The sequence below is a fragment of the Calonectris borealis genome, chromosome 5, assembly GCF_964195595.1.
Source record: "Calonectris borealis chromosome 5, bCalBor7.hap1.2, whole genome shotgun sequence".
Lineage (NCBI taxonomy): Eukaryota > Metazoa > Chordata > Aves > Procellariiformes > Procellariidae > Calonectris > Calonectris borealis.
This window is the reverse complement of record NC_134316.1, coordinates 46,227,907-46,299,613: the sequence shown is the minus strand read 5'-3', so window position 1 is coordinate 46,299,613 and position 71,707 is coordinate 46,227,907. Positions and strand designations below refer to the sequence as shown.

At 52.2% G+C, this 71,707-nt stretch overlaps 2 long non-coding RNA genes across 3 annotated transcripts; both read right to left on the bottom strand.

Moving 5' to 3' along the window:
• Window positions 1-36,592: 36,592 nt before the first annotated feature.
• LOC142083128 (uncharacterized) lies at window positions 36,593-54,170 on the bottom strand. 2 transcript variants are annotated; one of them, XR_012673971.1, is made up of 3 exons: window positions 54,091-54,170; window positions 38,861-39,059; window positions 36,593-36,713 (listed from the first exon to the last, which is right to left on the bottom strand). It is a non-coding gene; the product is annotated as an uncharacterized LOC142083128 (long non-coding RNA). The 2 variants fall into 2 exon arrangements; XR_012673970.1 differs by lacking the exon at window positions 54,091-54,170 and adding an exon at window positions 52,561-52,778.
• A 6-nt stretch (window positions 54,171-54,176) lies between these two features.
• LOC142083127 (uncharacterized) lies at window positions 54,177-67,429 on the bottom strand. The gene is made up of 3 exons (XR_012673969.1): window positions 66,901-67,429; window positions 55,968-56,166; window positions 54,177-54,221 (listed from the first exon to the last, which is right to left on the bottom strand). It is a non-coding gene; the product is annotated as an uncharacterized LOC142083127 (long non-coding RNA).
• Between the last annotated feature and the right edge of the window lie 4,278 nt (window positions 67,430-71,707).

The following is a 71,707-nucleotide window of genomic DNA, read 5'->3' as shown; positions in this document are numbered from 1 at the left end:
GGATGCTGGTTGTTGGGTAGGCTCGTTTCTGGGCAATGGGGGTGGTGGGTATGAGACCTGGGGAGGTGCTGGATGTCAGGTGTTTGGTGTGCTGGGTGCAGGGCACTGGGGGTGCTGGGTGCTGAGTACTGCAGGTGCTGGCTGCTGGATATGTCCGGGTTCTATGTCCTGATCACTGGGGATGTTGGTTGCTGGTTTCCTGCGTTCTGGTGTGTTGGGTCCTGCGCATGTTTGGGTGCTGGGCATGTGTGGGTGCTGAGTACTGGGCACGGCAGGTGGGGGTGCTGTGTGCTGGGCATGTCTGGGTGGTGGGTGTTGGGCAGTGGGGTTGCTGGGCCCTGGTATTGCTGGGTACTATGCATAACTGAGTGCAGGGTATCTCTTGGTGCTGGAGGTACTGGGTGCTGGGCATATCCGGTGCTGGGTCTGTGCTCTGGAGTTGCTGGGTTCTGTGCTCTGGAGGTGCTTGTTTCTTGGCTGGGGTCTGTGCTCTGGAGGTGCTTGTTTCTTGGCACGTGCGTGTGCTGTGTGCTCTGCCCTGGTTGTGCTGGGTATGTGTGGGTGTTGAGCAGTGTGTGGGTGCTGTGTGGTGGGCGCTGGGCATGTCTGGGTGCTGGGTGATGGGCACTGGAGGTTCTGGGCGATGGGGAGCAGGGAAGCTGCCTGCTAGGCATGTCTGAGTGCTGGGCATGTCCGGGTGCTGGGTACTGTGCGCTGGCAGTGGTGGGCGGTGGTGCTGGGCATGTCCGGGTGCTAGGCAATGGCGGTGCTGGGTGCTTGGCGCTGGGGGTGATGGTCTTTGGGTGTGCTGGGTGCTGGGCATGTCCCTGTGCTGGGTGGTGGGGGTGCTGGGTATGTGCGGGTGTTGGTTGCCGGGCCCTGGGTGTACTGGGTGCTGGACGCTGGGGTGGTTGGTTTCTGGGCGCTGGGGGTGCTGGGTTCTGTGCCCCTGTGTTGCTGGGTGCTGAGCATGTCCGGGTGCTGGCCATGTCTAAGTGCAGCGTGCTGGGCACTGGGTGCTGGGGAGTGGGGGTGCTGGATGCTGAGTGTTGGGTATGCTGGTTTCCGAGCACTGGGTGTGAGACCTGTGGGGGTGTTGTATGGTGGGTGTTTGGGGTGCTGAGCGCTGCAGGTGCTGGGCATGTCCAGGTGCTATGTGCTGATCACTGGGGTTCTTGGGGGCTGGTTTGCTGTGTTCTGGTGTGTTGGGCGCTGGGCATGTTTGTCTGGGTGCTGGGCATGGCTGGGTGCTGGGAACTGGCAGTGTGGGGCGGTGCGGGTGCTGTGTGCTGGTTATGTCGGGGTGCTGGGTACTGGGCAGTGGGAGTGCTGGGTGCTAGGTACTGGGGGTGCTGGGCCCTGGCATTGCTGGGTAATATGCAAAACTGAGTGCAGGGTATGTCTTGGTGCTGGATGCTTGGTGCTGGAGGTACCGGGTGCTGGGCATATGCAGTGCTGGGTGTTGGGCATATCCGGTGCTGTGTGGCTGTGCTGGAGTTGCTGGGTGCTGTGCTGTGAGGGTGCTGGATTCCCGGCATGTGCGTGTGCTGTGTGCTGGGCCCTGGTTGTGCTGGGTATGTGTGGGTGCTGGGTGTTGGGCACTGGGGGTGGTGGTGCTAGGTACTGTTAGACTCTAGTGCAGAGTAACCTTGGAAACGAGAACCGTAAACAAACGTAGTCCAGACGTGGCTCAGAGGCAAACCTCAACCTTGTAAGGAAAGAAAGGAACAGGTTCACGAAGAGTTCACTACCCTGCCGACCACCCGAGACCCTCAAGGAGACCCTCAAGGTTTTAGTGCGCATGTGTCTAGGATGATGTAATATTATCATCGGTTCTCGGAAATTTAAGGAATACGTAAAAGAGAAACTGAAAATATGTATGAGAAGCATGGATACAAACAGAAAGGTGATTAGACCCAGTGTGCTTCATTTGTGGCAAGTCCACCGAGCACCCAGGCCTGAATAAAACAATCTCTCTCCTGAGCATGTGGAATTGCTTAACTGCACGCCGGGCACGAATCCGCTTTTTGGACGACAGTTTTTGGCGACCCAGGGGGGACTGCTGTGAAGCCTTGCCCACATCGACTTGTCGGCTCTCGGTGGGGAGACCCTGCTCTCCGGACTCCAGCGTGCACTGCCCTTTTGATCGGGGACTCTGTGAGTATTCTCCCCGACCAGAGCAGGTGAGCGACTCAACAGTGCAACGCTAAGGTAAAAGAGATATTGTGCTGGGGTATAAAATTGTGTATGCATTTGGTAAGGAATTGTGGCCAAAGGTAAAAAGGTTTATTCATATGCGTTTGACAGTGATGACTGGAGTATATGAAATCACGGTTAAGAACGTTCTTTTTGGGCAAAAATATGGGAACTCAATAGTCTAAAGTAACACCTTGCTCTCCCCTTGGATGCATCATAAAATACTGGGGAACATTTGGGGGAGATCCTTTGAGAAAAGAGAAATTAATTGAGTCCTGTACTAAATGGTGGCCAATGTATAAATTAGAAGATGAGGAAAAATGGCCCGAATTGGCAACTCTGCAATATAATACTACCTTGCAAGTGATGTTATTTTGTAGACGACAGGGCAAATGGGATGAGGCCCCTTCTGTGGACTTGTTCTTTCCCTTGAGAAATGATCATGAAATTCGGAAGGAATGGAAACTTTTAGACTCAGATTCTAATGTGGTGATGATGATGATGGAGGACAAGGAACCAAAACCGCATTGTTCTTCTGCTTGTAGTCTAGGAAAACGGTGTTTAAAACTAGGAGAAGAGGAAGACGATACACAGATGTTGGTGGCACCGAGTGAAAATGAAAGTTTTGAAACTGAAGCAAGGGGAAGTAATCCATTTAGTCCAATAGCTGGCAGAACTGGGACCCAAGAGGGGTCTGTTTTATTAGCACCCCTTCGTCAGGCTGTGGGCCTAAGGGGGGGACCAGTGTTTGCGAAAATACCTTTTACTACTTCTGATTTGATGAATTGGAAAGAATTGGCAGGATCCTATAGAGAAAATCCTGAAAAGGTGTATAGATCTTTAAAAACAATTATTAAAAGTCATAATCCCGATCGGCAAGATATTCAAATTCTTTTAAATAATTTGTTAACTCCTGAAGAAGAGAGGGTCGTATTGGAAAAAAACTAATATGGAAAATGAAAGAAAAAAAGGGGAAACGGAAAGCTGCAATTCTTGCGGCTGCTTTTGTGAATGCCCAAGGATCTGCTGGAGGTAGGGGCAGAGGATTTTGGAGAGGTAAAAGCCAAGGGTACTTAAGGGGCAGAGGTCGAGGATGTGGAAATATATTTGCACAGTCTACTCCATTAGGGATCAATCAATGCGCTGTATGTAAGAAGCAAGGACACTGGAACAATGAGTGTCCAGAGAAGAAGAAAGTTGCTGTGATTCGGCCACAGCAAATTCCACCTGAAGCTGATCTCCTTATGATGGGAGAGGATTCTGAAGGATGGGGACTGGGGCAGAAAATGATATTCTCCCAGCCGAGCCCCTGGTTCCAGTAAAGCTGGGAAACAAACGAGTCGATTTTTTAGTGGACACTGGTGCAAAATATTCTGTTATAAATACATGTAAAGGACCAATGAGTAAATTTAATGTATCTGTTGTTGGGGTCACGGGAAAGAAAGAGGTAAGGTCTTTTTTTTGAAAACTTTAAACTGTCAAATCGGAGGAAGAACGTTGATGCATGAATTTTCATATATACCGGAATGCACCATGCCTCTCTTAGGACGGGATTTATTGAATAAATTGGGAGCACAAATTAACTTTGAAAAAGGAAAAATCCATTTTTCTTGGATCCAAACAAAAGGAGAAGTTCATTTTCCTGAAGCTAATGCCTGGCAAGCCCAAGTTTATATATTACAGACAAACACAGAAGAATCTGAAGAAATCAGTTTACCCTTCTGTTTGGGCGACAGACAAACCAGGAAGAGCAAACAATGTGGAACCGGTAAAAGTTGAATTGAAAACAGGAGTTCGACCGCTCTGGAAGAAAACAGTCAAAAGATTTTTGCCTGTGAATGGGAAGATCTGTCGACTGGGAGGAGAACTCAGCTCTGCTGGACTGTGCTGCCATGAGGGTTTAAAAATAGCCCAACCATCTTTGGAGCAGCCTTGACCAAGGAACTGGAACACTGGTCCGGTAAGGAAGATCAAATCACCCTCCTTCAGTGTGTTGATGACATCCTATTGGGAGCAGATGCTATTGAGATCTGCAAAGAAAAGACTGTTAGCCTCCTAAACTTTTTGGGAATGGCTGGGTACAGGCTGTCAGAAAAGAAAGCACAAATTGCAGAACAAACTGTAATTTATTTGGGATTTCCCAAGGACAACGAAGACTGGGAAATGATAGGAAAAAAAGGCCATTTGCAAGATGGCACCCCCTCAATCTACAATATCAAGCTCCGTTAGTGGAACAAGATGACATCATTTTGAAGTAAGTGCCATTTTAAATCCTGCTTCTTCAACGCCAAGTGAAAAAGAGAGCGATCCTAACCATGATTGCTTACAAGTTATCAAACAGGCATATGCCAGCAGGCCAGACCTGAGAGATGTCCCTCTCCAGACTCCGGATGAAGAATTATTTACCGATGGAAGCAGCTTTGTTGTGAAAGGAGAAAGGAGGGCTGGCTATGCCGCGGTAACTTTAACCGAAGACCAAGAAGTAAAAGCATTACCTCCAAATACATCCGCCCAGAAGGCAAAGATAACAACTTGGACAAGAGCTTCAGATCTGGCTAAACGTAAAAGAGTTAATATTTAGACAGACTCTAAATATGCTTTTGGAGTTGTTCATGCCCATGGAGCGATATGGAAAGAGCGAGAACTTTTGTCTGCCAGTGGCTCACCTATAAAGTATGGAACAGAGATTTTAAATTTATTGGAAGCAGTACCAAAAAAAAAAAAAACCCACCACAGAAAAAACCCCAAAGAAGTTGCTGTGCATCCAAAGAAATTCAAATAGAATCCCCAAATTATAATGAAAAAGAAAATAAGTTGGCTAAGCTATTACAGTGCAAAAAGAATGATCAAGGATGATGGATTACTTCGCATGGACAATGTATAGTAACTCCCGAAATCATGAAGAAATCGATGGTCACAACCCATGCTGAGGTCACAACCCAACACATATGGGAGCAGAAGCAATGGTCGAGTCGGTAAAACGGTATGCAAAATAGGGACTAAAATGTTATTGATTGCTAAAAGTGTGAGTGAGTGTGCTAAATGTGAGATTTGTCTTGGGAACAATTCGAAAATACAAATCCGACCCCCTCCTGGAGAGGTAAGGAAAGGCGTAACTCCCGGTGAGTATTGGCGAATAGATTTTTCAGAGTTACCAAGGTGCAACCAATACCGATATTTATTGGTATTGGTAAATACCTTCTCCGGATGGCCAAAAGCTTTCCCGTGGCAAACCAACAAGGCAAAAGAGGTAACAAAACACTTATGGAAAGAAATTATTTCAAGATTTGGAGTCCCTTTAGAGATGTCCTCTGATAGAGGCCCACATTTTGTAGCGGAGGTTATTAAGAATGTGAGTAAGACACTAAGACGACCACAATTTAGTAGACAAGTAGAGAGAATGAACCAAGTATTAAAGAGACAAATTTCTAAAATATGTCAGGAAAAGCTCAGTTGAAACGGATTGAAGCTTTACCACTTGCCTTGTTAAGAATTAGGGTAACCCCAAGAGCTAAAGAAGAAGTAAGTCCATTGGAAATTCTGGGTGGTGAAACCTTCTAATGTCAATCTAACAGGAAGGTTTGAACAAATGCACGTAATAGGAGAAAAAGTGTTAACTGAATCTCTCTTGTCTTTGAGTAAAATGGCGAGTTCTTTACACAAGTATGTTCTTTTGAGGACACTTTTACCCCTGGAATTTCTGGTACATTCATTCAGCCCAGGAGACCAAGTCTACCTGCGAAGGTGGAAGGACGACCCCTTTGGAGAAAAGTGGAAAGTACCCTTCCAAGTGTTATTAACAACAACCACTGCTGTAAAATTAGAAGAAATAGACTCTTGGATTCATTACACCAGAATAAACAAAATACCTCCTAGACGGTGGACATCTACGCCTAAGGAACCATTGCAATTAATTTGAAGGCGTACTTGATGACTTACCAGAGCTGTTGCGGAATTATCTGTGATATTTAAAATATTTATTGTTAGGAAGGAAACCAAATTAATTAGGAAATTGTGGGTTTAAGAGTAGAAAATGTGGAGCCTGTTGATATTAATTATGACGATCAGTAAAGCTGAATCCCAATTTCTATTGCCAAAATGGGAGAGAAATCAAAGTATCTGAGAACTTTTAGCCCGAGAAGTAACCAACATGTCTTCTTTTTGTATTGCAGAACCTAGGTGATAATTCACAGTTAATTGCGAAGAAAATTCAACAATTAAAGGACTTAGCCTGTGGATTTAAAGAACGAGAAAGGTAAGATCTTTCTTGGTTATTTTTGTGGCTTCCAAATTTAAATTGGCTCAGACAGTTGTTCTTATTTGCAATACTGATCGTCATCTTAGTTCTAATTACTTGTTGTATGATTCAGTGTATGTCTTTTTGGAGACCAAATGCTTATAACTAAATGATGTGAGACACATGATGCTCAACATTGTAAGTCTCAAAGGGGGGGATTGATGCAGTAGGTACAGTATCTACTGTTCCATACTGCTCGCTTCTGTAATTCTACACAATGAAGACTTGTGGCTTAGAAGTTAGGGAACTAGCAGGTGTGGTGTTTGCAGGTGAGTAGAATTGTAGTCTAAATCGTGTCTCCTGGAAGCATTGTTAGACTCTAGTGCCGAGTAACCTTGGAAACGAGAACCGTAAACAAACGTAGTCCAGACGTGGCTCGGAGACAAACCGCTGTGGCGAATAAGGACACGGATTCCGTCTGAGTGGGCACGAAGATGAAGACAAAAATCCCTTTATTATACAGCACAAGCGCCTTTTTATACCTCACATTATGCCACGTACGCACTTCAAAGAATTCCCTAGTACATCCCCTAAGCAAAGGTCATCTCGACACTCTTCCTCTAATTGCCTTATCTTTGTCATGCCCTCAGAACCGTTAACTGCCACCTCTTATCTCCCTTTTTCCCACGGCTTCTTTCACTTTCCATCTTCCCATGGCTTCTTGTTTACCAACGCTATGATACTGCTTGTACTCTCAGGCATTGATTCCTCCACATCTCCCGCTTTTTCTTTTACAACAAACACTAAGCTAACTGACTTCTCTATTATTCATCTCACACATTGCAATAAACATAGTACACACACAAGATTACATACGAATACAATCAAACGTATAATTCCCAGTTCAATCAAACTCATTACCCATTTTGCCAAGCCCCAATAATTCTATCTCTTGTGGCTCTACGCTCAGGGCGGATGGTACACCAAACATCCGTCCCAATTATCAGTCACATTGCGGCCGCCACTACAAAGTGTTGCATGCGGCTCCGTGAGACCTAGGGTCCAATTGTTCCATGGGAGTCCCACTAAGCAGGTGGAAAAAAGGATCTCCAGGTGACAAGAGCAAAAGGCAAATGGTCTTCTGGCCTGTCTGATTCGCAAGGGTGATCCAGATGTTCTCTTTGGGCTGTGATGGGGCCCATAACGTGCTTACGCTTGCGACAACGGCGAAAAAGATGGCTTGACGGACCGCGCTGGTACCCATCTTGGTCCTCGATCTGTGGAGACACAAGCATACCCTCGACCCCAGGTTATCAATGAAAACGGGCCTTCCCACTCATGAGATTCCAGGTTTCTCACCTTTACCCACGCCTTGTCCCTTATGATTGCCTCATGACCTTCAACAGAATCGAAATGTCTGCAAATCGGGGGTCCACCTTCCTCAGCCCACTGATTGAGAAAATTAAGAACATAAACGGCTTTTGCCAATCTTTCCTGTGGGGTCAAATCCCCTACTCCCCCTTTTTGTTTTGTTAACATGTCTTTGAGCGAATGGTGCGCGCGCTCAACAATGACTTGCCCTGTGGGACTGTGTGGAATTCCCGTGATATGAGTGATTCCCCACGTTTGCAGGAACGTCTGTGTGGCTTGGGCAACGTACCCGGGGCCGTTATCTGTTTTTATTTTGCTCGGTACTCCGAGAATGGAAAAAGCAAGAAGAAAATGTTTTCGGACATCCCGGGATTTTTCCCCTCTGTGGGCTGTGGCTGCAATTGCTCCCGAAAACGTATCCACTGAGACGTGGACACATTTGAGTCGACCAAAGTCAGGAAGATGTGTAACATCAGTCTGCCAAAGTTCGAGTGCCTGCAAGCCACGAGGGTTGACTCCTCCCGGGTGTGGAGGGCCCGCACACTGGCACTCAGGGCATGCAGTGACAATTTGGCGTGCTTGCATAAGTGGTGAATGAAACATTCTAGCCAAGGCCTTAGCGTTCTGATGATAAAAGTTATGTGAACGCCTCGCTTGCTCAAATTTCCCCGGAACAACAACAGCCCCTGCAAGCGAATCAGCCAACCGGTTTCCCTCAACCAGGGGCCCCGGCAATGCAGTATGAGATCTGATATGTAATATAAAAAAAGAGTGGATCCGTCGATGAATGTGTTCTCTGAGGGTTTTAAACAGAGCAAAAAAGCTGGGCATTATTTACATCTTTCAAATAAGCAAACTCTATGCGGGACACTACCCCTGCAACATATACAGAATCAGTCACGATGTTGACGGGGCATTGCCATTTCTCAAACACTCGTACCACTGCCGCCAACTCCACGATTTGTGGTGAGCCATCTTGTTTCCGGATATCAGATTGCCATTGATCGTGATCGTCCTTCCAGACAAGGACAGACTTACCTGTATGCCCGGACCCATCCGTGAAGACCGTTAGAGCGTCCAAAGGGGTCACGCTACATTTCGGCAATTGCTGCAGTGGTAGCGGGGACTGCAGCCATTTATGACTGGGAGGGTGAATAGAAATCACTCCTGTAAAACCTTCCATAGCCATTTGAAAAGGTACAGACATTTGCATCAACCAAGTTAACATAGGCATCACGACAGGGATGTAAATGGTGTGTGGCTCTTTTCCGCACAGCGCTATCAACCGTTGCCTCCCTCTCATGATCAGGGATGCAAACATTTCTGCTCTAGTGGTGATGGTTTTTCCAAATTGATGGGGAAGAAACACCCATTCTATGACCAACAACTGTTCGCCACTGGGTGTTGGCTTCCATTGAAACAACAAACCATATGGTTGGAAGTCAGTGTTCACTATTGCTAACTGAAAAGGAAGCTCTGGATCACAGCGCTGTGCTTGCCGAGCCGATATCATTGTAGCAATCCACTGCAATGCTTGCTGAGCCTCGGGGGTTAACGTTCGTCGAGACCCCAACGCAGGATCACCTTTTAGCAAATTAAACAGAGGTCTCAACAGCTCGTTGTTGATTCCCAACAGAGGCCTTACCCAATTGATGATGCCCAATAATTTCTGCAAATCAGTCAGGGTGTGGACCTGATTACTGATCTTGAGCCCTTGCGGTACCACAGTTTGCTCAGTAATGCGCCACCCTGGATATTGCCAGGGAGCAGTCTGCTGCACCTTTTCTGGGGCAACTATCAAGCCGTTACGCTGGAGGCTCGTTACGACAACCTCCATGGCCCCTGGTATCATGGCCTCAGAGAGGGTTGCTACAAGGATATCATCCATATAATGATAAATTACGACTTCAGGCAATTGGGCACGGGCTGGACTAAGGGCCCGAGTCACGAACCATTGACATATGGTGGGACTATTCTTCATGCCTTGTGGGAGCACCGTCCAATGGTACCGTTGACTCGGCTGGGCTACATTGGTCGCGGGTACAGTAAAAGCAAACCGCGGCGCGTCATCTGGGTGTAGCGGAATGGTAAAAAAAAACAGTCCTTAAGGTCTATTATAGTGATGTGCCAGTTCACAGGTATCATGGTTGGTGAAGGGAGGCCTGGCTGTAGAGCTCCCATGTCCTCTATAGCCTCATTTATACGTCTTAGATCGTGAAGGAGCCTCCACTTTCCTGATTTCTTCTGGATGACAAAAACTGGTGAGTTCCATGGGCTCGTGGATGGCACAATGTGCCCAGTGCGCAGCTGCTCAGCAACTAGGTCCTGCAAGTGATGCAGCTTGTCCGTGGGGAGGGGCCACTGATCCACCCATATAGGCTTTTCACAGGACCATTGCAACTTCAGGGTGTGCTGCCGATCAGTAGCCCCTAGGATAAATTTGTCCCCAGCATGATTCCCCATTGTGACAAACAGTCTCGTCCCCACAGCGTGAGAGGGGCCGGAAGAATGAATGGTCGGACATTGGCCCGCCGACCCTCCGGTCCCTCGATTTGAATTAATTGAACACTCTGCAGTGGTGCTGTTTGCCCTCCGATACCTGTAAGGGCAATTGGGACCTGTTTCATCAGCCATTGAGCTGGCCAGTGTGACTGCGCAATGACTGTCATGTCAGCTCTGGTATCAATAAGGCCGCTGATGCGCACAGACTGCTGAGGGTCACCGCCTGACAGGCAGCAAGTCAGCTGTGGTCGCCCTGCAGCGACAGGCTGCGCCCACCAGAGTTGTGGCGTGCCAGTGGAACCAAAACCTCCACTCCCCCGTTCCTGAGGCTCCGCTGCAGGAGGGACAGCTCAAAAGTAGACGAGCTGTGCTATTCGTGCTCGTGCCGGCACGTAACAGGGCGGAGTAGGCATCCACAACATGATTTTAACTTCTCCCGTATAGTCTGCATCGACAACCCCAGGGAGAACGAATAAGCCCTGTAACGTGGCGGATGAACGTCCCAGCGGCCCCCACACTCCGGTGGGCACCGCTTGAACAGCCGTAGAAGTCAGGTTCACTGGGTGGGAGGGGGCCAAGTCCACGCCGGCACTTCCCCATGTTCGGGCGGATAATTCGGAGGCACGGATGCCGGCGGGGGGCTGGGGGCAGTTTCCATCATCGCATGGGGGGTTGCTTGTATCATTGCGCGGCCCCTCCCCGCGCTCCTGCATCCATTTCCCTGGATAGGCTGACCGTCTTTATCATGCCGCGACTGGCATTGATTCGCAATGTGCCGGCCCTTCCTACATTTTGGACACGTTCCCAGTTGTGAGTCAGCCAGTTCCCGCCTCCGCCTGCCTGCCTGCGGGCACTGTCTCTTAAAGTGACCAGGACGGCCACAGCTGAAGCACGTCTGTTGGCTGCACCTAAAGTTTGCAAAAGCAGTAGCCATCGCCACAGCCTGGTGCTCCGTGGTCCCCACACGGTTGCATTCCTCTATCATTTCAACTACCGTAGGGTTTTTTAACGGTCGGAGCACCTTCTGGCAATCCGCGTTAGCGTTCTCAATTGCCAATTTTTGTAATAATATTTTCCGCGCTTCCTCATTCTCTACTTGTTTGTCCAAAGCATCTTTTAATATCTCGATAAATTTCATATGCGGTTCCTGCGGTCCCTGCCTAATATTAGTAAAGGAGCGCTGGGGCTTCCCTACCTTGGGGACCTTCATAAATGCTAGGTAGGCAAGATTCTTTGAATCATTTAGGGCTTCCATTTGGAGTTGTGCCTGGACATGGGCAGTGGCATATCGACCCTCTCCTACCAATGCGTCAACTCCCAAGAATCTCACTGGATCTGTCGCGGGACGCTCCAAATATTCCAGGGCTTTTGCCTCACGGAGTCGCCACCACTCACCATTCCAGAGCATAAACTGAGCAGAGGAGAGCAACAATTGCGCCAGCGTTTTGCAATCGAGCGGACATAACGTATAACTCCTCATGACCGACCCTAGCATATTCGCAGAGTAAGGGACACTGAGGCCAAATTCAATCACTCCCCTTCTCAACTCCTTCACTACTTGGAAACTCAGAGCCTCCCACCGGGGCCTGTGATGAGCTTCATAAATCACCGGGAACGCCCAGACCTCATGGAGCTTAGCCGCGAGGTCAGAGTCCCCTTCTTTCTCTGCCTCCCTTTGAATCCCCTTCCACATATCATGCACATGCAGGGGGATATAAATCCGGCTCTTTCTCTGGGTTGACTGGTCCCGGATCAAATGGATTGGGATCATCACTGCCGCTACCCTGCTCCCCGCAGGCAGCCACCGCTCCAGCCTCAGTGGCCGGGGGCGCAGAAGGCTCTTTGGCCACAGATGTACTCCCTCCTGAGTTTTCACCTCTCAGCTTGTCTTTAGCACTGATGTGCATTTTAGGGGCTCATTCAGAGTCCTCCAAGGCGCTAGCAGTCCTGCAGCCACCGAGTCTGAACGAGTGGCAGCATCCCAAAGCTGGGTGTCAGCTTCATCCCAAATTTTTGGATCATAAATGTTAGTAGAATCGACTCTCTTAACGGTGGTTGTCACCCACTTCAGGAGTCGTCTCAAGTCCCCATTATCCATGGTTACTTGATATTTTTTCAGGATCAATTCCATGGTCCTGCAAACAGTTTTTTCCTCCTTTGTCATGTTTAAACCCATGACTACCGCCCCCCGCTGCTCACCTCTGTTCTGCAGAGATGATTCGACGTCACTATCCTGTTCCCTTTCAACAGCTCTTCTCCCGTTTCCTTTCAACAGCTTTTCTCCTGTTTCCTTTCGACGGCTTTTTTTTTCCTGTTTCTTTTCAACAGCTTTGGCAGTTCAGCGGGGCTCGCCACTGGATCGACAATTGCCGACTTTACGGCCCTTCAGACAGAATGTCCCGGTCCCTGTTCGGGCGCCATTTGAGGCGAATAAGGACACGGACTCCGTCTGAGTGGGCACGAAGATGAAGACAAAAATCCCTTTATTATACAGCACAAGCGCCTTTTTATACCTCACATTATGCCAAGTATGCACTTCAAAGAATTCCCTAGTACATCCCCTAAGCAAAGGTCATCTCGACACTCTTCCTCTAATTGCCTTATCTTTGTCACGCCCTCAGAACCGTTAACTGCCACCTCTTATCTCCCTTTTTCCCACGGCTTCTTTCACTTTCCATCTTCCCATGGCTTCTTGTTTACCAACGCTATGATACTGCTTGTACTCTCAGGCATTGATTCCTCCACAAACCGCGACCTTATAAGGAAAGAAAGGAACAGGTTCACGAAGAGTTCACTACCCTGCCGACCGCCAGAGACCACCCGAGACCCTCAAGGAGACCCTCAAGGTTTTAGTGCGCATGTGTCTAGGATAATGTAATATTATCATCGGTCCTCGGAAATTTAAGGAATATGTAAAAAAGAAACTTAAAATACGTATGAGAAGCATGGATACAAACAGAAAGGTGATTAGACCCGGTGTGCTTCATTTGTGGCAAGTCCACCGAGCACCCAGGCCTGAATAAAACAATCTCTCTCCTGAGCGTGTGGAATTGGTTCCTTCCACGCCGGGCACGAATCCGCTTTTCGGACAACACCTAGCCCCCAGCACCCCCACCAGCAGCACCAGCAAGCCAAGTGCCCAGCACGCAGCAACCTCAGGGCCCAGCACCCAGCCATGCCCGCCACCCGGACATGCCCAGCACCCAGCAACCCCAGTGCACAGCACCCAGCACCACCAGCGCCCAGAAACCAACACACACACACACCCAGCACGCCCACCGCCCAAAACCCAGCAGCCCAACATGCCCAGCACACAGCACCACCACCGCCCACCACCCCCACTGCACAGTACCCAGCACCCAGACATGCCCAGCACACAGCACCACCACGCCCACTGCCCAGTACACAGCACCCACACATGCCCAGCACTCAGGCATGCCCAGCAGGCAGCTTCTCTGCTGCCCACCGCCCAGCATCCCGACCGCCCAGCACCCGGACATGCCCAGGCCCCGCCACACAGCACCCCCACTGCCCAACACCCAGCACCCACACATACCCGGCACAACCCGGGCCCAGCACACAGCACACGCACATGCCAGGAATCCAGCACCCTCACAGCCCAGCACCCAGCAACCCCAGCACAGCCACCCAGCACCGCATATGCCCAGCACCTAGCACCGCATATGCTCAACACCCAGCACCCATTACCTCCAGTACCCAGCATCCAGCACCAAGACATACCCTGCACTCAGTTATGTATAGTAGCCAGCAATACCAGGGCCCAGCACCCCAGTACCTAGAACCCAACACTCCCACTGCCCAACACCCACCACCCGGACGTGCCCAGCACACAGCACCCCCACTGCCCCACACAGCCAGCCCCCAGTACCCAGCACCCAGACACGCCCAGCACCCAGACATGCCCAGCACCCAAACATGCCCAGCACTCAACACGCCACTGACCAGATCCCAGCAAACCAGCCCCCAACATCTCCAGTGATCAGCACATAGCACCCGGACATGCCCAGCACCCAGCACCCGCAGCGCTCAGCACCCACCACCCCCAGTGCTCTGTACCCAGCACACCAAACACCCACCATCCAGCACCCCCACATGTCTCACACCCAGCACCCCCAGTGCCCAGCAACCAGCATACCCAACGCCCATCATCCATCACCCCCGCACGTCTCACACCCAGCACCCCCAGTGCCCAGCAAACAGCATACCCAACAACCACCATCCACCTCCCCCACCACCCAGCACCCCCAGTGCCCAGTACCCCGCACCCAGACATGCCCAGCACCCGGACATACACAGCACTCAGCACTGTCCTGCTTCCGGCTGGGACAGAGTTAACTTTCTTCCCGGTAGCTTGGGGGGTGTGCTGGCTTTTGGGTTTGGTGTGAGAGGAGCCTTGATGGCTGTTGATGGCCCCTTAATGCTTTGGCTGTTGCTGGGCGGTGCTTGCACCAGGGAGACTTTTGTTTTCTCTTTATGGCCTCCCACGGGGAAGCTCGGGGAGGGGCGTGGCAGGGGCGGGGGGATGGGGAGCACAGACGGCGTAGTTGACCTAGCAGGCCAATGGGGTATTCTATAGCATGTGACATCATGCTCCGTATAAAAACTGGGAGGGGGCGGGGGGGGGCAACGACTCTCCTCCCCCCTCCCCCCAGTTCATGACACCCGGTCGGCAGCGGTGAGCAGTTGCATTGTGCATTGCCTGCTTTGTATCGTCTGTTGTTGTTGTTCTCATTGTTATTATTACTGTTCTACTTCGTTTTATTTCAATCATTAAACTGTTTTTATCTCAACCCGGGAGTTTTCCTACTTGTGCCCTCCCGATTCTCTCCCCCATCCCACGGGGTGGGGGGGGAGGAGAGTCAGCGGCTGCGTGGGGTTTATTTGCAGGCTGGGGTTAAACCACGACATGCACCCATCATACCCTCTACCCAGCACCCCCATGGCCCAGCACTCATTCCCGGACATGCGCACAACCCAGCACACCCACCGCCAACACACAGCCCCTGGGCATGCCCAGCACCCAGCAGCCCCAGCACCCCCAGCACTCAGCAGCAAGAGATACCCTGCACCCGCTTACGCATGGTACCCAGCACTCCCAGGCCCAGCAACCAGCCCTCCCAGGGCCCAGCAACCAGCACCCTCAGTACTTAGCCTCCAGCACCCACACCAGCCAGCACCCAGCAAGGCCGGTACCCAGCAACCTCAGGGCCCAGAATCCAGCAGCCAGCCATTGCCCAGCACCCAGACATGCCCAACACCCAGCAACCCCAGTGCACACAACCCAGAAGCCCCAGCGCCCAGAAACCAACAGCCCCAGCGCCCAGCACTCCCAGGGCTCAGAAACCAACACTCGCATGCACGCAACACTCCAACCACCCAACACCCGGACATGCCCAGCACGCAGCACCACAAGGGACCACCACCACCACTGCCCAGCACCCGGACATGCCCAGCATGCAGCACCACCAGGGACCACCACCCCCAGCACCATGCACCCAGCACCACCACTGCCCAGCACCCGGACATGCCCAGCACACAACAACCCCACCGCCCACCACCCCCACTGCCCTGCACCCAACATGCCCAGCACCCAGCAACCCCAGTGCACACAACCCAGAAGCCCCAGGGCCCAGCAACCAACACCCGCACATGCCCAGCACCCCCACCACCCAGCACACCCAGAGACCATCACCCCCAGCGCCAAGCACCCAGCACCGCCATTGCCTAGCACCGGGACTTGCCCAGCACCCAGTACCACCACCAGTGCACAGTACCAAGCACCCGGATATGCCCAGCACTGAGACATTCCTAGAAGGCAGCTTCCCTGCTCCCCATCGCCCAGGACCTCCAGTGCCCATCACCGGGACATGCCCAGCGTCCACCATGCAGCACCCATACTGCCCAACACCCAGCACCAACACATACCCAGCACATGCACATGCCAGGAATCCAACATCCCCAGAGCACAGCGCCCAGCACCGGATATGCCCAGCACCGGATATGGCCAGCACCAAGACATACCCTCCACTCAGTTATGCATAGTACCAAGCAATGCCAGGGCCCAGCACCCCCAGTACCTAGCACCCAGCACTCCCACCGCCCAATACCCACCACCCGGCCATACCCAGCACCCCCACTGCCCGTGCCCAGCACCCAGCACACGCTGCGCTCAGCACCCACCACCCCCAGTGCCCAGAAACCAGCATACCCAATGCCCAGCATCCAGTACACCCACCACCCCAACTGCCCAGTACCCGCACGCGGATATGCCCAGCACCCGAACATACACAGTACCCCTAGGACCCAGCACTCAGAACTCCAGCGCACTGCACTGTCCTGCTTCCGGCTGGGACAGAGTTAACTTTCTTCTCAGTAGCTTGGGGGGGTGTGCTGGCTTTTGGGTTTGGTGTGAGAGGAGCTTGATGATGTTGATGGCCCCTTAATGCTTTGACTGTTGCTGGGCGGTGCTTGCACCGGGAGACTTTTGTTTTCTCTTTTCGGCCTCGCACGGGAAGCTCAGGGGGTGTGTGTGGGGGGCGGGGGTGTGGGGATCACAGCCGGGGTAGTTGACCCAGCTGGCCAATGGGGTGTTCTATAGCATGTGACATCATGCTCAGTATAAAAAATGGGAGGAGGGCCTCCCCCCCCGCTCGCGACACACAGTCGACAGCGGTGAGCAGTTGCATTGTGCATTGCCTGCTTCGTATCGTCTGTTGTTGTTGTTGTTCTCATTGTTATTATTACTGTTCTACTTCGTTTTATTTCAATCATTAAACTGTTTTTATCTCAACCCGGGAGTTTTCCTACTTGTGCCCTCCCGATTCTCTCCCCCATCCCATGGTGTGTGGGGGGGAGGTGAGCCAGTGGCTACGTGGTGTTTATTTGCTGGCTGGGGTTAAACCACGACATGCACCCATCATACCCTCCACCCAGCACTGCCAGGGCCCAGCACTCCCATGGTCCAGCACTGATTCCCACACATGCACACAACCCAGCACACCCACCGCCAATGCAGAGCACCTGGACATGCCCAGCAGCCCCGGAGCCCAGCGCACAGCACCCAGCATCCCCAGCACCAGGACATGACAAGAAGCCAGTCCCCGCCACCCAAAACCGCAACGACTCAGCAACGGAACATGCCTAGCACCAGGCACTACCAATGTGTAACAAGGTGTGGTGGATATGGCACATTTGGGGTGCTAGAGCTGGCTGGGTGTTGGGCAGCTGAGAAGAGTCTATCAAGGGAAGGTGAGAGCCACCAACAGCTTTCAGTCCTGCCTGTTGGTTTATGGGAGCCCGAAGACCAGATCGACTGCTTTGCAGTTGGGCTGTGGTAAGGTTGCTGGGTGGGTGGTAGAGCGAGAGCAGCTCCCTTTGAAAGGGCTGCCACGACAGGCAAGAGCAAGAAACAGCTTTCAAGCCTGGTTCTTTCTGTGTTGGAGCGCCCTCTGGTGGGAAGCCGTTTAGGAAAAGGGCTCGAGAGCTGGTAAGGCACAGGTTGATATTTAGGTTTGAGAATAAGGAAGAGGGATGGTGGGACCGGGAAGGGGCTACTCCTCGTTTGGAGTCCATGTGGTGGGTGGCGTTATCTAATGCAGAAGGGTCTCGTTATCTACGCAGAAGCTCAAACTATCCCTTACCCTCATCAGAGGCAAGCTCCGAAACGCCACCCACCTCATATGGCTCAGACACAGAAATAGCCAGGACTCAAGGATGATGCTGGCCCTCACGATCTCTTGGCAGCCACTTCTCGGCCCCATCAACAACGTGGCACTGTGTCTCTGCTGGCACCTAACATCGCCCTATCCCTTACCATCATGAGAGTGAAAATCCGAAGTGACCAACTTCCACGTGGGGCTTAGGCACTGAAGTAGCCAGGAACCAATGCTGATGCTGGCCCTCACGATCTCTTGGCAGCCCCTTCTCAGCCCCACCAACACCGTGGCTTGTGACTGTTCTCCCACCTAACCTCAACCTAGCCCTGATCCTCATCGGAGCCAAGCTCCGAAGCGACCACTCTTCATGTGGGGCTTAGGCACTGAGGTAGCCAAGAATCAAGGTTGATGCTGGCCCTCACGATCACTTCACAGCCCCTTCTCAGCCGCACCAATGCCGGGGCTCTGTGTCTCTTCTCCCTCCTAACCTCAACCTAGCCCCGATCCTCATCAGGGCCAAGCTCCGAAGCGGCCACCATCCACGAGGAGCTTGGCACTAAGGTAACCATTAATCAATGTTGATGCTGGCCCTCACCTTCCCTTGGTAGCCCCACCGATACCGGGGGTCTGTGTCTGTTCTCCCACTCCTCAACATATCCCTTACCCTCATCGGAGCCAAGCTCCAAAGCGGCAACCGATCACATGGGGCTAGGCACTGAAGTAGCCAGGAACCATGACTAATGCTGGACCTCACGATCTCTTGGCAGCCCCTTCTCAGCCCCACCAACACGGTGGCTTGTGACTGTTCTCCCACCTAACCTCAACCTAGCCCTGATCCTCAGCGGAGCCAAGCTCTGAAGCGACCACTCTTCATGTGGGGCTTAGGAACTGAGGTAGCCAAGAATCAAGGTTGATGCTGGCCCTCACAATCACTTTGCAGCCCCTTCTCAGCCGCACCAATGCCAGGGCTATGTCTCTTTTCTCCCTCCTAACCTCAACCTAGCCCTGACACTCACCAGGGCCAAGCTCCTAAGCGGCCACCGACCACATGGGGCTAGGCACTGACGTAGCCAGGAACCAAGGCTGATGCTGGCCCTCATGGTCTCTTGGAAGCCCCTTCTCAGCCCCACCAATACTGGGGCTCTGTGTTTTTTCTCCCTCCTAACCTCAACCTAGCCCTGACCCTCATCAGGGCCAAGCTCCGAAGCGGCCACCCTCCACGTGGGGATTGGCACTAACGTAGTCAGGAATCAAGGTTGATGCAGGCCCTCACCTTCCCTTGGCAACCCCACCAACACCGGCGCTCTGTGTCTGTTCTCCCAGTTATCCTTGACATATCCCTTACCCTCATCAGGGCAAAGCTCCGAAGCGGCCACCCGCCACATGGGGCTTGGCACTGAGATAGCCAGGAATCAAGTCTGATGCTGGACTTCGCCTTCCGTTTGCAGTTCCTAGGCAGCCCCACCAACATCGGGGCTCTGTGTCTGTTCCACCTAACCTCAACCTAGCCCTCATCAGGGCCAAGCTCCGAAGTGGCCACCGACCACATGAGGCTCAGGCACAGACGTGGCCAGGAATGAAGGCCGATGCTGGCTCTCACGATCTCTTGTCAGCCCCTCCTCAGCCCCACCAATCCCTGCTCCCTTCTCTTTGTTCTCCCACCTAAACATCAACCTACACCTTACCTTCATCAATCAGGCTCTGAAACGTCTACCCACTAGATGGCGCTCCAACACAGAGGGAACCAAGATGACCGTTCGTTGCACTCGCCTGCCCTGGCAGCCCTTTGAGGTCCCCACCAACACCGGGGCTATGCGCTTGCTGTAGCACTCAACCGTCAGCGTTGCCGCAGCCCAACTGCAAAGCAAAGTGCCCCGTCGAGCTCCCACACACATTTAGCCAGGACTGAAATATGTTCGCGGCTCTCACCTTCCCTTTACAGCCCCTTCTCAGCTGCCCAGCACCCAGCCATCTCCAGCACCGCAAATGCGCAACATCCAGCACACCTAGCACCCCTTGGGATCATTGGCAGTGCTTGGTGCTGGGCATGTGTCGGTGCTGGGTCGTGGGGGTACTGTGTGCTAGGCCCTGAGTGGAGTGGGTTCTGGACAGGTCTGGGTGCTGCGGTTGCTGGGTGTTGGGCATATCTGGGTGCTCGACATGTCTCTGTGCTGGGCACTGGGAGGATTTGGTGCTGGGAATGGGCAGGTGATGATCGTCTCTGGGTGGCGGATGCTGGCTACAGGCAGTGCTGGGCACTGGGTGCTGGTCATTGGGGGTACTGGGTTCTAGGCACTGGGCATGCGGGGTGCTGGACATCTCGGGGTGCTGAGCATGTCCAAGTGATGGGTCGTGGGCATTGGGACTGCTGGGCAGTGGGGGTGCTGGGGACTATGCATATCAGGGTGCTGGGCATGCCTGTGTACTGAGTGCTTAGTGCTGGGTTCTGGATGCTGGCTGGTGGGCATTGTCTCTGTGCTGGTTATTGGGCACTGGCGATGGTAGGCATGGGAGTGCTTGTTGCTGGGCATTTCCTGATCCTGGCTGTTGGGTGTTGGGGGTGCTGAGCACTGGGCATGTCTGGATGATGGATGGAGGGAGTTTTAGGTGCTGGGCACTAGGGGTGCTGGCTAGTGGGTATGTCCGTGTGCTGGGCATGTCCATATGCCGGATGCTGCGCGCTGGGGATGCTGGGCACTGGGGTTAGTGGGTTCTGTGCACTGGGGTTGCTGGGTGCTGGGCGGCGCGAGTGCTGGGGGCTGGGAGTGCTGGGTACTATGCATAAGCGGGTGCAGGGTATGTCTTGCTGCTGGATGGTGGGTTCTGGGGCCACTGGGAGTGCTGGGGGTATTGGGTGCTGGGCACTGGGGTTGCTGGGTGCTAAGTCCTGTGGGTGCTGGTTGCGGGGCCCTGGGAGTGCTGGGTACTATGCATAAGCGGGTGCAGGGTATGTCTTGCTGCTGGGTGCTGGGGGTATTGGGTGTTGGCCACTGGGGTGTTGGGTGCTGGGCATGTCCTCGTCCTTGGCATGACTGATGCTGGGCACTGGGGGTGCTGGTTGCTGGGAGCTAGGGGTGCTGGCTGTGGGCATTTCAGTTGCTGGACATGACAAGGTGCTGGGTGTGTCCAGGTGCTGGGCATGTGCGGATGCTGTGTGCTCGGCACTTGGGGTTCTGGGTGGTCGGCAGTGAGGGTGCTGGACGCTGGGGATGCTGGCTGTTGCGGTGCAGGGTGCTGGGCACTGGGGCTGCTGAGTGGTGGGCATGTCCAGGTGCTGTTTGTTGGCGGTTGGGGTGCTGGGTTGTGCGCCTGTCTGGGAGTTAGTGCTGGGCCCTGGGGGTGCTGTGTATGTCCGAGTGCTGGGCATGTCTGGATGCTGGGTAAACGGGGGTTCTTGGGCTGTGGGGGTGTTGGGTATGCTGGTTTCTGGGCACTGGGGGGGTGCTGGCTGAGAGACCTGTATGGTGGTGGGTGTTTGGTGTACTGGGTGCTGGGCATGTCCAGGTGCTATGTGCTGATCACTGGGGATGTTGGGGGCTGGTTTGCTGTGTTCTGGTGTGTAGCGTGCTGGGCATGTTTGGGTGCTGGGCATGTTTGGGTGCTGGGTACTGGGCGCTGGGGGTGGTGGTCCCTGGGGGTGCTGTGTGCTGGGCATGTCTGGGGGGTGGGTGTTGGGCAGTGGGGTTGCTGGTTGCTGGGAATGTGCGGGTGCTGGGGGCTGGGTCCTGAGGTTACTGAGGGCTGGGCACTCAGGTTGCTGGGTGCTGGCTGGTGCGGTTGCGGGGCCCTGGGAGTGCTGGGTACTATGCATAAGCGGGTGCAGGGTATGTCTTGCTGCTGGGTGCTGGGGTTACTGGGAGCTGGACGTATTGTGTGCTGGGCACTGGGGTGTTGGGTGCTGGGCATGTCCAGGTGCTTGGCATGACCGGGTGCTGGGCACTGGGGGTGCTGGCTGCTGAGAGCTAGGGTTGCTGGCTGTGGGCATTTCAGTTGCTGGTCATGACCGCGTGCTGAGTTTTGTGGATGCTGGGCGTGCCCAGATGCTGGGCATGTTTGGATGCTGTGTGCTTGGCACTTGGGGTTCTGGGCGGTGGGCAGTGAGGGTGCTGGGTGGTGGGCGCTGGGGCTGCTGGGTGGTGGGAGGGCTGGATGCTGGTTGTTGGGTAGGCTCGTTTCTGGGCAATGGGGGTGGTGGGCATGAGACCTGTGGAGGGGCTGGATGTCAGGTGTGTGGTGTGCTGGGTGCAGGGCACTGGGGGTGCTGGGTGCTGAGTACTGCAGGTGCTGGCTGCTGGATATGTCCGGGTTCTATGTCCTGATCACTGGGGATGTTGGTTGCTGGTTTCCTGCGTTCTGGTGTGTTGGGTCCTGCGCATGTTTGGGTGCTGGGCATGTGTGGGTGCTGAGTACTGGGCACGGCAGGTGGGGGTGCTGTGTGCTGGGCATGTCTGGGTGGTGGGTGTTGGGCAGTGGGGTTGCTGGGCCCTGGTATTGCTGGGTACTATGCATAACTGAGTGCAGGGTATCTCTTGGTGCTGGAGGTACTGGGTGCTGGGCATATCCGGTGCTGGGTCTGTGCTCTGGAGTTGCTGGGTTCTGTGCTCTGGAGGTGCTTGTTTCTTGGCTGGGGTCTGTGCTCTGGAGGTGCTTGTTTCTTGGCACGTGCGTGTGCTGTGTGCTCTGCCCTGGTTGTGCTGGGTATGTGTGGGTGTTGAGCAGTGTGTGGGTGCTGTGTGGTGGGCGCTGGGCATGTCTGGGTGCTGGGTGATGGGCACTGGAGGTTCTGGGCGATGGGGAGCAGGGAAGCTGCCTGCTAGGCATGTCTGAGTGCTGGGCACGTCCGGGTGCTGGGTACTGTGCGCTGGCAGTGGTGGGCGGTGGTGGTGCTGGGTGCTGGGCATGTCCGGGTGCTAGGCAATGGCGATGCTGGGTGCTTGGCGCTGGGGGTGATGGTCTTTGGGTGTGCTGGGTGCTGGGCATGTCCCTGTGCTGGGTGGTGGGGGTGCTGGGTGGTGGGGGTGCTGTGCATGTGCGGGTGTTGGTTGCCGGGCCCTGGGTGTACTGGGTGCTGGACGCTGGGGTGGTTGGTTTCTGGGCGCTGGGGCTGCTGGGTTCTGTGCCCCTGTGTTGCTGGGTGCTGAGCATGTCCGGGTGCTGGCCATGTCTAAGTGCAGCGTGCTGGGCACTGGGTGCTGGGGAGTGGGGGTGCTGGATGCTGAGTGTTGGGTATGCTGGTTTCCGGGCACTGGGCGTGCTGGGTGCGAGACCTGTGGGGGTGTTGTATGGTGGGTGTTTGGGGTGCTGAGCGCTGCAGGTGCTGGGCATGTCCAGGTGCTACGTGCTGATCACTGGGGTTCTTGGGGGCTGGTTTGCTGTGTTCTGGTGTGTTGGGCGCTGGGCATGTTTGCCTGGTTGCTGGGCAATACCCGGGCAGCAATATCTTGCCACAACGCGGCAGCCCAGATGGGTTTACCTGTGCGCTGCCAGTTGTTCTGCTTCCACTGCTGCAACCATCCCCACAGGGCATTTGCCACCATCCATGAGTCAGTATAGAGATAAAGTACTGGCCATTTTTCTCGTTCGGCAATGTCCAAGGCCAGCTGGATGGCTTTCACCTCTGCAGACTGACTCGATTCACCTTCTCCTTCAGCAGTTTCTGCAACTTGGCTTATAGGATTCCATACAGCAGCCTTCCATCTCCGATGTTTTCCCACAAGGCGACAGGACCCATCAGTGAACAGGGCATATTGCTTCTCGCTTTCTGGTAGTTTGTTATATGGTGGGGCCTCTTCAGCACGTGTCACTTCCTCCTCTGGGGATATTCCAAAATCTTTGCCTTCTGGCCAGTTCGTGATCACCTCCAAGATTCCTGGGCGACTGGGGTTTCCTATTCGGGCCCGTTGATTCATCAGCGCAACCCACTTACTCCACGTAGCATCAGTTGCATGATGTGTAGAGGGGACGCTCCCTTTGAACATCCAGCCCAGCACCGGCAGTTGGGGTGCCAGGAGGAGCTGTGCTTCAGTACCAACCACTTCCGAAGCAGCTCTAATCCCTTCATATGCTGCCAATATCTCCTTCTCAGTTGGAGTGTAGCGAGTCTCGGATCCTCTGTATCCCCAACTCCAGAACCCTAAGGGTCGACCTCAAGTCTCCCCTGGTGCTTTCTGCCAGAGGCTCCAGGTAGGGCCATTCTCCCCGGCTGCGGTGTAGAGCACATTCTTCACATCTTGTCCTGCCCGGACTGGCCCAAGGGCTACTGCCTGAACTATCTCCTGTTTAATTTGTTCAAAGGCTTGTCGTTGCTCAGGGCCCCATTTGAAGTCCTTCTTCCTGGTCACGTGATAGAGAGGGCTTACGATCTGACTGTAATTTGGAATATGCATTCTCCAAAAACCCACAATGCCTAAGAAAGCTTGCGTTTCCTTTTTGTTAGTTGGTGGAGACATGGCTGTTATTTTATTGATCACATCCATTGGGATCTGACGACGTCCATCTTGCCATTTTATTCCTAAAAACTGGATCTCCTGTGCAGGTCCCTTGACCTTACTTAGTTTTATTGCAAAGCCGGCCTTCAGAAGGATTTGGACTATTCTCTCCCCTTTCTCGAAAACTTCCTCTGCTGTGTTGCCCCACACGATGATGTCATCAATGTATTGCAGGTGTTCGGGAGCCTCACCCTGTTCCAGTGTGGTGTCGATCAGTCCATGGCAAATGGTAGGGCTGTGTTTCCACCCCTGGGGCAGGCGGTTCCAGGTGTACTGAACGCCCCTCCAAGTGCAAGCAAACTGTGGCCTGCACTCTGCCGCCAAAGGGATGGAGAAGTAGGCATTAGCGATATCAATGGTGGCGTACCACTTGGCTGCCTTTGACTCCAGTTCGTATTGAAGTTCCAGCATGTCCGGCACGGCAGCACTCAGTGGCGGCGTGACTTCGTTCAGGCCACGGTAGTCTACTGTTAGTCTCCACTCTCCAGTAGACTTTCGCACTGGCCATATGGGACTATTGAAGGGTGAGCGAGTCTTACTGATCACTCCTTGGCTCTCCAGTCGACGAATCAGCTCATGGATGGGGATCAGGGAGTCTCGGTTGGTGCGGTATTGCCGCCGGTGCACTGTTGTGGTAGCGATTGGTACCTGTTGTTCTTGGACCTTCAACAACCCCACAACAGAAGGATCCTCCGAGAGACCAGGCAAGGTGGACAGCTGTTTAATTTCCTCCGTCTCCAGGGCAGCTATACCAAAAGCCCACCGATACTCTTTTGGGTCCTTAAAATACCCTCTCCTGAGGTAGTCTATGCCAAGGATGCACGGAGCCTCTGGGCCAGTCACAATGGGGTGCTTCTGCCACTCATTCCCGGTTAGACTCACTTCGGCCTCCAACACAGTTAACTCTTGGGATCCCACTGTCACTCCAGAAATACAAATGGGTTCCGCCCCTTTATAGCCTGATGGTATCAGGGTACACTGTGCACCGGTGTCTACGAGAGCCTTATACTCCCGTGGGTCTGATGTGCCAGGCCATCGAATCCACACAGTCCAGTAAACCCGGTTGTCCCTTTCCTCCACCTGGCTGGAGGCAGGGCCCCTCTAGTCCTGGTCATCATATTCGCTATCCACTTCTTGTAAGTATGAGTCAGAAGTCCCTTTGTTAAGGTCGGAAGTGGAATCAGCCTTTCTACTCTGTCTGGGGAACTCACTGAAGACTGGAGCAGCAGTTTTCCTGGAAGAACCCCCTTTTGTGGTTGTTTTTCCTTGCAACTCATGTACCCATGCCTGTAGGACTGAGGTAGGTTTTCCATCCCACTTCCTCATGTCCTCTCCGTGGTCACGCAGGTAAAACCACAGGGTGCCCCGGGATGTGTACCCACGATGTCTCCTCTCTTGAGCAGAGGGACGCTTGCTCCTAATGGTGAGACACTGGCCCGTGCAGGGGGGAAGCAGGACATATCCTCTTTGAGTTGCTGGACCTCCTGAGACAGTTTCTCCACAGCAGAGACACAGGCCTGTAGGGAGGAAGAGAGACTTTCTTCATATTGCCGGAGTTGGCCAGCCAGTTCATCCACTGTTTGTTCCTCTCCATCTCTCCAGGTCATTATTGCCAATGAGTTTGCATGTGACGCTGGTGCGATCCGTACAAACTTCCGCCACATGGGTCGGGTGCATTTGACTTCATCTGGGTCTTTGGATAACTGCTCGTTGTTCAGGTTGTTGTCTGAAAAGCAGATTCGTGCCTGGCGTGCAAGTAACCAATTCCACACGCTCAGGAGAGATATTGTTTTATTCAGGCCTGGGTGCTCGGTGGACTTGTCACAAATCAAGCACACCTGGTCTAGTCACCTTTCTGTTTATATCCATGCTTCTCATACATATTTTAAATTTCTCTTTTACATATTCATTACATTTCCGAGAACTAATTATAATATTACATCATCTTAAACACATGCGCACTAAAGCCTTTAGGGTCTCCTTGGGGGTCTCGGGTGGTCTCTGGTGGTCGGCAGGGTAGTGAACTCTTCATGAACTTATTTCCTCTTTACCTTATAGGGTCGCAATTTGTCCCTGAGCCACGCTTGGACCACGTTTGTTTATAGTTTCCATAGCTAAAATTAATTATCACTACCTCTAAAACACACAGTTTATAATTAATTACTACTCCACACAATTACAAACACACACCTGTTAGTTATCTAACTTCTAAGCAACAAATCTTCATTGTTTAAAATTACAGAAGCGAGCAATATAGAATCCACAACAAACTAAACTATCGATCACCATAGTGTTCTTAAATTAAAACATATACATCTTGATCTCCTCCAATCAAACACCCACTCACTAGCTTCATCATTCTGGTTTCTTATTAACTGGTCTTTTAACCCAGTTCTGGGTGAGGGCTATACACAGGATGATAACACTTTGAAGATTAATGTTGATTAAGATTAACATTAAAAATTCCCCCCTTTGAGACTTATGATGTTAAGCATCATGAGTCTCATAATACTTATTTTCTACAAAAAGATGCAAATTGAATCCTACAACATGTAATCATAACATTTTAAAATAACGATCAGTACCATAAACAAAAATAATTGTCTAAGCCAATTTAAATTTGGAAGCCACGAGAACAACCAAGAAAAATCTAATCCTTCCCGTTCTTTAAACCCATATGCCAAATCTTTTAATTGTTGGATTTTCTTCTCCACTAACTGTGAATTATCACTTAAATTAAAACAACACATTCCTTTAAATTCTTCACAGCCATGATTGTGTCTTAAAAGTAAATAGTCAATTGCAGCCCTGTTTTCAAGTGTGGCTTCTCTTATTTGTGTCATTTCCATACCAATAGCCGAAAGTGCTTGGGAGGTATAATTTATATCTTTTACTAAAGCACAAGTAATCCGTTTTATGGTGTGATAATTCATAGCTACTCCAACTCCGGGTGCTAGGATAGCTGCAGCTGACATCTCACTTGAACTGTATAAAGTGACTTGCGAGTCACAATCCTCTGATATCTGATGTACACTCCTTTTAGTTCGTCCACCATGTTCTAAGTCCTTTTTGTCTATCAGCAGCGGAGCTATCCTCCCCTATTGAACACGGACCTCCGGTCACATTCTCTGGAATATAGGAATACGCTATTTGTCCACATAACAAAAACCATCCAAGGGGTAATTTAGTATGAGCCCATGCATAACTCTGAAGTTGAGTGGAGTTACATCTCAAAGGAGGTTGTAAACGTGTTAAATTTTCACATTTAGAAATGCAATTTATAAATTTAACACAATGCCCAGCTGGAAGCATTCCTCGCACCTTGACTCTTAACATCCCTCTCTCTTAAATCTAGTTGTTTTTCCTAAACTATAAATGCTACGATAAGTTAACTTAATGTCAAAACTTTAAAACATTGTATAATTCTTCATCAATTCCAATGGGGTTGGTACTCCTACCAAACAAGAACTATACATCCCTCCCACAGAATTCTCGGCTGCAATACAAAAGGAAGACATGTTGGTTACTTCTCGGGCTAAAAGTTCCCAGATATTTCGATTTCTATCCCATTTTGGTAACAAAGATTGAGAATCAATCTGACTGATCGTTATTATTAACAACAACACATTCCACATCTTCCCTCTCTCTCTAATTTAATTCTGTTCAAAATCAAATTGTTACACTAATTTAGCAGCATCTCCAGTATCTCATTGAACACGCCGCAAAGTTAACTTCAATGGTTCCTTAAATACAGATGTCCATAGTCCAGGTGGAATTTTCTTAATCCTCGTATAATGAATCCAAGAATCTATTCCTTCTAGTTTCACAGCAGTGTTTGTTGTTAACAGCACCTGGAAAGGTCCTTTCCACTTTTCTCCAAGAGGGTCGTCCTTCCACGGTTCGCAAATAAACTTGATCCCCTGGACTAAATGGGTGTACTGGAAATTCAAGAGGTAAAGGTGTCTTCAAAAGGACATACTTATGCAAAGAATTCAACACCTTACTCAAAGATAAAAGATATTCAGTCAATACTTTTTCTCCTATTACATGCATTTGTTCTGATCCTCCTGTCAAATTAACGCTATAAGGTTTTCCATATAACATTTCAAATGGACTCACTTTTTCTTTAGCTCTAGGGGTCACCCTAATTCTCAACAAGGCAAGTGGTAAGGCTTCGATCCACTTCAATTGAGCTTCCTGACATATTTTAGAAATTTGTTTTTTCAATGTTTGATTCATCCTTTCCACCTGCCCACTAGATTGAGGTCTCCAAGAGGTATCGAGATCCCACTTAATCCCTAATGTCTTACTCATGTTTTTAACAACCTCTGCTACAAAATGTGGACCTCTGTCTGAGGATATTCCTAAAGGGACTCCAAACCTTGGAATTATTTCTTTCAACAAATGTTTCACAACCTCTTTTGCCTTGTTGGTTCGACACGGGAAAGCTTCCGGCCATCCAGAGAAGGTATCTACCAATACCAACAGATATCGGTATTGGTTACACCGCGGTAACTCTGAAAAATCTATTTGCCAATACTCACCGGGAGTTATGGCTCTCTTTACCTCTCCAGGAGGGGGTCGGATTTGTATTTTCGGATTGTTCCTAAGACAAATCTCACATTTATTCCTCACACTTTTAGCAATCAATAACATTTTGGTTCCTATCGCATATCGTTTTACTGATTCCACCATTGCCTCTGCTCCCATATGTGTTTCAGCATGGGTTTTGACCATTAATTTCTTCATAATTTCAGGGGTTACTATACATTGTCGATGTGAAGTTATCCACCATCCTTGATCATTCTTCTTACAATGTAATAGCATAGCTAATTTATTTTCTTTTTCACTATAATTTGGGGATTCCACCTGAATTTCTTTTGATGGAATTAAAACATAAATCATAGTATTTAATGCTACACATTTAGCAGCCTCATCTGCTTTCTGATTTCCTTGTATTACTTTTGAGTCCCTTTTTGATGAGACTTAGAATGAATCACTGCAACTTCTTTAGGTTTCTGTACTGTTTCTAACAAATTTGAAATCTTTGTTTCATATTTTATAAGGGTACCACTGGCAGACAAAAGTCTTCGTTCCTTCCATATTGCTCCATGAGCATGCACAACTCCAAAAGCATATTTAGAATCTGTATAGATGTTGACTCTTTTACCTTTAGCCAAATTTAAGGCTTTTGTCAGGGTTATAATTTTTGCCTTCTGAGCAGATGTATTTGGAGGTAATGTTTTTATTTCTCAATCTTCAGTTAAAGTTACCACGGCATAGCCAGCCCTCCTTTCTCTTTTTACAACAAAGCTGCTTGCATCAGTAAATAATTCTTCATCCGGAGTTTGGAAAGGGACATCTTTCAGATCTGGCCTGCTGGCATATACCTGTTCAATGACTTATAAACAATCATGGTTAAGATCACTCTCTTTTTCACTTGGCATTAAAGAGGCAGGATTTTCTTCAGGGCCTTTGGTTGCCTCATACAGTGGTTTTGCCATCAAACCATAATTTGGAATCCAAAGGCGACACCATCCAGCCATTCCTAGAAATCCTCTCAACTCTCTTTTGGATTGAGGGGGCGCCATCCTGCAAATGGCTTCTTTTCTACCATTTCCCAATCTTCGCTGTCCTTGGGAAATCTCAAACCCCAAATACATTACAGTTTGTTTTGCAATTTGTGCTTTCTTCTCTGACACCCTATACCCGGCCATTCCCAAAAAGTTTAGGAGGCGAACAGTCTTTTCTTTGCAGATCTCAGTAGTATCTGCTCCCAATAGGATGTCATCAACATATTGAAGGAGGGTGATTTGATCTTCCTTACCGGACCACTGTTCCAGTTCCTTATTCAGAGCTGCTCCAAAGATGGTTGGGCTATTTTTAAACCCTTGTGGCAGCATGGTCCAGCAGAGCTGAGTCCTCCTCCCAGTCGACGGATCTTCCCATTCAAAAGCAAAAATCTTTTGACTGTGTTCTTCTAAAGGTATACAAAAGAAAGCATCTTTCAAATCTATAACAGAGAAATATGCATTTGATTCATTGATAGTTGTTAAAATTATTTATTATTGGTTCCAAACCTTTTCTGGCTTCTATACTAATAGGATATTGTTTCTTTCTTACCGGTCGAACTCCTGTTTTCAATTCAACTTTTACCGGTTCCACATTTTTCGCTCTTCCTGGTTTCTCTGTTGCCCAAACAAAAGGGTAAACTGTATCTTTAATCCCTTCTGGAATTTCTTCAGATTCATCTGTGTTTGTCTGTAATAAATAAACTTGGGCTTGCCAGGCATTAGCCAAAGGGCCCAGAGGAGGGCCATGAAAATGATCAGGCGGATGGAACTATTTTCTCCTTCTCCCTCCGCAGCTCTGTGGGCTCAGAAGAGACCTGTCCCTTCCACATCTCCCGCCTCACAGCGCTCAAGGTCCGGGCCGGGGGTCTGCCGGGTGCGGTGGCACGCCCTGCGCCCCAGGAGCTCCTGTCCAGCTCGTGTCCAAGCCTTGCAGCGCGCCTGGTCCCCTCCAATGTCTTTTCCTTGGCCTCTTTCGAGGTCTAAGCTTCTGTTGGGGACGCTCCTGGAGCCCGGCTGAGCCGGGGCACAGGGGAAGGCTCCCTGCAGCTCTCGCGAAACGCCAGCATACAGGCCACACAGGGAAGGATGCCCACCCGCTGCCCTATGACGCTTCCCCATGCCCGGGACGGAGCACCGCAACGGCCCTACCGGAGCTCCCCAGGAAGGAGCACATGAACATCACAGAGCTTCGCTTCCCCCACAGCAAGACCAAGACTGACCTCTGGCCCAGCCTAGAGAGGGGGGAGGACAAAAACAACCCAAAAGTGCCCCAAGCCTCCCTCCAATCTCCACCATCGGGGAAGACTGGGCAGCACACACCTGTCAGCATCGCAGGGCCGGCAGGGCCGGCCCCATCCCTTCCCCTTGGACAGGAAATTCAACTCCCCAAAAAACTATCGTTGGGATGGGAAACCACGGCGGGGATGGGAAATCAGCATTGAGGACACAAAATCATCACCAGGATTGGAAATCATTGAGATGGGAAGTTGGTGTGGTATGAAAAAACAAACCATCGCAAGGCTGGCTGAAGCAGGTGCTGTCATAATGATCGCCATGGGGATGGACCCCCCAGAATGTTCTTTGCCCCAAACAAACGCCACACTGACCAACCGCCATGGCAGGTACAGCAGCAGGCTCCCACTCCTCGTGGTGCTCCTGCCCTCCGGGTAGCCCCCCAACCAGCTCTGCCGCCTCTATCTCACCCCATCATCCCTCTTTGCTTCCCCCAAGAGAGAGGCTCCCCCTCCGGCTGCTGATGGCCTTGGAAGTGCCCCGCGCGAGCTTCACCACCCTGGCCATGCCGCCAACGCTCACTGCCGGCGCGCTGCCTTCTGTCCCTGGGCTGCCAGTGTCCTGTGAGCCTGCCCAGGTCCACCCCGTCGCCTACCAGCTGACTCAGGCCAGCGTCTGGCATGGGGTGCCAGGGCCCCTGGGGGCCCCGGGGCAGCTGGTGCAGCTCCCCCGTGGGGTGCAGCTCCCCTGTGGGGTGCAGCTCCCTCCTGGGGTGCAGCTCTCTCCCGGGGTGCAGCTCCCCCGTGGGGTGCAGCTTCCCCACGTGCCTGCTCCCTGTCCCCCCACCTGCGGCTGTGGACAGCAGGTGGTGACGGGGACGCTGGTGCCCAACAAGACGATGGGGCTGGGGCCGTGGGCCGTGGTGCACGGGGAGCCCCTGTACCCCACGGGCTCCTGCCCGCTGCACCTCCCTGCCCACCCCGGCCCCCCGCCACACCGTCGCCCCGCAGTTCAGCATCGGGTGCAGGGTCCCCCTGTGCTCCTCCACACCCTGCCCGGCAGCGCCCAGAAGCCGTCGCAGGCCTTTAAGAAGGATGCAGCGGCCATCGAGGACAGCGTCCCTGCCGCCAGCCCCCACCAGCCAGCCCTGGCTCCACCGACAGAACCGGGCACAACCACGACAAAGCCCAAGGGTGAGTTTTGGGGGGTGGCAGAGCCCGCAGGTGGGCGGCCACACTGAGGAAAGCTTGCATTGCCCTGCGGTTGGGTTGCCTTTGTTTGCTTTTGCAGCAGTGGTCACCACCCCGGCAGCCCCGGGGAAGCCCACGGATCTGCCCGAGCAGGGGCCAGCCACCTTCGCCGAGGCCTTTCCTGAGCAGGCAGAGGACACCACCATCAACCGTACGCTCGACTGGCTCGACACCGCGGACGAAGAGGACACCGTCCCCAAGGTCCCCGACAGCCCCAGCTTGACCGTCTTCCTCCACGAGCTCCCCGACCTCTCCGAGTATGTGGCGGAGGGCGGCTGCCCCAAGGAGCCAGCAGCGGTGGTGCGGCTGGGGGACAGCGAGGACACCGTCCCTGATGTCCCCGAATTTCCCCAACAGCCTCGCTAGCCCCGCTTTCCTCAGTGAGCTCCACGACTTCTCAGAGCACGTGGCGGATGGCGACTGCCCCCAGGACCAAGCGGTGGTCACGCAGCTAGCGGACAGCGAGGACACCATCTTGACCGTCAATGTCCCCAGCTTGACCGCCGAGGTCCTTGATGAGCTCCCCGAACTCTCCCTGTACGTGGCCGAGGGCGGCTGCCCCAGGGAGCAAGCGGTGGTGGCGGGGCTGGGGGATGGCAAGGACACCGTCCCCGATGTCCCCAATGTCCCCAGCTTGACCACCTCCCTCAACAAGCTCCCCCACCTCTTGGAGTACAGGGCAGAGGGCAGCTGCAACAAGGAGCAAGTGGCGGCGGTGATGCTGGTGGACGGCGAAAACACCTTCCCCGACGACCCCGACAGCCTTGCCAGCACTGCCTCCTTCTACGAAGTCCCCGACTTCTTGGACTACAGGGCAGAGGGCGACTGCCCCAAGGACCGCCTGGCGGGGGCGATGCTGGGGGACACCGACCCCTTCTGGGGGGTGGCAGCCTCCCCCTTGCAGGACCCCAACGGGAAGCAGGGTGGGGTGGCAGCAGACCTCCCTACCTGGCTGATGGCCAGTGCCTTGGAGACTTCCGAGGAGAGTTCTCCGGAGAGTTCTCCGGAGACTTTGCAGGACAGTCCTCCGCAGAGCCCCCTGCTGAGCCCCCTGCAGATTCCGCTGCTGAGTCCCCTTGCCAGCCCCCCGCCTGCCCCGCAGCGTCATCCGCCCCACGAGGCCCAACTGGTGGAGGAAGCGCTCTGGAGGCAGCCCCGGGCGGTTGTGACCCGCTTGCCGCTGCCGCCGGCTCTCCTCTCTTGCCGGGTGGCGCCCAGATCGGGCAAGGTGGGCGGCCAGCAGGCAAGTGCCCCGCACCGGCTGGCACTCCCAAGAAACAAGACACCTCCCCATGGGACACCACGCCACCCAAGAAGAGGAAGAAGATGGTGCTGTGCCGGACAGTACAACACTCAAAAACACCATGGGAGGGGAAGCCGGATGGGGATGGTGCGGCAGCAGGCAGGGGCAGGCAGCAAGCGGGCAGCAGCAAGCGGAGGGCATCTGACGGCAAGAACAGGCCCACCAAGCAAGCCAGAACCCTGAGGGATGCTGCAGGACAAAGTGCTCCACGCCCCTCTGACCGCTGTTGACAGGGTGATAGAGAAGGTGTGGAGCACGGATCCCTGCAACATGCGACTTGCACCCGCCCACTCCAGCCCCAGCCCTCTCCCACCTCTCTCTTTCTTTCTTAATTCATTAAAGGTTTGATGTTCGTTTCACAGCGCCTCTGCCTGACGTCATTCGTGCAGCGGGAGGTCGGGGGGTTAATGCAGCCCCTGCGTTAACGCATGCATAGATCTGACCCTCCACCTCTTCACTACAGTATATGAGGAACACCCCATGATTCAAGATGCAGACCTTTAATCAGAACCTTAATTCCCGGACTTTCTGACCTCTTTAGTTGGGTACCATCCTTAAATTTGCAAAAAATAGTAACGAAAACTCTTTAGCCCATCAGTAAATTTTGTTTGGATTGTGATTATGCTTTGCTTTGCCGTATGTCATAGAACCAAATGATGGACCACACCAATAGCGACTAATCTCGCGTTTGTCCCCTGCTTGGGAAAGACCTCCTCCTCCTCCACCACCTCTCCGTTCACGCCCAGCCATTTCGCACGTGGAGAGGCAAGAGAGGCTCGCACCCGCACGCTGCAGGGCTGCTACCCCAACCACTGGATCACGCCGTTACCCACGCCATAACGGGTGGAGCGTGGCGAGACGCTCCTGGCCTCAGGTATGGCATGGGACAGTGGAAAGCGCTTACATAGCGTGCTTGCACTGCTCGCACAGCTGCACGGACCCACTCGCACACAGAAACCTGTGACCAACCGCGTACAACTACCTGAGGATCACCGACCCTTTTGAGACACGTCCAGCCTTGTATGTAAAGGACGTGTCTACGTCAACCTGTCAGTCATAGGACCCATAAATAAGGTGCCCCAACGCTAACTCGTTTAACTCGATTAATCGTTAACGGTGTTGTACCTTGCCTACACGGCAAGCGAGGTTTCCCCTTCTCTCTTTTGCTCATGCTTAGATTGCTTGCGCTCTGCTCACGCTTAATTAGATTGATTGTCAACTTACATGATTATAACAAGGTTGAACAGTCTTGGTCCGTAGACCGTTGCCGTTTTATCATCCGATACCCAAAGAACCCTTGTCTTGTGACAGGCATCACCTCTGATGGAAGTTTTAAGCAACAGCCCTTGTTCGGCCAAGAAAGCTGGCGTGAGAAGCACCAGGGTGTACACAAAGAGAAAGCCCAACAGAAGCTTCGTCTGCCCATCTAAAAACTGAAGAGAAAAAAGGACCCAAAAACCAGAGCGGCCTTTTCCATCACCCCGATTTAAAGCAGAGCAAGCAAGGTTTATTTTAACACCGTTGAACAAATCCCTAATAAGGCCTCCTTCAGAACACTGCTTTAGGGTTCAGGAGACTCAGCGAGACCAGATTAAATGCTCAGAGCTACCACCACACAACAGGGAAATGTGAAGAAACTATTACATAGAGTAAAATTATACAAAATAAAAATAATTCCGCTCTTTCATGATTATAACAACTGTGATGTTTACTTCAGAACAAGATGGGAATGAGGGAAAATACCCTGCCTAGGTTGAAGGTAGAGCATGTCCAGTTAATGAATGAGCAGGGATTACTCCACCCAGAGAGGGTAGGAAAGACATCCCGGGATTAGGGTGAATTTTACTTCTGATGAAACAGCATCAACACCCTGGCAGCGTGAAGGCTACAGAAGACTCCTGAGAAGACTGCAGTCCCAGGCTTTTTGTGGGACCGTTATCCTGCAATGGGCTTTGCCTTGGCAAAGCGACGGCAAACCAAACATTGCCACTTGAGCACTCGAACCACAACGTCACGATCCCAAGGGGCTCAAGTCTGTAAGACTCGGATAGACTTAGCTGAGAAAATAATGAGTCCAAATGAAACCTATCTCCAGGAGGTAAAACTGTCGGCAGGAGCTGGCTCATCCTGGGACTCGCTACCACTCAGGCACGCGACCTGCAGTCCCGAAGTACCCCTGAAAAGACCTCAACGGCCTGCATCAGCACACTGGCACGCACCTGAGATGTAAACACTGCCAAGTCATCTCTTATTTGCATCACATACTGAGGACCCAATGTAGCAAATTGAGCCTTACTTCTGCTGACACTTTCCTTACAGACAGCTCACTTGCTGTCTTCGTAAACTGTGGTAAAGACCTGTTCTAGCGCAAAGGCTCGAACCCTGCCGACCGCAAAGAAGCCGTTTAGACCAGCCCCAGTTTTCCTTCCTCGCACTTCTCACTTCTCACAAATCAATCAACATCAAGAGCTCCGCATGAAGACTGCATAAAAAAGCCAACGGCAAGTGCCTTTACTTGTTACTATTTTTGTCAGGCATCGTTCTAGGAGGAAAATACCTTTTCCTGCTTGCTTTGCTACAGCTTCATTACCTTTAAAGACGACACTTCTTACCTCTGCTACTACAATACAGCCTCACAGCCCAGCCAAATCATACTGCAGGTAGGAAACCTTCACCCTGCAAAGATGGGCACGCTACAGGAACGCGTTACTCTCAAAGAACAGGCTCTTTCAAGCACTCTTCCTCTTACTTACCAAAGCTCAGAGCATGTTAGAAAACAACAGCAGAAAAGCAGGCTTCTCCCTCACGTTTTACGGAGCCCATTAGATCAGCCGTTCAACATTAAGTCCAACTCCAGTCTGAATCCCAGAATAAGAAATGCCGTCTGAAAGATTTCCAGAAAAAAGAAGGGGTTTGAAGTGGCAAGACCAGAAAATGTTCACGAAGGCACCGTCACGCAAGTAAACATCCCAGGTCACAGACCAATTGCACCGTTACCTAGGTGAGAGGTGTTCTCTGCTAACTGGCAGCCACTGACACCTGGAAAATAGCTCAGGGTCTCCTGTTTATTAGTGCCAAGCACGTGGATTGGAATTGGAGCTGGGGAAGGAAACCATACGCAGTCAGTCTGCTTTCATTCAGACTGAAAAAGTGAAACCATTTTTTCTGCTGGGTGCAGAATGAAGCTTCTTTCTAAAAACAAAAATGGCATCTCTATCAGGATATTGGCTATTCTAGGAAGTGTCTTTTTTCCACCCTTTGCCTCGCTAAAAAGCGTTTTGGCCCAGTTGCTTCTCCCCTGATGCAGAAACGTGAAAGTATTGGGAATCTTGCACATTTGCATAGGAAAGCTGTTGCCCACTTAGCTCTGTCACTGTGAGGGTAGATGCTGCAATGGTCACGTTCACCTGCAAAAAGCGGTTGTCTTTGCCTTACGCCCTCAGGTATCACAGGTGAGCCACGCCATGAGAAAAACATGCTCCATTACAACTTCCCGGCTGGGTGAGCAAGGACACCACTAGTGGGTCTGCAGGTCAGAAGCCCAGTGCTGGTTTCCACACTCATGAAACAGCCAGCCTTCATCGGCATGAGGACTGGAGTGAGACCCCTGTGAATTCCTATGCTCACTGATTCAGTCTGCAGAAAATAAACAAATCAATAAACAGTTTTAAGAAAAGCACAAAAGAGGGCCTGCTTCAGAAATTAATGGCTCTATAGATAAAACAATGGATTGGATTAGATTAGTTTCTAATTAATTCTTAAGTCCTCTGGCCTCTGCTTTGACAGGTGTTGATTCAAGATCTCTCTGTACTCAGAAGCTCTACGGTTGGATATCCCAGCAGGAGCGGTGGGGGACAGCAGCCAGATAGACCAAGACCTACTACTTGTTCTTCCTGTTAAGTCAATAAACCCTAAGGAGCATAAAAGTTACTCCTCTGATAGCAGAACGGGATGAAGGGGCTTGAGATTTTTAGACCTTTATGTTGATCGCATTTCACAGTTCCTTCGTAGCCAGAAGGAATTTCATTAGAGGAATTTTCATATCGCTAAACTGGCAAAAACATATACAAGACTTTTTATTCCTTTTTATCCTTTCACACTTGTTCCATGAAACCATTTTCCACCCTCCAGCTCATGATCTCTCTAAGCAGAAAAGTCCTGTCTGCCACACGCTTGTCATAAACTAGGTAGGATATGACAAACTTTCAAATACATCACTATTTATGAAATTAGGAACTTTAAAAGGAAAAAAAGGGTGGTGGGGAAAAAATTATTTTCTACCTTGACCGTTAGGTTCTCAAGCTGTCAGTATCCAACATCTACGTCTCTGCATTTCAAGGTCAGGATTGCAACAGTTGCTATTTGCAGGTAGCAGTGAGAGATTATCTGCCTTTCACCAGTTCAGGCGCTCCACCTGCACTTATTCATGGATTTGATTTTTTATTTACTTCTTTTTTTAATGTTTAGAAGGTTAGAATCTGCCCCTCCAAGGTCTAACGGGCAAAAGAGCACATTTTAAGCCAAATTAAATTACGCTTCTCTTGTTTTGAATACAAGAAGTTAGCTCCACTGGTACATTCATCCACAAGAACGTTAACACCTCCAACTCCATAGACACCTATAAATGACATTTGTAAAGAGCAAATTACTGAACATAGTACAACACTCTATGAAAGGGAAAAAGAATGCACACACAATCAGCATTTTCCTTTTTGACTAGAAAATGAAATCTGTAACAGCAGATAAACCCAAATTAAAAATCAACCAAATCCGGACCCCAAATGGGGTATGGGTTACCATATGCCACATATCTGGACTCGACTCTTGAAAGCAATCATGCACTAAGGAAAACTTTAGGTTCTTATGCAGAGGTTTAACGAGAGTCTTGGCAACTTAATTTGGGACATGAAAGGTATTTGCACTACAGTACCATGTGCAGTAAAGAAAACTGGTCTTGCGGTTCGATTCCAACGCCGCATCCTCATACAAAACGAGGCTACTACGTTTGAGGAACATGGATGGAAATCTCACCTCCCATCCCGAAGTTACGCTGTGGCATTTCTTCACTTTTTGTCACTTTCCTCGGGCTTCGTCAGTCTTTTGCAGAGTCTGAAGCAAAGGCCCATAGCTTTTTCCTGTTTGTAACAGTGGGTGTCTGGGTTTTCACAGGGTGGTTTGTTGTGGGGCACCACCTGTACCCTGGATTCGCCTTCATAAATGCATCCTTCTACTGGAAAAGACAAGGAAAATTACCAGGCATGCCAGTCATGCCATCATACTACCCACAGGGCAATAGAGCGCACTGCTTGTAAGAGCATTTGAAACAGTAAATAATCCCTAAATATCTTGATTTTTTAACAGTTTAATCACGTGCTTAGAGTCTGACCGCCAACACAATCTAACAGGAAGAAATATTAAGATCAGTAGAGCTGTATTTAAAAAAGTCGGGTTTCTCTTTCCTCTCCCGCGGGTTTATCACCCAGAGCAGGCTGAAGTTCTGATCCTGCAAACTGCTCCCAGCTGCTTGTATGCTCACTCTGGGAAACAGAGACAGCTATTTGAATTCTTTTGCAGGTACAGTCTTTGTTTACTTTCTAGTTTGAATGACATGAAAACATACATTTAGCAATAAATGCAGCATGATGCTCCTTACCTTGCACTCATTTTTCTCTAACAGTTCAGTATTTCAGAATATTCTTTCCCAAACCAGGCACAGAAAATAAACCACTACCGGTATCATCTCATTTTCAGTAACTTCTGATACATGACTCCAGCGGTCCTTCCAAAATGTACCATGCTGCACAGCCGCATAAAATAAACTGGGACCGTTTAAAACTTTCTTTGGCCTGGAGCACACAGCGCACATCTCAGTTGTTTGCTATACTCCCGGTCTGAGGCAGCAAAACAAACGAAGCCAGGCTACACATAGGGGAGTAGGGGGAAAAGGCCTGGATCCTACACAGTTTGGGGGGTAGCGGGAAGGATGGGAACCTACTTTATTCTCAAAATGCAACAGTGATGTTTCCCAAATACCTTGCTGACCAGACCAAAACAACATTTTTGAACCTTAACAGCAATAAAAAGAACACATTTCAGCATTTTAAATGTGTTGCTACACAAGGTGGAGAATGGACAAATCAGAGGAACATGCCACACATTCCAGCTGCAGATGTCTGCCTCACAACTAACTGATAGGGGCGTACAGCACTGGCTGCTGTGGGAGGCTACCCAGTACGGACCAGTGCTGACCGCAGGGAGCAGGAACCCAACACCTTCCCATGCACTCGGTAGCTCTCGATGGCAGCAAACGACCAGAAGAAAAAACGACCATGTTTTAGCCTGAAGGACATGGCAGGGCAGCGGCAGGAAGTTTCCTCTGTGATTGCACACGTTCCCACCTGTATATGGAAGGGTTAAAAGATAGTATTTTGGTCCGTGGATGGACACTGGGTGAGAAATAGATAGCTAAGAAAACCGTAGTCAGCATAGAAAATGGACAGTTTATTGTCTATTGTGTGGAAATGCTGAATACAGGAGGATAAGGAAGGTTGAGAAAATGTTAGGGGAGGACGTGAAGGATGTGAGAGACGTGCAATAATGAAGAAATATAAACTACAATGTATAATTTTGCTCGCTTTGTTACATTTTGCTGTTGGCATGAGTATAGGTCAATACGTAAATGTTGGGCTATGGTAATATGTCGCGTGAACAAGGCCTACGAACCAATAGACGGGGTGGCTATGGCTCGTGCAGCGCGCCTGATCAGCGAGCTCAGGTGCTATAGGCTCCCTATGTTCCAATCGAGGCGCGTTTCGGCACCCGCTGGCCATGTGTGTCGGAATCCGTTTCCTTTGCAAATGTATAAATACCGGGATTTTCCCGAAGAACAGTGGGCCGGTGTACAGCGAGGTCACCGTTGCCTCCGTGGGGACGCCCACGTAAAGCTGGCACCTACCAACTGCTGGGCTGAGTTCGTGGCACAAGGCAATACAAGAATGTACGGATGGTTCATCTTTCTTCTGGGCCTCGGGTTGGTAAGACAATCGCTTTGCTAAATACCCTTAGTGTAATGCATGATTATATTTAATAAAGTGCTTGCTTTTTTCCCCTTCCTTATAGTCTGTCTGTGTGTGCTCACCTTCTAAAGGAATCCTCGAAACCCACTCTAAAACATATATTGGCGACGAGGATGGGATTCCTGTGTTGAAGGAGGCACATAGACAATTGGGTGGGACGTGGATAGTGGAGTCGATAGCTATCTGTCGGTTGCGCCACTCGGATGCGGGAGGGTCAGTTGAATGGGAGGTTTTCTGCACGAATCTGCAGAGTTAAAATTTGTTACCAAGGCTCACCGCTAGATGGAGTTTTTGTATAGAATTGTCCGTGCTTTGTTAATTTATATTGTGTTTTATACAAGGGGTAATTTAGTGAATGAGCGGCCATTCAAAAGTTAGGAATATATATTTGATGATAAGGTCTATTGCTGGTCCTTGTTCTTTTGTGTAAATAGTGTGTGTGTTTTGTTAAGTAGTGTAGGAGACACCTTTTGCCCCAAGATTTGAGACTAGATAGAGTCCTGGATTTCTTTTGTGATTTTTTGTCTGTTTGCTGTGGGATGGTTCCTATTGCCTTAGGCATGATTAGCATACTATTATTGTAATTTCTACTGAAAGTCAATTTTTTTGACTACCCGGTATGGCTACTTTTTGGAAATCTGGATCAGGGACAGGTGGGCCCCCACAGGCACCCCCAGTTGAGCGATCAGGTTGGACCCTGGAACCTTGGAATACTCTTTGGGATAAGTGGGAAACCTGTACTAAAGTAAGCCCAGCACCATGGACCAATGAATCTCCTATGGAGGTTTTAAAGTATTGGGAAGGGTTCGTAGAAACTTCACATACAAAAAGGAAGGACCACCTTAAGCATGCTGGGCGAATGGGGGGAGCCCTCTTATCTGCTTATAAAGTACAATGGGGGCGAACACAGGAATTAGAGGCAGAAGTTACACAGCTGAAGAATCAGTTGCGGGAGCTTAAAGCGACTACAGTCGTACAACAACAAGCTCTTCTTAGTGAAACAAATCAGCAGGAGGAGTTGGTGCAAAAATGTGCCAATCTTGCTACCCGTTTTGCGGTGCGAGTAGCCCGATGGAGGAAAAAAGGATCCCGAAAGCAGAAGGGTGGTCCTCATGTCCGGGTGATTGTAACTGACCCCGGGTGGGATCCAGAGACATGGGATGGAAATATATGGGGAAGCAGTGATGATGATTCCACAGAAACAGAAGGGGAGGAGGCAGTGCCCTCAACCCCTGCAGTACCAGAGTTAGGGAAGCGAGCTGCCCCCGCAGTAAAACGAAAGGCAGTGACTGATCCTATCGGTGTATTTATCCGACAGGACCAGATGGAAGATTATTCCCCTGAGGATGTTAAAAACCTTTTAGAGAAATATAAACAGAGGTCAGGAGAAAAACCACAGACCTGGCTAGTACGACTTATGGAAGAAGGGGGAGATACAGTATTGTTAGACCACGAGGATGCTATAAAATTTTTGGGCCTTACCACCGACTCCTATGTCCAATCGGCTTTACGCCGTATTCCTCCAGGGAATAATGTGTCCCTGGTTGCAGTAGTGGCCGAGGGGTTGGGAGACCGACACACTAATGATGGAGCCTGGCCCCCGGGAGCAAAGAGCTGGGCTACCTTACAACAAGCTCCTGCTTTACTAAAAGCAGAAGGAATGAAACTAGCAGTATCTATGGGGGATCCCCGTCTATATCTTGATCAGTCCTTGCTCCCAGGCAGCCGTAATGCTCTCCTTGAAGGATGTCCGACATATTGGAAACTCTATTTGATTCCTCTTTTAATGTCAGAGCAAGGAAATCCCATATCGCAGGTAATAGAGAAGCTGAGCCAAATGGGGGACCTGCCAGGTATTGTGACAACAGAGAATAATACTCCCCGACCAAGCAGGCGAGACCCTCGTCCTGAACAAGGACAGCCGGGAGAACGAAATGTTTATTTAAACAGCTGTTGGAGCAAGGTGTTTCTAAAACAGAGATAGATGGAAAGCCTCTATCTGTGTTATGACGCCTGGCCAACCAAGGAAACCGGCAGCAAGTCCGTAAACTCCAGAGTAATATGCCTGGTTTTGATGATCAACCCCATCCTGAACTCGGGCCTCCACTGGCTCCGCAATACCCATGGAAGGATTTAGACAAAACTGTAGCCCAGTTCCACCCACAATCCGAATGAGAGTCAGACCAAGCCCCGGGTCTGCATTGCCTTGTACAGCGTCATGACCTGCGTCCTTTTGTAGCTTGCACAGTTTGGTGGTCCCCTACAAATAAACAGCAAGTGCGAGCTCTAGTGGACACCGGGGCAGAGGTCACGATTATACATGGCAACCCAGACAAACATAAAGGGGAAACAAGCCCCGTATGGGGTTTGGGAGATCAACCAGTTATTGGACGCTTAATGCATGTAAAATTGCAAATTGGGGAATGGCCCCCCAGGTCTTTTAAAATCATGATAGCTCAAATTGGAGAATATATTATTGGTATGGACATACTCCGGGGCCAAATTCTAGAATTACCCGATGGTCTGTGGGCTTTTGGTTCTGCATGACGACTGCATATTCAGGCTATCCAAGTAGGAAAGATCCCTAATGAGGCAAATATACCTGTGGCTCACACAGTGGTACACTTAAAGCAATACAGAATTCCAGGAGGGAAGGTTGAAATTGAACAAACAATACAAGATCTGCTACAAGCAGGTGTAGTGCGTTATACGCACTCTCCATTTATCAGTCCTATCTGGCCGGTAAAAAAGTCAGATGGAAGCTGGAGAATGACTGTAGATTATAGAGGGGTAAATAAAGTATCCCCACCGATAACCGCTGCTGTTCCTGAAGTAGCCGAATTGGTGCATCAGATCCAGGTGCACCCAGGCACCTGGTACGCTGTAATTGATGTAGCCAATGCCTTTTTCACTGTTCCTATTCCTGTAACCGCTCAGGAGCAGTTTGCCTTTACCTGGGACGGGACCCAGTACACTTTTACCAGATTACCCGGGGGGTATATACACAGCCCAACATTTTGTCACCAAGCTATTCACAAAACCCTAAAACAGAGCAGTAGGGAACCTGAAACCCAAGTAGTACAATATATTGATGACATTTTGATTCAGGGACCATCCCAAGAGCAAGTGCAACAACAGCTTGATTATATCCTAGACAGACTGAAACAAGATGGGTGGGTGGTGAACCCCAAGAAAGTCCAAGGACCCTCAGACACTGTTAAATACTTAGGTACCATGTGGCATCAAGGGAAACAACAAATTCCTGAATCTGTGTTGAAAACCATACAGGAATGGCCACAGCCAACCACTAAAAAACAGGTGCAACAATTTTTAGGGGTACTTGGCTTCTGGTGATCATACCTGCCTCGCCTAGCTGTTATATTGAAGCCCCTGTATGTTGTGACCTGGAAAAAGGCCCATTTCCAGTGGGAACAAGCACAACAGGAGGCTTTTGAGCAAGCAAAACACATAGTCCAAGAATATTTGGAATTACACCCTGTCCAAGACGGGCCTGTCGAGCTACATGTTTCACTAGAGCGAGATGTGGCTCTCTGGAGCTTATGGCAGCTACAGGATGGTTGCAGACGACCTTTAGGATTTTGGTCCCGCCGGCTTACTGGGGCCGAATTGCGGTACGCTATATTTGAAAAACAACTAGTTGCTGTATATTGGGCCCTTCTCCATACTGAAGGCAGGACCCTTGGACATGATGTCTTAGTTCAGACTGAAACACCTGTGATAGCTTGGGCAATCACCCCGTCCACAACACATAAAATTGGTCATGCACAGGAAGCCACAATTATAAAAATGTGGTGATATCTACAGGAGAGAGCTAATCCAGGACCAAAGGGTACACACCAACTTCATGAAGCAGTGAGCAATGGGGTGTTCGAGGAAGGGAAAACCGCTAACGATGTGGTAAATTATCAGCTGGGTTTGTGGGGTGGGCCATATGAAGAGCTCACAAAAGAACAGAAAGAGTTAGCCTGGTTTACTGATGGCAGCTGTTCTGCAAAAGGCCACTGGAGGGCCATCGCCTACAACCCTGCCACTGGCACGACTCTCAGTACTGAGGGTGAAACAGGCAGTGCTCAGCTTGCAGAATTAATAGCAGCTTGGCAAGCTATAGATGCCACCCCACCCAATCATATCTGTTATCTTTATACTGACTCTTGGGCTGTAGCCCAGGGACTTGTACATTGGTTGCCCAAGTGGCATGCCGATCAGTGGCACATTAGAAGTAAGGACGTATGGGGCCGTCCTTACTGGGAGCGCATTTGGGCTCTCCTTCAGGATAGAGATGTCCGTGTGTTTCATGTGGATGCACATACAAAGGAACAGTCTGAGACACATTTGGGGAATGCACAAGCCGATGCCCTTGCAAAGGTTCAGACAGTAAAACTAGAGGAACAGAGTAATGCTGCATTGGCACGGTGGGCTCACGAAAAAGCTGGCCATGGGGGAAGGGATGCCACCTTAGCATGGGCTAAGGCTCGAGGTGTTCAGCTATCAGCCAAAGATGTTCAAACGTGTATTGCCCAGTGCGAAACCTGTCAGTTACTGAAGAAACATCCTTATTTAGATCAGCCAGTAGGGCGCATACGACGGGGCACAAATGGAGGTGAAGTATGGCAAATCGACTATATTGGACCATTACGAGAACAAAGGCGACAACGCTATATCTGTGTACCTGTAGATACATATTCAGGACTCGTGGTAGCAGTTCCTAGCCGCTATAGCAATGCATACACCACAATTAGATGTCTAGAAATAATAGAACTCTATTATGGCACCCCTGTAGAGATCGAATCTGATAATGGGACGCATTTTAAAAATGTCAGGGTAGCGCAGTGGGCCAGTGACCGAGGAATTACGTGGACATGGCATCTCCCTTATCACCCCCAGGGTGCAGGATTAGTAGAGCGCACTAATGGATTATTAAAGGAGCAGCTAAAACGCTTGGGAGGTGGCACGTTCACCGGGTGGGTAGACCATCTGACTGAAGCAGTACGCATCCTAAATAATCGTATCATTGGTCAGAGCTCAACTCCCATCTTACGCATGAAACAAGGGCAGATCAGAACCAGAAAAGTGGCAAATCCAGGAATATCCATCTTACAAGGGACGGCCTATACGGCTACACCCCAAGGAGGTGGATACGCGGTGCAAAGTACTACAGATATAACCATGGCTAGTCAGGAGACGCGGTGGTTTCGTACTGATGTCACGCTGTATCCAGCCTCCGGCAACTGTCTGCATTTACTGTGCTTAACCCCAGGGCTCCTGGCCCAGGGCCTTGTATTACTGAACCCAACTCAGGAATCGGGACAACGACCACTCATACTTGGGATTAAAAATACCTCCTTGCGGGCGGTGGTCTTGCCTGCCGCTCCATGGGTTTTAGTACATCATATCCTGAGTACGCCACCGGTTACAGAGACCACGCGGGGGTTTGCTGAGCGCGGGTATGGTATCGACCCCCGTTGGGACAGCCAGTTGCGGCTGAAGTTATAGCCGCAGATGACTCACAAGCTGTAACTATTGTAGTGCAGGGAGAATCTGCGTGGCGGCGTGTGCCAGCACAGCATTTATTGAGGCGGGAGTAGGGTATAGTTTTTCCCCCCCCCCTCTTGTGTTCACAGATGGACCCAGTCAGGAATACCGCCGCAACCCAAGGAAAACGTCTGGGTAACCCTGGCTAACGTGACCGGACAAAATTCCTTGTGTCTCAGTACCGCAACACCAAACAACCCCTTTTCCACGTGCCTAATAGGAGTTCCGTTGTCATCAAAGGAGTTCAAAGGTTTGTCAACAACTGCTGTACGAGTAACCATAAACTCGATGGATTGGAATGCCTGGTTCTCATGAATCGGACACTCGCCTTCTTTGCCGCCCCAGGAACTGCAAACTTTAGGATCCATGAATGCAGATAGGTGTACCTATTTCAGGTACGCCAAAAAGGAGGGTGAGTCGTGGTGCGTTAATGCCACCCTACCACGATATTCCAACGCGTCGCGATGGTGTAACACCACCTCCAAGACTGTTACAATGAGCTTTTCTACGCATATGTCTTTGCCATCGGGACTGTTTCTGATATGTGGTGACCGAGCTTGGCCAGGGATACCACGGGCCATCAAAGGTGGACCCTGTACCCTGGGCCGACACACCTTACTAGCCCCGAACATCACCCTTGCGATTTGGATGCAGAAAAACCGTAATCGGAAAACACGGCAAATACATGCTTTTGCGCCTAACTGCAAGGACAACGTGGAGTTTTGGAAGGCTCCACAGATTATTGCAGCATCTATATTCTCACCTGGAGTAGCAAGTGCTGCAGCTCTATCTCAACTAAACAAACTGGGATGTTGGCTAGCCAAATATAGTAATGCCACTAGTTTAGCATTATCTGACTTATTGTTAGATGTAGACAGCATTAGACATGCAACCTTACAAAACAGAGCTGCAATCGACTTTTTATTACTTGTTAATGGACATGGTTGCCAAGACTTTGACGGACTCTGTTGCATGAACCTGAGTGATCACTCCAAATCTATTCATGCACACATACAGGAGCTACAAAGACTGAATCACCAACTTGTTGAACAAACAGGTTGGAACCCCTTTGGTGGATGGACATGGGGGTGGCCATGGTTACGACAACTCATTTTAGGTTTTGTTATTTTATGTCTTGTGTTTCTATGTATCATGTGTTTTGTCCCTTGCATTATCCAACTAATACGACAAATGATTGATGCCTTACTGCACCAACATGTAGTATGAATGGTAGAATATCGTCGTGTTCCAACCACGGACCATGCGGTGGCATGTATACGGAAGGGTTAAAAGATGGGATTTTGGTCCGTGGATGGACACTGGGTGAGAAATAGATAGCTAAGAAAACCGTAGTCAGCATAGAAAATAGACCGTTTATTGTCTATTGTGTGAAAATGCTGAATACAGGAGGATAAGGAAGGTTGAGAAAATGTTAGGGGAGGACGTGAAGGATGTGAGAGACGTGCAATAATGAAGAAATATAAACTACAATGTATAGTTTTGCTCGCTTTGTTACATTTTGCTGTTGGCATGAGTATAGGTCAATACGTAAATGTTGGACTATGGTAATATGTCGCGTGAACAAGGCCTACGAACCAATAGACGGGGTGGCTATGGCTCGTGCAGCGCGCCTGATCAGCGAGCTCAGGTGCTATAGGCTCCCTATGTTCCAATTGAGGTGCGTTTCGGCACCCGCTGGCCACGTCTGTCGGAACCCATTTCCTTTGCAAATGTATAAATACCGGGATTTTCCCGAAGAACAGTGGGCCGGTGTACAGCGAGGTCACCGTTGCCTCCGTGGGGACGCCCACGTAAAGCTGGCACCTACCAACTGCTGGGCTGAGTTCGTGGCACAAGGCAATACAAGAATGTACGGATGGTTCATCTTTCTTCTGGGCCTCGGGTTGGTAAGACAATCGCTTTGCTAAATACCCTTAGTGTAATGCATGATTATATTTAATAAAGTGCTTGCTTTTTTCCCCTTCCTTATAGTCTGTCCATGTGTGCTCACCTTCTAAAGGAATCCTCGAAACCCACTCTAAAACACCGGCGCTCCCCAGGAAGGAGCACATGAACATCACAGAGCTTCGCTTCCCCCACAGCAAGACCAAGACTGACCTCTGGCCCAGCCTAGAGAGGGGGGAGGACAAAAACAGCCCAAAAGTGCCCCAAGCCTCCCTCCAATCTCCACCATCGGGGAAGACTGGGCAGCACACACCTGTCAGCATCGCAGGGCCGGCAGGGCCGGCCCCATCCCTTCCCCTTGGACAGGAAATTCAACTCCCCAAAAAACTATCGTTGGGATGGGAAACCACGGCGGGGATGGGAAATAGCATTGAGGACACAAAATCATCACCAGGATTGGAAATCATTGAGATGGGAAGTTGGTGTGGTATGAAAAATCAAATCATCGCAAGGCTGGCTGAAGCAGGTGCTGTCATAATGATCGCCATGGGGATGGACACCCCAGAATGTTCTTTGCCCCAAACAAACGCCACACTGACCAACCGCCATGGCAGGTACAGCAGCAGGCTCCCACTCCTCGTGGTGCTCCTGCCCTCCGGGTAGCCCCCCAACCAGCTCTGCCGCCTCTATCTCACCCCATCATCCCTCTTTGCTTCCCCCAAGAGAGAGGCTCCCCCTCCGGCTGCCGATGGCCTTGGAAGTGCCCCGCGCGAGCTTCACCACCCTGGCCATGCCGCCAACGCTCACTGCCGGCGCGCTGCCTTCTGTCCCTGGGCTGCCAGTGTCCTGTGAGCCTGCCCAGGTGCACCCTGTCGCCCACCAGCTGACTCAGGCCAGCATCTGGCATGGGGTGCCAGGGCCCCTGGGGGCCCCGGGGCAGCTGGTGCAGCTCCCCCATGGGGTGCAGCTCCCTCCCGGGGCGCAGCTCCCTCCCGGGGTGCAGCTCCGCCGCGGGGTGCAGCTTCCCCACGTGCCTGCTCCCTGTCCCCCCGCCTACGGCTGGGGACAGCAGGTGTTGACGGGGACGCTGGTGCCCAACAAGACAATGGGGCTGGGGCCGTGGGCCGTGGTGCACGGGGAGCCCCTGTACCCCACGGGCTCCTGCCCGCTGCACCTCCCTGCCCACCCCGGCCCCCCGCCACACCGTCGCCCTGCAGTTCAGCATCGGGTGCAGGGTCCCCCTGTGCTCCTCCACACCCTGCCCGGCAGCGCCCAGAAGCCGTCGCAGGCCTTTAAGAAGGATGCAGCGGCCATCGAGGACAGCGTCCCTGCCGCCAGCCCCCACCAGCCAGCCCTGGCTCCACCGACAGAACCGGGCACAACCACGACAAAGCCCAAGGGTGAGTTTTGGGGGGTGGCAGAGCCCGCAGGTGGGCGGCCACACTGAGGAAAGCTTGCATTGCCCTGCGGTTGGGTTGCCTTTGTTTGCTTTTGCAGCAGTGGTCACCACTCCGGCAGCCCCGGGGAAGCCCACGGATCTGCCCGAGCAGGGGCCAGCCACCTTCGCCGAGGCCTTTCCTGAGCAGGCAGAGGACACCACCATCAACCGTACGCTCGACTGGCTCGACACCGCGGACGAAGAGGACACCGTCCCCAAGGTCCCCGACAGCCCCAGCTTGACCGCCTTCCTCCACGAGCTCCCCGACCTCTCCGAGTATGTGGCGGAGGGCGGCAGCCCCAAGGAGCCAGCAGCAGTGGTGCGGCTGGGGGACAGCGAGGACACCGTCCCTGATGTCCCCGAATTGACTGCCTTCCTCAGTGAGGTCCCCGACCTCTACGAGTACGTGGCGGAGGGCGGCTGCCCCAAGGAGCCAGTGGTGGTGGGGGGCCTGGGGGACAGCAAGGACACCGTCCCTGATGTCCTTGATTTCCCCAACAGCCTCGCTAGCCCCGCTTTCCTCAGTGAGCTCCACGACTTCTCAGAGCACGTGGCGGATGGCGACTGCCCCCAGGACCGAGCGGTGGTCACGCAGCTAGCGGACAGCGAGGACACCATCTTGACCGTCAATGTCCCCAGCTTGACCGCCGAGGTCCTCGATGAGCTCCCCGAACTCTCCGTGTACGTGGCCGAGGGTGGCTGCCCCAGGGAGCGAGCGGTGGTGGCGGGGCTGGGGCATGGCAAGGACACCGTCCCCGATGTCCCCAGCTTGACCACCTCCCTCAACAAGCTCCCCCACCTCTTGGAGTACAGGGCAGAGGGCAGCTGCAACAAGGAGCAAGTGGCGGCGGTGATGCTGGTGGACGGCGAAAACACCTTCCCCGATGACCCCGACAGCCTTGCCAGCACTGCCTCCTTCTACGAAGTCCCCGACTTCTTGGACTACAGGGCAGAGGGCGACTGCCCCAAGGACCGCCTGGCGGGGGCGATGCTGGGGGACACCGACCCCTTCTGGGGGCTGGCAGCCTCCCCCTTGCAGGACCTCAACGGGAAGCAGGGTGGGGTGGCAGCAGACCTCCCTACCTGGCTGAAGGCCAGTGCCTTGGAGACTTCCGAGGAGAGTTCTCCGGAGAGTTCTCCGGAGACTTTGCAGGACAGTCCTCCGCAGAGCCCCCTGCTGAGCCCCCTGCAGATTCCGCTGCTGAGTCCCCTCGCCAGCCCCCCGCCTGTCCCCCAGCATCATCCGCCACACAAGGCCCAACTGGTGGAGGAGGCGCTCTGGAGGCAGCCCCGGGTGGTTGTGACCCGCTTGCCGCTGCCGCCGGCTCTCCTCTCTTGCCGGGTGGCGCCCAGATCGGGCAAGGTGGGCGGCCAGCAGGCCAAGCGCCCCGCACCGGCCGGCACTCCCAAGAAACAAGACACCTCCCCATGGGACACCACGCCACCCAAGAAGAGGAAGAAGATGGTGCTGTGCCGGACGGTACAACACTCAAAAACACCATGGGAGGGGAAGCCGGATGGGGATGGTGCGGCAGCAGGCAGGGGCAGGCAGCAAGTGGGCAGCAGCAAGCGGAGGGCATCTGACGGCAACAACAGGCCCACCAAGCGAGCCAGAACCCGGAGGGACGCCGCGGGACAAAGTGCTGATCGCTGTTGACAGGTTGATAGAGAAGCTGTGGAGTACGGATCCCTGCAACATGCGACTTGCACCCGCCCACTCCAGCCCCAGCCCTCTCCCATCTCTCTCTTTCTTTCTCAATTCATTAAAGGTTTGATGTTCGTTTCCCAGCGCCTCTGCCTGACGTCATTCGTGCAGCGGGAGGTCGGGGGGTTAATGCAGCCCCTGCGTTAACGCATGCATAGATCTGACCCTCCACCTCTTCACTACAGTATATGAGGAACACCCCATGATTCAAGATGCAGACCTTTAATCAGAACCTTAATTCCCGGACTTTCTGACCTCTTTAGTTGGGTACCATCCTTAAATTTGCAAAAAATAGTAACGAAAACTCTTTAGCCCATCAGTAAATTTTGTTTAGATTGTGATTAAGCTTTGCTTTGCCATATGTCATAGAACGAAATGATGGACCACACCAATAGCGACTCATCTCGCATTTGCCCCCTGCTTGGGAAAGTCCTCCTCCTCCTCCACCACCTCTCCGTTCACGCCCAGCCATTTCGCACGTGGAGCGGCAAGAGAGGCTCGCACCCGCACGCTGCAGGGCTGCTACCCCAACCACTGGATCACGCCGTTGCCCACGCCATAACGGGTGGAGCGTGGCGAGACGCTCCTGGCCTCAGGTATGGCATGGGACAGTGGAAAGCGCTTACATAGCGTGCTTGCACTGCTCGCACAGCTGCACGGACCCACTCGCACACAGAAACCTGTGACCAACCGCGTACAACTACCCGAGGATCACCGACCCTTTTGAGACACGTCCAGCCTTGTACGTAAAGGACGTGTCTACGTCAACCTGTCAGTCATACGACCCATAAATAAGGTGCCCAAACGCTAACTCGGGGTAGGTCTCGTTGGCTGGCCCAGGGGTGCTACCCAGCAAAGGAGATGTCCTTATGTCATGACGGAGAACACGACAGGTCGACAATTTCCCTGACTGTTGCTCATCAGCGGGTAAGATTAATCGTTAACGGTGTTGTACCTTGCCTACACGGCAAGTGAGATTTCCCCTTCTCTCTTTCGTTCATGCTTAGATTGCTTGCGCTCTACTCACGCTTGATTAGATTGATTGTCAACTTACATGATTATAACAAGGTTGAACAGTCTTGGTCCGTAGACCGTTGCCGTTTTATCGTCCGATACCCAAAGAACCCTTGTCGTGTGACAGGCATCACCTCTGATGGAAGTTTTAAGCAATAGCCCTTGTTCGGCCAAGAAAGCTGGCGTGAGAAGCACCAGGGTGTACACAAAGAGAAAGCCCAACAGAAGCTTCGTCTGCCCATCTAAAAACTGAAGAGAAAAAAGGACCCAAAAACCAGAGCGGCCTTTTCCATCACCCCGATTTAAAGCAGAGCAAGCAAGGTTTATTTTAACACCGTTGAACAAATCCCTAATAAGGCCTCCTTCAGAACACTGCTTTGGGGTTCAGGAGACTCAGCGAGACCAGATTAAATGCTCAGAGCTACCACCACACAACAGAGAAATGAAGAAACTATTATATAGAGTAAAATTATACGAGGAAAAAATATTCCGCTTTTTCATGATTATAACAACTGTGATGTTTACTTCAGAACAAGATGGGAATGAGGGAAAATACCCTGCCTAGGTTGAAGGTAGAGCATGTCCAGTTAATGAATGAGCAGGGATTACTCCATCCAGAGAGGATAGGAAAGACATCCCGGGATTAGGGTGAATTTTACTTCTGATGAAACAGCATCAACACCCTGGCAGCGTGAAGGCTACAGAAGACTCCTGAGAAGACTGCAGTCCCAGGCTTTTTGTGGGACCGTTATCCTGCAATGGGCTTTGCCTTGGCAAAGCGACGGCAAACCAAACATTGCCACTTGAGCACTCGAACCACAACGTCACGATCCCAAGGGGCTCAAGTCTGTAAGACTTGGATAGACTTAGCTGAGAAAATAATGAGTCCAAATGAAACCTATCTCCAGGAGGTAAAACTGTCGGCAGGAGCTGGCTCATCCTGGGACTCGCTACCACTCAGGCACGCGACCTGCAGTCCCGAAGTACCCCTGAAAAGACCTCAACGGCCTGCATCAGCACACTGGCACGCACCTGAGATGTAAACACTGCCAAGTCATCTCTTATTTGCATCACATACTGAGGACCCAATGTAGCAAATTGAGCCTTACTTCTGCTGACACTTTCCTTACAGACAGCTCACTTGCTGTCTTCGTAAACTGTGGTAAAGACCTGTTCTAGCGCAAAGGCTCGAACCCTGCCGACCGCAAAGAAGCCGTTTAGACCAGCCCCAGTTTTCCTTCCTCACACTGCTGTCTCGCTTCCCACAAATCAATCCACATCAAGAGCTCCGCATGAAGACTGCATAAAAAAGCCAACGGCAAGTGCCTTTACTTGTTACTATTTTTGTCAGGCATCGTTCTAGGAGGAAAATACCTTTTCCTGCTTGCTTTGCTACAGCTTCATTACCTTTAAAGACGACACTTCTTACCTCTGCTACTACAATACAGCCTCACAGCCCAGCCAAATCATACTGCAGGTAGGAAACCTTCACCCTGCAAAGATGGGCACGCTACAGGAACGCGTTACTCTCAAAGAACAGGCTCTTTCAAGCACTCTTCCTCTTACTTACCAAAGCTCAGAGCATGTTAGAAAACAACAGCAGAAAAGCAGGCTTCTCCCTCACGTTTTACGGAGCCCATTAGATCAGCTGTTCAACATTAAGTCCAACTCCAGTCTGAATCCCAGAATAAGAAATGCCGTCTGAAAGATTTCCAGAAAAAAGAAGGGGTTTGAAGTGGCAAGACCAGAAAATGTTCACGAAGGCACTGTCACGCAAGTACACATCCCCGGTCACAGACCAATTGCACCGTTACCTAGGTGAGAGGTGTTCTCTGCTAACTGGCAGCCACTGACACCTGGAAAATAGCTCAGGGTCTCCTGTTTATTAGTGCCAAGCACGTGGATTGGAATTGGAGCTGGGGAAGGAAACCATACGCAGTCAGTCTGCTTTCATTCAGACTGAAAAAGTGAAACCATTTTTTCTGCTGGGTGCAGAATGAAGCTTCTTTCTAAAAACAAAAATGGCATCTCTATCAGGATATTGGCTATTCTAGGAAGTGTCTTTTTTCCACCCTTTGCCTCGCTAAAAAGCGTTTTGGCCCAGTTGCTTCTCCCCTGATGCAGAAACGTGAAAGTATTGGGAATCTTGCACATTTGCATAGGAAAGCTGTTGCCCACTTAGCTCTGTCACTGTGAGGGTAGATGCTGCAATGGTCACGTTCACCTGCAAAAAGCGGTTGTCTTTGCCTTACGCCCTCAGGTATCACAGGTGAGCCACGCCATGAGAAAAACATGCTCCATTACAACTTCCCGGCTGGGTGAGCAAGGACACCACTAGTGGGTCTGCAGGTCAGAAGCCCAGTGCTGGTTTCCACACTCATGAAACAGCCAGCCTTCATCGGCATGAGGACTGGAGTGAGACCCCTGTGAATTCCTATGCTCACTGACTCAGTCTGCAGAAAATAAACAAATCAATAAACAGTTTTAAGAAAAGCACAAAAGAGGGCCTGCTTCAGAAATTAATGGCTCTATAGATAAAACAATGGATTGGATTAGATTAGTTTCTAATTAATTCTTAAGTCCTCTGGCCTCTGCTTTGACAGGTGTTGATTCAAGATCTCTCTGTACTCAGAAGCTCTACGGTTGGATATCCCAGCAGGAGCGGTGGGGGACAGCAGCCAGATAGACCAAGCAGCCAGATAGACCAAGGTTCTCAAGCTGTCAGTATCCAACATCTACGTCTCTGCATTTCAAGGTCAGGATTGCAACAGTTGCTATTTGCAGGTAGCAGTGAGAGATTATCTGCCTTTCACCAGTTCAGGCGCTCCACCTGCACTTATTCATGGATTTGATTTTTTATTTACTTCTTTTTTTAATGTTTAGAAGGTTAGAATCTGCCCCTCCAAGGTCTAACGGGCAAAAGAGCACATTTTAAGCCAAATTAAATTACGCTTCTCTTGTTTTGAATACAAGAAGTTAGCTCCACTGGTACATTCATCCACAAGAACGTTAACACCTCCAACTCCATAGACACCTATAAATGACATTTGTAAAGAGCAAATTACTGAACATAGTACAACACTCTATGAAAGGGAAAAAGAATGCACACACAATCAGCATTTTCCTTTTTGACTAGAAAATGAAATCTGTAACAGCAGATAAACCCAAATTAAAAATCAACCAAATCCGGACCCCAAATGGGGTATGGGTTACCATATGCCACATATCTGGACTCGACTCTTGAAAGCAATCATGCACTAAGGAAAACTTTAGGTTCTTATGCAGAGGTTTAACGAGAGTCTTGGCAACTTAATTTGGGACATGAAAGGTATTTGCACTACAGTACCATGTGCAGTAAAGAAAACTGGTCTTGCGGTTCGATTCCAACGCCGCATCCTCATACAAAACGAGGCTACTACATTTGAGGAACATGGATGGAAATCTCACCTCCCATCCCGAAGTTACGCTGTGGCATTTCTTCACTTTTTGTCACTTTCCTCGGGCTTCGTCAGTCTTTTGCAGAGTCTGAAGCAAAGGCCCATAGCTTTTTCCTGTTTGTAACAGTGGGTGTCTGGGTTTTCACAGGGTGGTTTGTTGTGGGGCACCACCTGTACCCTGGATTCGCCTTCATAAATGCATCCTTCTACTGGAAAAGACAAGGAAAATTACCAGGCATGCCAGTCATGCCATCATACTACCCACAGGGCAATAGAGCGCACTGCTTGTAAGAGCATTTGAAACAGTAAATAATCCCTAAATATCTTGATTTTTTAACAGTTTAATCACGTGCTTAGAGTCTGACCGCCAACACAATCTAACAGGAAGAAATATTAAGATCAGTAGAGCTGTATTTAAAAAAGTCGGGTTTCTCTTTCCTCTCCCGCGGGTTTATCACCCAGAGCAGGCTGAAGTTCTGATCCTGCAAACTGCTCCCAGCTGCTTGTATGCTCACTCTGGGAAACAGAGACAGCTATTTGAATTCTTTTGCAGGTACAGTCTTTGTTTACTTTCTAGTTTGAATGACATGAAAACATACATTTAGCAATAAATGCAGCATGATGCTCCTTACCTTGCACTCATTTTTCTCTAACAGTTCAGTATTTCAGAATATTCTTTCCCAAACCAGGCACAGAAAATAAACCACTACCGGTATCATCTCATTTTCAGTAACTTCTGATACATGACTCCAGCGGTCCTTCCAAAATGTACCATGCTGCACGGCCACATAAAATAAACTGGGACCGTTTAAAACTTTCTTTGGCCTGGAGCACACAGCGCACATCTCAGTTGTTTGCTATACTCTCGGTCTGAGGCAGCAAAACAAAACGAAGCCAGGCTACACATAGGGGAGTAGGGGGAAAAGGCCTGGATCCTACACAGTTTGGGGGGTAGCGGGAAGGATGGGAACCTACTTTATTCTCAAAATGCAACAGTGATGTTTCCCAAATACCTTGCTGACCAGACCAAAACAACATTTTTGAACCTTAACAGCAATAAAAAGAACACATTTCAGCATTTTAAATGTGTTGCTACACAAGGTGGAGAATGGACAAATCAGAGGAACATGCCACACATTCCAGCTGCAGATGTCTGCCTCACAACTAACTGATAGGGGCGTACAGCACTGGCTGCTGTGGGAGGCTACCCAGTACGGACCAGTGCTGACCGCAGGGAGCAGGAACCCGACACCTTCCCATGCACTCGGTAGCTCTCGATGGCAGCAAAGGACCAGAAGAAAAAACGACCATGTTTTAGCCTGAAGGACATGGCAGGGCAGCGGCAGGAAGTTTCCTCCGTGATTGCACATGTTCCCACCCACCCAGCTGTCATCAGTCCCAGTTATGGCACAGAGAAACACCTCTGTTTCAGGCACGTGCCTGCACGGAAACACGTGCAGAGGGAAAAAAAAGCCCTTGGGTATCAAATACAGAAATAGCCCTGAAAACCTCGTCCTCTGATAGAGTCACTGCCGTGTTTTCCCAGATCAATAAACAGCACGCTTTGTGGCAGGATCACCGTCGCATGTGTATCGCTTGCTTTCATTTCCGTCTTAATCTATCAGCTGGCACTTGCTACCTCCAGACCGTAGCAAGGATAAAACCGATTCAGTTTACAAGAAGCACAGCACCGTGTGAACCCGCTGTGTGAAGTCCTGCATTTATAGAAATGGCTATAAATAATAAAAATCTGCAGGGACTGCTGACCCACAGACGCGCCGTACTAAATCTACAAACTAAGGACCGCGACACCTCTCCCCTTGCCCTTTGCTCTTTCCCTCAGTTCGGTGCGGGAGCTCGTTTCACCACTGAAGGTACACCACAAAAATAGCCTCACAGAGGGGAAGGGAGGGGAGGGGGTAAGGGAAGAGGCGGAAAGGAAATACACACAGCAGCAGCTTTGCCTTCCCTTGTTAAAGCCACAGCCCACTCACCAATCGTGTTTCCAGCCTGCAGAGTGAATAGCACAGAATCACGAGCAATGACGTACGTAAGCTCTTCATATCAGCATCGCTGCTTGGAGTAATTGAATTGTTCTGTGGAGTAATTGGACAAGCCGACAGGCTGCCCATCAAATGAGAACCAGAATGCATGCCATTTGCAAGATGAGGCAGCAATAAGCTTCTAATCGGTTTCCAACAAGAGCAATTCAAGCGAGGTGGTGTATTAATGGATTCAGTCCTCCGCAAAGCCAAGAAGCAAACATTAACCGCACTCCCCAAAGGGGAGGGAGCAAACTGAGGGAGGGCAACTCATCAGCCCCTTTCAGAGTTTCAACGCTCAAGATAAACAAAAAAAAAACATGTAAAAAGTTAAACAGTGGCCAAGAAGCAGCTTTCTAAAATGCATATAGGGGCCTGATCCAAATCTGAGAAAGGCTTTCAGTAGTGATTTTCGTGACTATTAGACCACGGCCTAAAATCAAGTGATAGCTTCCGCTTGCCAGGTCATGAGAAGATAACTTAAATGAGCTACACAGTAAAGAGGAAATGCCAAAGGCAATAGCGCAGCTTACTGTCTTCCTCCATTCGACCAACTGTGCAGTAAAACAACTTAACACAGCCAGCCTAAGGACGTCTCTAAAGTCACTTAAAAAAAAAAAAAAGCTAAGTTCTTATCCTGGAATGTAAAGACACCACCTTAGTTCCCACGCAGAGCAGCAGAGACGGCCCAGCAGGATCGTGTCCCAACGTTCCAGGCAAGATAAAAAAAGCACAGGATATCTTTGTGGGGTCGGTTTGATGTATCCTTTCCGTTTTGCGAAAGCCTGGGGAAGGATGCGTTATGCGGTAGGACCAGTGCGACTTTAGATCTGAGGTTAAAAAAGGTGCTGCACTTCAGTGTAGTTCTTTTCATCACCAAATAAAAAAAGATTTGCTTCCTCCACTGTGGTGGGAACAGGAGCTCACAAGTGGATTCCAGCTACACCTCAGGGTAGCAGTTAGCACGTGCTTAACTTCAAATGTATGCTTAAATGCCACCAACTGCCTATCAAAGGTCACAGGAATCCCAGAGATCCAACAACAACAAAAAAATCCCCAGAAAATATTACACTCCGTTTTTCACTCTTGAAGGATGTCAGGTTCGCACTACACGTTACGGTCCATACCTCACCCAGTGAACTTGCCAGACTCCAGCTGGGAAGCCAGAACATTCGTCCCCTCCTAACCCGAGGCGGCTGCCAAAGCAGCGGCAGGGCAAGGACAGCAAGCTCCCAGCCGGGCTGACTGTACCTGCGAAACCACTGGCCGAGCACTTGCGGGGAGAAGTGTTCAGCTCGGCCTCTGAACGGCATCAGCCTGGATTCATCACGCTGCTCCCTACAGGAAACAATCCCGGCTGCCTGGATCTTCCCGATGCAAGGACGTATTTAAAAATGAAGTGTTTTCTAGCGAGGGAAACAAGGCTTGAACAATAATAAGCTGGTTGGCGATTTTCCGAGGCAGCTGGCTATTCCCAGTCCCTGAACAGGCCGGTTGTAGTGAAAGCCCTGTAAGAGTTAACAGAAAAACACACTACTCCTATTACTGCAGTAACTAAAAATGTTGGGGCGGCTCAGGGGGACTCTTGGAGTTGGGCTGCCCGGTGCCTGAGCCTGGTGGGGGTCTGTCTCTGTCTCCTTCCCTTCCCCAGCTCTCGGGTCACCCCCAGGCCTGCCCCGGCCGGCCCGGCTCCAGCTGACTGGGACCCCATCACACCGGGCCGTTTGGAGCTCTCCCCCACCACCCCCGGGGCGGCCCCAGCCCTCACCTCACCTCAGCCGAGCCGCAGCTGGAGCAGAGCCTGCACCGCCGGAGACCAACATGGCTGCCGGGAAGCCGCGTGTGGGGAACTGACAGCTCCTGGCATGCCCTGGGAATGAACATGGCCGCCTGGCAGCCCCGTGCCCCAGGACTACAGCTCCCAGCATGTCCTGGGAATGAACATGGCCACCTGGCAGCCCCATGCCCCAGGACTACAGCTCCCGGCATGACCTGGGAATGAACATGGCCGCCTGGCAGCTCTGTGCCCCAGGACTACAGCTCCCGGCATGCCCTGGGAATGAACATGGCCACCTGGCAGCCCCGTGCCCCAGGACTACAGCTCCCGGCATGCCCTGGGAATGAACATGGCCGCCTGGCAGCCCCGTGCCTCAGGACTACAGCTCCCGGCCATACAGCCAGGGAGACGGACAGAGAAAGACAAAAATAGCGACAGTCTATAGGACAGAGAGGATGGGATTAAACAAATAAGCTCAGGGAGCCTGACAGAGAGAGATGGAGAAAGAAAAAGTAGTGATGGGCTAAAGACAGAGAGGGAGGAATTAAAAACTGGGAGCAGGCACCCGGACAGAGAGCGATGGGGAGAGACCAAAAATGGCAATTATGGGCAACTGCCCCATTTCTTGAGCATTCCCCAGGAACTGCATTACCGGGAGCCTCAAGAAATGGGCTGCCTGCAGAAGCCCTGCCTGGGCCCAATCCTGCACCCTAACATTGGTGACGATCATCACCTTGCAGAGTGCCCAGGACTGGGGTAAAAAAGCCCAGCTGGGGGGGCGAAATCTCCCAGCTGTTTTTTGTTTGTTTGCTTGATGGTTTTGCTTTTAAAAAAATACTATTTAAGCTCTAAATACAACCCCCAGGGAAAAAGGAACCAGCCGTACCGGGCTGGACACATTTAAAGCCCAAACCCATCCAACAGCTGCACAAACCACCCCTCGCTGCCGCTGCGCACACGCCACCACCTGCCCGCAGGTACAGGCAGCCCCCCTGTTTCTTGAGCGCTTCCAGGAGCGGGACCACAAAAAACGTGCTGCCGGCAAAAACTTGAGTACAGCTTCATTGTGGGCAGTTTCTCCTCTTTTTAGGCCTGTTGAGGGGCAGGCATGAGTCCTAGGACTGGTCTATGTCCGGCAGCCGTCAAGAAGTGACTCAGGGCATGCCAGGGCCGGTGGTGATCGGCAGAGGGGCAGGAGATCAGATCCCGGGGCCAGGTATGTGTGCGGGGTGTCAGGGTCACCCCCGCCTGGTTTTCCCAGCGAAGCCCCAGCTGGTGCTGGCCCCGTGCTGCAGCCCCGGGGCCCCGGGGCTGAGGCTCAGGGAGTCGGGCATTTCTGCGGGCGCAGCACCCTGCCGGGCGCCACCGCCCGTATCCAGCCACCCGGCTCGGAATACGGCTGCCCGGAGGGCTGTCTCAGGGTGGACGGGGTCATCTGCCTGGTCGCTCTGACACAGAAATGATGAGCTGAAGCCCTGTGGACATGGCTGGCCGGTTCAACATCTCCGTGTGCCCCTCTCCCAGGAATGTTTAACCCAAGCCCTTTTTCAGGGCGTGACGGATGATGTCAAGATGGATGCTGGTGGCGTCCTGGTGGCTCTGTCCCACTCCCACTTCAAAGTTGTGATGTCCGAGATCCAGGGCCACCTGAAGGCCCTGGCAGAGACCCCCAGGGACTTTATTTTCAGGACTTACTGAATAACCTGTAACGTGGTTCCTGTTCGGATTATATGAGGACCCATCTGCACACAGTTCAAGATCAGGATCTGGAAATCCCTCCAAAAAAATAAAAGAAAAAAAAAAGAAAAAACAAAGAAAAAAAAAAACTCGAGAAGTGGGCCCGTGTGAACCTCAGGAGGTTCAACAAGGCCAAGTGCAGGGTCCCGCACCTGGGTTGGGGCAACCCCCACTAGCAATACAGGCTGGGGGATGAAGGGATGGAGAGCAGCCCTGCCGAGAAGGACTTGCGGGTACTGGTGGATGAAAAGCTGGACATGAGCCGACAATGTGCGCTCGCAGCCCAGAAGGCCAACCGTCTCCTGGGCTACATCAAAAGAAGCGTGGCCAGCAGGTCGAGGGGGGTGATTCTGCCCCTCGACTCTGCTCTGGTGACACCCCACCTGGAGTACTGTGTCCAGCTCTGGAACCCTCAGCACAGGAAAGACATAGACCTCTTGGAGCGGGTCCAGAGGAGGGCCACGAAAATGCACGAAAATGATCAGGGGGATGGAACTATTTTCTCCTTCTCCCTCCGCAGCTCTGTGGGCTCAGAAGAGACCTGTCCCTTCCACATCTCCCGCCTCACAGCGCTCAAGGTCCAGGCCGGGGGTCTGCCGGGTGCGGTGGCACGCCCTGCGCCCCAGGAGCTCCTGTCCAGCTCGTGCCCAAGCCTTGCAGCGCTCCGCGTCCCTCCGATGCCTTTTCCTTGGCCTCCTTCGAGGTCTAAGCTTCTGTTGGGGTCGCTCCCAGAGCCCGGCTGAGCCGGGGCACAGGGGAAGGCTCCCTGCAGCTCTCGCGAAACGCCAGCATACAGGCCACACAGGGAAGGACGCCCACCCGCTGCCCTATGACGCTTCCCCGCGCCCGGGACGGAGCACCGTCACGGCCCTACCGGCGCTCCCCAGGAAGGAGCACATGAACATCACAGAGCTTCGCTTCCCCCACAGCAAGACCAAGACTGACCTCTGGCCCAGCCTAGAGAGGGGGGAGGACAAAAACAACCCAAAAGTGCCCCAAGCCTCCCTCCAATCTCCACCATCGGGGAAGACTGGGCAGCACACACCTGTCAGCATCGCAGGGCCGGCAGGGCCGGCCCCATCCCTTCCCCTTGGACAGGAAATTCAACTCCCCAAAAAACTATCGTTGGGATGGGAAACCACGGCGGGGATGGGAAATCAGCATTGAGGACACAAAATCATCACCAGGATTGGAAATCATTGAGATGGGAAGTTGGTGTGGTATGAAAAATCAAATCATCGCAAGGCTGGCTGAAGCAGGTGCTGTCATAATGATCGCCATGGGGATGGACCCCCCAGAACGTTCTTTGCCCCAAACAAACGCCACACTGACCAACCGCCATGGCAGGTACAGCAGCAGGCTCCCACTCCTCGTGGTGCTCCTGCCCTCCGGGTAGCCCCCCAACCAGCTCTGCCGCCTCTATCTCTCCCCATCATCCCTCTTTGCTTCCCCCAACAGAGAGGCTCCCTCTCCGGCTGCCGATGGCCTTGGAAGTGCCCCGCGCGAGCTTCACCACCCTGGCCATGCCGCCAACGCTCACTGCTGGCGCCCTGCCTTCTGTCCCTGGGCTGCCAGTGTCCTGTGAGCCTGCCCAGGTCCACCCTGTCGCCTACCAGCTGACTCAGGCCAGCATCTGGCATCGGGTGCCAGGGCCCCTGGGGGCCCCGGGGCAGCTGGTGCAGCTCCCCCGTGGGGTGCAGCTCCCTGCCGTGGTGCAGCTCCCCTCTGGGGTGCAGCTCCCTCCCGGGGTGCAGCTCCCCCGTGGGGTGCAGCTTCCCCACGTGCCTGCTCCCTGTCCCCCCACCTGCGGCTGGGGACAGCAGGTGGTGACGGGGACGCTGGTGCCCAACAAGACAATGGGGCTGGGGCCGTGGGCCGTGGTGCACGGGGAGCCCCTGTACCCCACGGGCTCCTGCCCGCTGCACCTCCCTGCCCACCCCGGCCCCCCGCCACACCGTCGCCCTGCAGTTCAGCATCGGGTGCAGGGTCCCCCTGTGCTCCTCCACACCCTGCCCGGCAGCGCCCAGAAGCCGTCGCAGGCCTTTAAGAAGGATGCAGCGGCCATCGAGGACAGCGTCCCTGCCGCCAGCCCCCACCAGCCAGCCCTGGCTCCACCGACAGAACCGGGCACAACCACGACAAAGCCCAAGGGTGAGTTTTGGGGGGTGGCAGAGCCCGCAGGTGGGCGGCCACACTGAGGAAAGCTTGCATTGCCCTGCGGTTGGGTTGCCTTTGTTTGCTTTTGCAGCAGTGGTCACCACCCCGGCAGCCCCGGGGAAGCCCACGGATCTGCCCGAGCAGGGGCCAGCCACCTTCGCCGAGGCCTTTCCTGAGCAGGCAGAGGACACCACCATCAACCGTACGCTCGACTGGCTCGACACCGCGGACGAAGAGGACACCGTCCCCAAGGTCCCCGACAGCCCCAGCTTGACCGCCTTCCTCCACGAGCTCCCCGACCTCTCCGAGTATGTGGCGGAGGGTGGCTGCCCCAAGGAGCCAGCAGCGGTGGTGCGGCTGGGGGACAGCGAGGACACCGTCCCTGATGTCCCCGAATTGACTGCCTTCCTCAGTGAGGTCCCCGACCTCTACGAGTACGTGGCGGAGGGCGGCTGCCCCAAGGAGCCAGTGGTGGTGGGGGGCCTGGGGGACAGCAAGGACACCGTCCCTGATGTCCTTGATTTTCCCAACAGCCTCGCTAGCCCCGCTTTCCTCAGTGAGCTCCACGACTTCTCAGAGCACGTGGCGGATGGCGACTGCCCCCAGGACCGAGCGGTGGTCACGCAGCTAGCGGACAGCGAGGACACCATCTTGACCGTCAATGTCCCCAGCTTGACCGCCGAGGTCCTCGATGAGCTCCCCGAACTCTCCGTGTACGTGGCCGAGGGTGGCTGCCCCAGGGAGCGAGCGGTGGTGGCGGGGCTGGGGCATGGCAAGGACACCGTCCCCGATGTCCCCAGCTTGACCACCTCCCTCAACAAACTCCCCCACCTCTTGGAGTACAGGGCAGAGGGCAGCTGCAACAAGGAGCAAGTGGCGGCGGTGATGCTGGTGGATGGCGAAAACACCTTCCCCGATGACCCCGACAGCCTTGCCAGCACTGCCTCCTTCTACGAAGTCCCCGACTTCTTGGACTACAGGGCAGAGGGCGACTGCCCCAAGGACCGCCCGGCGGGGGCGATGCTGGGGGACACCGACCCCTTCTGGGGGCTGGCAGCCTCCCCCTTGCAGGACCCCAACGGGAAGCAGGGTGGGGTGGCAGCAGACCTCCCTACCTGGCTGATGGCCAGTGCCTTGGAGACTTCCGAGGAGAGCTCTCTGGAGAGTTCTCCGGAGACTTTGCAGGACAGTCCTCCGCAGAGCCCCCTGCTGAGCCCCCTGCAGATTCCGCTGCTGAGTCCCCTGGCCAGCCCCCCGCACACCCCCCAGCTGAGCCCCCTGCAGATTCCGCTGCTGAGTCCCCTCGCCAGCCCCCCGCCTGCCCCCCAGCTGAGCCCCCTGCAGATTCCGCTGCTGAGTCCCCTGGCCAGCCCCCCGCCTGCCCCCCAGCGTCATCCGCCCCACAAGGCCCAACTGGTGGAGGAGGCGCTCTGGAGGCAGCCCCGGGCGGTTGTGACCCGCTTGCCGCTGCCGCCGGCTCTCCTCTCTTGCCGGGTGGCGCCCAGATCGGGCAAGGTGGGCGGCCAGCAGGCCAAGCGCCCCGCACCGGCCGGCACTCCCAAGAAACAAGACACCTCCCCATGGGACACCACGCCACCCAAGAAGAGGAAGAAGATGGTGCTGTGCCGGACGGTACAACACTCAAAAACACCATGGGAGGGGAAGCCGGATGGGGATGGTGCGGCAGCAGGCAGGGGCAGGCAGCAAGTGGGCAGCAGCAAGCGGAGGGCATCTGACGGCAACAACAGGCCCACCAAGCGAGCCAGAACCCGGAGGGACGCCGCGGGACAAAGTGCTCCACGCCCCCCTGACCGCTGTTGACAGGTTGATAGAGAAGCTGTGGAGCACGGATCCCTGCAACATGCGACGTGCACCCGCCCACTCCAGCCCCAGCCCTCTCCCATCTCTCTCTTTCTTTCTTAATTCATTAAAGGTTTGATGTTTGTTTCACAGCGCCTCTGCCTGACGTCATTTGTGCAGCGGGAGGTGGGGAGTTAATGCAGCCCCTGCGTTAACGCATGCATAGATCTGACCCTCCACCTCTTCACTACAGTATATGAGGAACACCCCATGATTCCAGACGTTTAATCAGAACCTTAATTCCCGAACTCGGGGTAAACGAACTGGAAAGAGCTCCACAGACAATCGCAAGTAGATGCCACTTTAGCCTTGCAACGGGAAAATTCTTCTTTAGCTTTGATAGTAGGACAAAATCATCTAGTACTTGATACGCTTACCCTGCAACAAGGAGGTGTCTGGGCGTTGCTTCATACCACCTGTTGCACCGATGTTAACAAGTCTCGACCAACTGAACATGACGTCCGTGCCATTTCCAAACATCTACAAACGTTACATCAAATCGCAATATCTCCTGGTGGATTTTCACTTTCTGACCTCTTCAGTTAGATACCATCCTTAAATTTGCAAAAAATAGTAACAAAAACTCCAATTATTGTAATATTCTTTAGCCCACTAGTAAGTTTTGTTTGGATTGTGATTAAGCTTTGCTTTGCCATATGTCATAGAACGAAATGATGGACCACACCAATAGCGACTCATCTCGCATTTGCCCCCTGCTTGGGAAAGTCCTCCTCCTCCTCCACCACCTCTCCGTTCACGCCCAGCCATTTCGCACGTGGAGAGGCAAGAGAGGCTCGCACCCGCACGCTGCAGGGCTGCTACCCCAACCACTGGATCACGCCGTTGCCCACGCCATAACGGGTGGAGCGTGGCGAGACGCTCCTGGCCTCAGGTATGGCATGGGACAGTGGAAAGCGCTTACATAGCGTGCTTGCACTGCTCGCACAGCTGCACGGACCCACTCGCACACAGAAACCTGTGACCAACCGCGTACAACTACCTGAGGATCACCGACCCTTTTGAGACACGTCCAGCCTTGTACGTAAAGGACGTGTCTACGTCAACCTGTCAGTCATACGACTGAACAGAGAAGGCGCAATCCCATAAATAAGGTGCCCCAACACTAACTCGGGGTAGCTCTCGTTGGCTGGCCCAGGGGTGCTGCCCGGCAAAGGAGATGTCCTTACGTCATGACGGAGAACACGACAGGTCGACAATTTCCCTGACTGTTGCTCATCAGCGGGTAAGATTAATCGTTAACGGTGTTGTACCTTGCCTACACGGCAAGCGAGATTTCCCCTTCTCTCTTTCGTTCATGCTTAGATTGCTTGCGCTCTACTCACGCTTGATTAGATTGATTGTCAACTTACATGATTATAACAAGGTTGAACAGTCTTGGTCCGTAGACCGTTGCCGTTTTATCGTCCGATACCCAAAGAACCCTTGTCGTGTGACAGGCATCACCTCTGATGGAAGTTTTAAGCAATAGCCCTTGTTCGGCCAAGAAAGCTGGCGTGAGAAGCACCAGGGTGTACACAAAGAGAAAGCCCAACAGAAGCTTCGTCTGCCCATCTAAAAACTGAAGAGAAAAAAGGACCCAAAAACCAGAGTGGCCTTTTCCATCACCCCGATTTAAAGCAGAGCAAGCAAGGTTTATTTTAACACTGTTGAACAAATCCCTAATAAGGCCTCCTTCAGAACACTGCTTTGGGGTTCAGGAGACTCAGCGAGACCAGATTAAATGCTCAGAGCTACCACCACACAACAGGGAAATGTGAAGAAACTATTATATAGAGTAAAATTATACAAGGAAAAAATAATTCAGCTTTTTCATGATTATAACAACTGTGATGTTTACTTCAGAACAAGATGGGAATGAGGGAAAATACCCTGCCTAGGTTGAAGGTAGAGCATGTCCAGTTAATGAATGAGCAGGGATTACTCCATCCAGAGAGGATAGGAAAGACATCCCGGGATTAGGGTGAATTTTACTTCTGATGAAACAGCATCAACACCCTGGCAGCGTGAAGGCTACAGAAGACTCCTGAGAAGACTGCAGTCCCAGGCTTTTTGTGGGACCGTTATCCTGCTATGGGCTTTGCCTTGGCAAAGCGACGGCAAACCAAACATTGCCACTTGAGCACTCGAACCACAACGTCACGATCCCAAGGGGCTCAAGTCTGTAAGAAAACTTATTTTCTACCTCGACTGTTAGGTTCTTAAGCTGCCAGTATTCAACATCTACGTCTCTGCATTTCAAGGTCAGGATTGCAACAGTTGCTATTTGCAGGTAGCAGTGAGAGATTATCTGCCTTTCACCAGTTCAGGCGCTCCACCTGCACTTATTCATGGATTTGATTTTTTATTTACTTCTTTTTTTAATGTTTAGAAGGTTAGAATCTGCCCCTCCAAGGTCTAACGGGCAAAAGAGCACATTTTAAGCCAAATTAAATTACGCTTCTCTTGTTTTGAATACAAGAAGTTAGCTCCACTGGTACATTCATCCACAAGAACGTTAACACCTCCAACTCCATAGACACCTATAAATGACATTTGTAAAGAGCAAATTACTGAACATAGTACAACACTCTATGAAAGGGAAAAAGAATGCACACACAATCAGCATTTTCCTTTTTGACTAGAAAATGAAATCTGTAACAGCAGATAAACCCAAATTAAAAATCAACCAAATCCGGACCCCAAATGGGGTATGGGTTACCATATGCCACATATCTGGACTCGACTCTTGAAAGCAATCATGCACTAAGGAAAACTTTAGGTTCTTATGCAGAGGTTTAACGAGAGTCTTGGCAACTTAATTTGGGACATGAAAGGTATTTGCGGGAAGGATGGGAACCTACTTTATTCTCAAAATGCAACAGTGATGTTTCCCAAATACCTTGCTGACCAGACCAAACCAACATTTTTGAACCTTAACAGCAATAAAAAGAGCACATTTCAGCATTTCAGCCCCGGGGCCAAGGCTCAAGGAGTCGGGCATTTCTGCGGGCGCAGCACCCTGCCGGGCGCCACCGCCCGTATCCAGCCACCCGGCTCGGAATACGGCTGCCCGGAGGGCTGTCTCAGGGTGGACGGGGTCATCTGCCTGGTCGCTCTGACACAGAAATGATGAGCTGAAGCCCTGTGGACACGGCTGGCTGGTTCAACATCTCCGTGTGCCCCTCTCCCAGGAATGTTTAACCCAAGCCCTTTTTCAGGGCGTGACGGATGATGTCAAGATGGATGCTGGTGGCGTCCTGGTGGCTCTGTCCCACTCCCACTTCAAAGTTGTGATGTCCGAGATCCAGGGCCACCTGAAGGCCCTGGCAGAGACCCCCAGGGACTTTATTTTCAGGACTTACTGAATAACCTGTAACGTGGTTCCTGTTCGGATTATATGAGGACCCATCTGCACACAGTTCAAGATCAGGATCTGGAAATCCCTCCAAAAAAATAAAAGAAAAAAAAAAGAAAAAACAAAGAAAAAAAAAACTCGAGAAGTGGGCCCGTGTGAACCTCAGGAGGTTCAACAAGGCCAAGTGCAAGGTCCTGCACCTGGGTTGGGGCAACCCCCACTAGCAATACAGGCTGGGGGATGAAGGGATGGAGAGCAGCCCTGCCGAGAAGGACTTGCGGGTACTGGTGGATGAAAAGCTGGACATGAGCCGACAATGTGCGCTCGCAGCCCAGAAGGCCAACCGTCTCCTGGGCTACATCAAAAGAAGCGTGGCCAGCAGGTCGAGGGGGGTGATTCTGCCCCTCGACTCTGCTCTGGTGACACCCCACCTGGAGTACTGTGTCCAGCTCTGGAACCCTCAGCACAGGAAAGACATAGACCTCTTGGAGCGGGTCCAGAGGAGGGCCACGAAAATGATCAGGGGGATGGAACTATTTTCTCCTTCTCCCTCCGCAGCTCTGTGGGCTCAGAAGAGACCTGTCCCTTCCACATCTCCCGCCTCACAGCGCTCAAGGTCCAGGCCGGGGGTCTGCCGGGTGCGGTGGCACGCCCTGCGCCCCAGGAGCTCCTGTCCAGCTCGTGCCCAAGCCTTGCAGCGCTCCGCGTCCCTCCGATGCCTTTTCCTTGGCCTCCTTCGAGGTCTAAGCTTCTGTTGGGGTCGCTCCCAGAGCCCGGCTGAGCCGGGGCACAGGGGAAGGCTCCCTGCAGCTCTCGCGAAACGCCAGCATACAGGCCACACAGGGAAGGACGCCCACCCGCTGCCCTATGACGCTTCCCCGCGCCCGGGACGGAGCACCGTCACGGCCCTACCGGCGCTCCCCAGGAAGGAGCACATGAACATCACAGAGCTTCGCTTCCCCCACAGCAAGACCAAGACTGACCTCTGGCCCAGCCTAGAGAGGGGGGAGGACAAAAACAACCCAAAAGTGCCCCAAGCCTCCCTCCAATCTCCACCATCGGGGAAGACTGGGCAGCACACACCTGTCAGCATCGCAGGGCCGGCAGGGCCGGCCCCATCCCTTCCCCTTGGACAGGAAATTCAACTCCCCAAAAAACTATCGTTGGGATGGGAAACCACGGCGGGGATGGGAAATCAGCATTGAGGACACAAAATCATCACCAGGATTGGAAATCATTGAGATGGGAAGTTGGTGTGGTATGAAAAATCAAATCATCGCAAGGCTGGCTGAAGCAGGTGCTGTCATAATGATCGCCATGGGGATGGACCCCCCAGAACGTTCTTTGCCCCAAACAAACGCCACACTGACCAACCGCCATGGCAGGTACAGCAGCAGGCTCCCACTCCTCGTGGTGCTCCTGCCCTCCGGGTAGCCCCCCAACCAGCTCTGCCGCCTCTATCTCTCCCCATCATCCCTCTTTGCTTCCCCCAACAGAGAGGCTCCCTCTCCGGCTGCCGATGGCCTTGGAAGTGCCCCGCGCGAGCTTCACCACCCTGGCCATGCCGCCAACGCTCACTGCTGGCGCCCTGCCTTCTGTCCCTGGGCTGCCAGTGTCCTGTGAGCCTGCCCAGGTCCACCCCGTCGCCTACCAGCTGACTCAGGCCAGCATCTGGCATCGGGTGCCAGGGCCCCTGGGGGCCCCGGGGCAGCTGGTGCAGCTCCCCCGTGGGGTGCAGCTCCCTGCCGTGGTGCAGCTCCCCTCTGGGGTGCAGCTCCCTCCCGGGGTGCAGCTCCCCCGTGGGGTGCAGCTTCCCCACGTGCCTGCTCCCTGTCCCCCCACCTGCGGCTGGGGACAGCAGGTGGTGACGGGGACGCTGGTGCCCAACAAGACAATGGGGCTGGGGCCGTGGGCCGTGGTGCACGGGGAGCCCCTGTACCCCACGGGCTCCTGCCCGCTGCACCTCCCTGCCCACCCCGGCCCCCCGCCACACCGTCGCCCTGCAGTTCAGCATCGGGTGCAGGGTCCCCCTGTGCTCCTCCACACCCTGCCCGGCAGCGCCCAGAAGCCGTCGCAGGCCTTTAAGAAGGATGCAGCGGCCATCGAGGACAGCGTCCCTGCCGCCAGCCCCCACCAGCCAGCCCTGGCTCCACCGACAGAACCGGGCACAACCACGACAAAGCCCAAGGGTGAGTTTTGGGGGGTGGCAGAGCCCGCAGGTGGGCGGCCACACTGAGGAAAGCTTGCATTGCCCTGCGGTTGGGTTGCCTTTGTTTGCTTTTGCAGCAGTGGTCACCACCCCGGCAGCCCCGGGGAAGCCCACGGATCTGCCCGAGCAGGGGCCAGCCACCTTCGCCGAGGCCTTTCCTGAGCAGGCAGAGGACACCACCATCAACCGTACGCTCGACTGGCTCGACACCGCGGACGAAGAGGACACCGTCCCCAAGGTCCCCGACAGCCCCAGCTTGACCGCCTTCCTCCACGAGCTCCCCGACCTCTCCGAGTATGTGGCGGAGGGCGGCAGCCCCAAGGAGCCAGCAGCGGTGGTGCGGCTGGGGGACAGCGAGGACACCGTCCCTGATGTCCCCGAATTGACTGCCTTCCTCAGTGAGGTCCCCGACCTCTACGAGTACGTGGCGGAGGGCGGCTGCCCCAAGGAGCCAGTGGTGGTGGGGGGCCTGGGGGACAGCAAGGACACCGTCCCTGATGTCCTTGATTTTCCCAACAGCCTCGCTAGCCCCGCTTTCCTCAGTGAGCTCCACGACTTCTCAGAGCACGTGGCGGATGGCGACTGCCCCCAGGACCAAGCGGTGGTCACGCAG